This window comes from Caretta caretta, chromosome 2, assembly GCF_965140235.1.
Source record: "Caretta caretta isolate rCarCar2 chromosome 2, rCarCar1.hap1, whole genome shotgun sequence".
In the NCBI taxonomy this organism is placed as follows: domain Eukaryota; kingdom Metazoa; phylum Chordata; order Testudines; family Cheloniidae; genus Caretta; species Caretta caretta.
The window spans coordinates 109,479,604-109,551,692 of NC_134207.1; the positions used below are offsets into that span (position 1 = coordinate 109,479,604).

Consider the following 72,089-nt stretch of genomic DNA (forward strand, 5'->3'; position numbering starts at 1 on the left):
AGGCTGCACTGGCTAGCAGAGCTAATCCCTGGGACAGCCAGCAGGAGGTGCCGCAGTGGTGAGTTGCACCCTATCACAGATACACACATCTTATCCCTGTCAGCATTCTGGTGACTTAACAAACCACCCCAGCTTTCACTTTTTCATAGATATGGTTGTGACAGAACCACTCAATCGAATTTCAGCTTGGTAATTCTCTATTGCTTATTAATGCTATGTAAATCATGTGTACAGTAAGGATATTATACACTGCAGTTAGGCACCTGCAGCTGGCCTGTGCCAGCTGCCTCAGGTTCTAGGAGTTCAGGTGGCCAGTGGAGCTGGAACTAGAGGTGCTGGGGGTGTGGCAGCACCCCAACTTGAAGTGGCTTCTATCATGTACAGGGTTTACAGTTTGGTTCAACAGTTTTTTCCGTACCTCCACTATGCAAATAGTTCCAGCACCCCTGCGAGTGGCTGTTTAACTGCAGCGTAGATGTTCAGGCTTGAGCTGCAGCCTGAGCTCTGGGACCCTGCCACATCACAGGGTTTTAGAGGCCAAGCTCCACTCCAAACATCTGCACTGCAATTAAACAGCCTCTTAGCCTGGGTGAGCCTCTTAGCCCAAGTCAGCTGGCATGGGACAGCCACAGGTTTCTAATTTCAGTGGAGATATATTCTAAGGGTCTGATCCGAAGCCTACTCATGTCAATCAGAATATTACCATTAACTTCGGTGGGCTTTGAATCAGACCCTGTCTGGGGAATAAAGTTAATGAGCAGACATTTGAGTTAAGTCATAGATTCATAGAGTCCAAGGTCAGAAGGTGCCATTGTGACCTGCATAACACAGGCCACAGAACCTCCCTAAAATAATTCCTAGAGCGATTGTTTAGAAAAACATCTAATCTTGATTTAAAAATTGTTTGTAGTTTTCAGTTGTGATGCACCAAACTTTCACATTGGGTAAATAGTACTTGTGATACACTGAGTCTTCAAACCATGTTCTTTACAGTATTTTAAAAGTTGACTATGTCTACATAGCATTCAATCAATAGCTAAGAAAAATATAACCCTGTCAGAAAGGAGAGAGTATGGAGGGGGTAGGTACTGTACACACAGAAATAATTATGTTTAAGCAGGACAGTAAAAATATCCACTTTTACTGCTTTTATTTATGTTATGTCATGCATCACTAGGGAAAGTGACCTGTAAGTGCCTCTTCTTTTATGTCTGCATGTTAATGTGATTTTTTGCTTCCATTGAAGTGAATAGTAAAACTCATATAGGTGTCTGTGGTGAAGGATCGTGTCCTAAAGGCTGCAGTCCTACATGTAGGTAGTCCTTATTCGCACATTTATTCCCACTGAGGTAAATGGGATTACTTATAGTTTGTGAGTAAGGATTTCTCACATGGGTAAGGGTTTGCTCAGGATCATAACCTAAGTGTATAACTTATTAATATGTTCAGAGAGAGTCAGGCCCTTACAGCTTTTGTGACACAGGTAGTCTTCAGTTATCCTCTAATATACTGTGTACTGAGGAGCACTGCTGTAAAAACATTACAAAATGGCATTGCATAAGAGGATAGAAAGCTACAGTAAAACTAGCCAGTCTTCTGTCCACTTTTCAAAGCACTTGTAGTTCACATTATAAAGCAGGTGAACTCATAACAGATGTTAACCAAAGAAAGTTTCTCTGTAGCTAGAGCATCTTCTAAATTAATGTAGTATTCTGAGAGAACCTTGAGTTCTGTTTCCAGACTAACAGAAATACTAAGTGAAGATAAAAGTGTCTGTCTCTGTGCTGGGGTACTGGTAAAGCAGATACCCTGTAAACACGAATAGAGGACACTGATTAGCACTGTATAAGAACCTATATATAGATAGGGACCTACCAAATTCACAGTCCATTTTGGTCAATTTCATGGTCAGAGGATTTTAAAAATCGTAAATTTCATGATATCAGCTATTTAAATCTGAAATTTAAGTGTTGTAATTGTGGGGGTCCTGACCCAAAAAGGAGGGGTGTGTGTGTGGGGGGGTCACAAGGTTATTGGGGGTGTGTTTGCGGTACTGCTACCCTTACTGCTGTGCTGCTGCTGATGGCTGCGGTGCTACCTTCAGAGCTGAGCAGCTGGAGAGCGGCAGCTGCTGGCCGGGAGCCCAGCTCGGAAGGCAGAGCTGCCACCAGCAGCAGCACAGAAGTAAGGATGGCACGGTATGGTATTGCCCCCTTATTCCTGTGCTGGGCCCTCAGTCAGCAGCCACGACTCTCCGCTCGCCCAGCTCTGAAGGCAGCAGCACAGAAGTAAGGGTGGCGTGTATTGTATGGCGTTGCCACCCTTACTTCTGTGCTGCTGCTGGTGGGGCGCTGCCGTCAGAGCTGGGCGTCCGGCCAACAGCCACCATTCTCCAGCCACCCAGCTCTGAAGGCAGCGTAGAAGCAAGGGTGGCAATACCGTGACACCCCCACCCCCCAAATAACTGTGACCTCCCTGCAACTCCTTTTTGAGTCAGGACCCCCAGTTTGAGAAACGCTGGTCTCCTCCTGTGAAATCTGTATAGTATAGGGTAAAAGCACACAAGACCAGATTTCACTGGGGAGGGAGAGACTAGATTTCAGTCTGTGACACATTTTTCATGGCCGTGAATATGGTAGGGCCCTATATATAGAATAGCATTGGACCCAATCCTACTTCCATTGACTTCAATGGGAGTTTTATCACTGATTTTCATGAGGGAAAAATTAAGACCACAGGTGTCGCATAGCAAAACAACATCTGACCCAGGGCTTTAGATCTCCCTTCCACAGTATGGTAGAATGACCATGGATCTTACCATCGTCAGGGGACCACATAAGCCTTCCTTCCTGTCTGAAACTTTCCTGCATTAAGAGCAATATTAAGAATTAAACAAAAATATTACACATCCTTGCCCTGCATCCAGGGGTTGAAGGGAGAGAAGAATCCAAAGTTCAATGGCATTTGGATTACATGATGGATTTTTGTAATACCATAAAGTGTTTAGATACCACAAGGAATAAAGAGCATGCTTTTATTATAAAGGGTTATAAATAAAGTGAACAGACTGTTTTTTTTTCTACTCAATTTAAATACATTTACTTTTCCTTCTATAACCTTAAAGTGATGACATCTAAACAGTTTTTTCTACCGCATGAAATGCTGTATGTAAAAATATAGAACTAGGAATATTCAGCTATGCAAGGGACTTAACTGGTTGATCATCCCTCACTGTTTATTGCTTAATCATAAAGATAGAGGTGCATGGCATTTCCTGGGGATTAATAACTGGTAGGGAGGAGTTAATGGTCTGAGGTGTGGCTGAGGGCCATTAACCCCAGCTGGTCATTAATCCTCATTATAAAGCACAGAAACTCAGCTCACCAAATACAGCAAAGGACAAACCAATCCTCTAATTATCCTTTTTGCTGCTGCCTATTCTCCTTAGATCTATTGGAACCTGTACTGTAATTTTTGGATTAGGTGCTATAGTTCTCACTGAGGCAGAACTCCAATTCATGGTAGAGTTGTCTAAATTACAATTGAGTGAGAACTGTAGGACTTGGTTCTTAATGTGTAAATGGGAGCAGAAATTAAAGGAGCAGTAGTATAGGCACTGATAAGAAGCATCTAGAAAAACTGAGCATTTAGGATGTTCCATTACTGAATTAAATGAAGAGGGGGTGAGTTAAAAAAACTAAATTACTTCAAGCTCACAAAAATAAATTTACTTCCAAATAGCTAAAATTTAATCTAGTCTCCTGTGGGCTGTAATTGTTCAGTCTAATTTCAGTTGTTGAGTTTACTGTGTGTGGGTGTGTAGATGCTAGTGGTGGTGGCCTGTGATATATAAGAGGTTGAACTAGATCATCTGTTGGCCCCTTCTGGCCTTAAACTAGAATCACTCAAATTTTGTCTGTATTTCAGTACTGAATGTATTTTAAAGGTCTCTCCTGCCTCTTTTATTCTGAGATTATAAAGTATTTTCTCTCATTAGACAGTTCCAAAAGCCACTCCTGTATGGCTTGTGGTAACTGGTATATAAAGTATCTATAATTCCAAAGTCCTTTCAATATAACAAAATTCCAAGTGTTGCAGTCATTTTTACAATTATATAGGTAAATGTTGGGAACAAGAGTTTTAAAAGTTTGATTTGATGCATGCAAGAAATGCACATCACTGTATTGCACTAGACATGTCAAATTAATGGTAAACTCATTGGGCAGATTGTGTAGGTATGACATCTTGTATAATTTTTTTTAAAGAGACTGCAGATTCTGTGCTCTTGCATAATCTTACTTTAGTAAAACTTTGAACCTACTAAGAATATTACTTTTTATTTAAAAAAAAAATTCTAAAGTCCTTCACTCAGGCTCAAATTCTGTCGTGTTACATCAATACAATGCCCCATTAACCCATGGGTTTGCATAGTGAAACTGTGGAGAGAAGGTAGTCTTTAGTCCTTGGTCAGGTCAAATGAAAAGCACTGAGAATCTGATTCTCGACTGCCTTACACCTTGTGTAGTCTGATGGTACCAATCAGAATAGTATTTTTTTCTACCCACTTTGCACATATGTAAATAATTACACAAGATACATGGCAGTGGAGAATCCAGTCTTGGGGGTTTGACTTGAGTATAACTGAAGGCCCAGTCAAGTCAATTGAGGTTTTGCCCTTTAATGTGAGGATTTGGCTTCCATAGTCCTCTTTACAAAACAAAACCAACAATCTCACCTCCCACCCGGATAATGAGGATGAAAACCCATTTAGTCGGTATGATATCAGTGACAGAGGGTAATAAATTTTAGCACTTTACCTCATCAAAATGGACACTCAACTATGCATAGGTGGACTACAAGTATTTTAAGAAGGGTGTTGGAAATGGGAAGGGCCTATCCCTCTTAACTAGGGAGTACTGCTCTTCCTACATGACTGGGGTTGAATGACAAGTTCACTGTGGAGTTAGGGCTCAGTCCTGCCATCTACACTCATACATGCTTTCACAGATAGCCTTGTATAATATGTAAATAAGGATCACAGGATCAGGCGCTCTGCTCTCACCTGGCTGGGACTGTTAATCGCTGTCACTGCCTTTTAAAGCCTGCTTCTCACTATGGACATTACAATTTAATACGTTTTCTGTTTCTGGGGAGGGACTCTCACATTTGGATGCCTGACCTGGTCTCTTCCTCCCCACTCTTCGTTAATAAAATTTTTTAACCCCTACCTTTATTCCGTCCCCATAAATCAAGCAAACAATACCTGCTGTTTAAAAAAAAAAAAAAAAAAAAAAAAAAGCTCAAGTAAAACAAACCGACCCTCTAAGCCGTTGCTTTTAAAGTCGCACCACGCTGAGAGCCCATTTCAGTCTGCTCTGTTTCACTGCACACACATGCAAATTATTTTGCAATCTGATGAGCTGGCCTTAAACAAAGAAACCTGCCTTAAATTCTTAGACCAATTTTGCAAGGGGGGGAAAAAATCCCCTCATCCCCGTTAGATTTAGAATAAGCGAACCCCAGAAAGCGGTCTGGGATCGGTCACGCCCCTACTACAAAAAGCATGGCAAGGGGGCGGGCAGGCTGCTGCTCCCGCTGATCAGGGGGAAGTTTGAGCCTCCGCTACCTAGTCACGGCCAGAGCGAGAGGCTGCAGCCCTGGGGGAACCTAGGAGGGGCCGCTGTCGCGTGCCGGCCTAGCGCGTGCGGCTCCCTGGGTGGGGCGCTGGCTGCGCGGGAAAGGTGCGTGGGCTCCGTGGTGTCTCTGGAAGGCACCGGGAAGCTGTGAAAAGCCCCGCTCCCACCTGCTTGCCCCCTGCTGATGAGATACACCGCTCCCTCCTTGCACGGACCGGCTCAATGGTGTGAGGTGCTGGGCACCTTGCTGCACTCCGGCGGGGCTTGAGCCCTGGGCACCAGGTACCTCTGGCAGTCTCGGCTTCCTGCCCTGTGTGACTTCTGCCCTTCTGGTGTGGGGACTGCACCAATACAAGCCACAGCACAGGAATAACAAGAAGATGCCCAGTCTAGCTGGGGAGCTCCCTTGGGCAGTTGCAGGGCACAGGTCACCTCAGGAGGTGAGTGTAACTGAAAGCCTTTCTCCGGCTGATTTATCCCGAATCCCAGAGACTCATCAGATGCTGCTACAAAATAAAAATGGAGAGCCCCAGATCTACCTGCCCTTACATGGGCGTGATTCTCTCATGAAGCCTGGTCAGTGCTGAGGATGCTACCTTTGAACTCAGCAGCCCTGGGTTCAATCCCCAGCTCCCCTACTAGCTTCTTCTGTTACTTGGGGAAAATCACAACCTCTCTGGCCCAGATCCTCAAAGGTTTTTAGGCATCTAACTCCTGTTGATGTAGCACCCAAGTACTTGAGGATCTGGGCTGCTGGGCCTCAGTTTCCCATCTGTAAAAATGAGGATAAGAGGCACTTCCCTACCTCACAGGGGTGTCCTGAGGATAGATACATTAAAGACTCAGGTGTTGTGGAAATGAGGTACATATGTGTACCTAAGATAGCTAGACTTCCATTAGAGTCATGGCTGTTTTAGTGTGGAAACCTAAATACAATTTGCCTGTTTTACCAAAGATTTGACCTGAATATTGTAAATAAAAATATAAATATTAATTTATAATTCCTATCTCTTATACACTCTGAGGAAAAGGTTAATGAACAAACTTGAGACTCCAGTGTGATGGTTTCAGGTTACCCAGGACTGAGAGTCCTTTTGTTGCCCTCTCTCCGCTGTCTCCAGCAAGAGGAAGGCTTGCTGGTGCCTAACGGGGTGTGAGCTCCATGACATGACATAACCTGTTAGCCACCCAGGCACTCTCTTATGGGCTATGCCAGCCCCTACTTTTCCTTGCAAGTTAACAATCTGTGCACCCAGTCCCTGAGTCCTTGAAGCAGTGGGGGGCAACTGCGGCCCATGGGCCACATCCGGCCTGTCAGGGTAATCTGCTGGCGGGCCGTCAGACAGTTTGTTTATATTGACTGTCCACAGGCACGGCCGCCCACAGCTCCCATTGGCTGGGAATGGCGAACCGCGGTCACTGGGAGCTGTGGGTGGCCGTGCCTGTGGACGGTCAATGTAAACAAACTGTCTTACGGCCCACCAGCAGATTACCCTGACTGGCCGGATGCGGCCCATGGGCTGCAGGTTGCCCCACACTGCTTTGAAGCATTCCCCTGTAGTGCTCTACCCTCTATATACTGAACACTCACAGAAATACCAGGTTTGTTGTCTTCAGGGGAACAGTGCACACATGAGCCTGTGAGAGTCAACTCAGGATCAGCACCTAGCTTAATATCACAGCACTTAAATATATTTATAGTGAAAACAATAAGTTTATTATCAAAGATTGAAGATTCAAGAGATAGCAAGTAAGAATAATGGAAACAAAACGTTATATGTAAATCAAAATAATAATATGCTTTCTAGAGACTAAACTTAACTGTTAAGCTTCCTGTCTAATGAAGTTTCTCTCACTCAAAGCTTTTTGCAATGTTGTCTTCAACCAAGGCTGGTTGTGATTCTGTTTTCATGAATGTAAACACACTGCCTGTTTACTTCCTCGATACGGGATAAGAGGGTGTCTTTTTACCCTTCTACTTATATCCTCAAAGTTCATTGTCTGCACTCAGAGAGTGTAACTCCCATCGCTTGTTTTTACTCTTTGCTCTTCCCTATTAACTTTATATCTCTCTGTTGTAAATGTGCATCCATTGTGTTAGATTGCAATGTTTAATTTACATGCTGACAGGGAGACAGGTGAATATACATCTTTTGTCTGACAGGAAACCAGTTTCTCCATCTCTGTTGAGATACAGAAACCAAGAAGTTATTTTCAGTATTCATAATCATTCCTTATATAGTATCTGTACATACATTCATAACAATACCATTGTGACCCTGGATTTCATTTAAGACCTCACATGACATTCTGTGGTGAACCAGAATGTATATACCGGAATCAGGATATTCTTGTAACCTCCTTACTATTTGGAATAAAGGAGTTCTTGGGTCACACACTGTCCTGAAAATACTTACATGACTTCAGAGAACAACTCATATGAGTAAAGTTAGGCATGTGTTTGCAGGATCAGTACATTGAAATAACTGTAGTTTACATTTCACCTAAGACCATCCAAGCATCTTAAAACTATTACTTAATTAGGCCTCAATATATTATTGTTATAGCTGAAGAAATATACTCCCATATTAACTCTATGGGAATGGTAACTTTACTGCGGGTGGGGGGTTGAGGAGTGTGATAAGGCGCACAAGAGTGTTAAAAAGTCTAGTAGCTTTTTGTGTACACAGAAGTATTTCACTGTCGGCAGTTAGGACTGCTGTGAAGCTGCTGAATGTTATTTTTACTTTAGGAACAGTTCAGCATACTTTATTGAATGTTTTGTGGTTGCCTGGCATCTTGGGGATGCTATTTTTCTGCAGGAATGCAGGCATCCTCTCTTTTCATTCTTATTATTGTGGCTATAGTGGCTTTGGAGCAATGTCTTTCATTACATTTTCAGCGCTAGCTGTCAGCAGTACTAGTCCCATTTTATATGGTCGGGTACTTAGTGAGACCCAGTTCAGAGACTCTTTTAAGCATGTTTTTGGAGTATAAGGTATCTTGTATGAGACATGTTAGAATTACAGTATATAGGTTTATTTGTAGGCAAAATCTCTGCCTTTCCCTTCATTTCCTATAACCTTTCTTGTTTCTGGTTTGTATTTATTGCAGTTTTTGTAATTCTCAGGATTAACCTTTCATAAGTGTTCTTCTGGCCATACAAACTGTTTTATGGCAAAAAAGTGAAGTTTCTGAAATATCAGTTCACATGCAAAATTTCACTAGAAACTATTACATCCACAATAATCCTACAGCCCTTAGCTTTGTATATATGGAGAATTCTCTTTTGGTTTTGGAGATCATGCCTACCAAAGGCTGTGGGGACCTTGTGACATTTTGGGAATTACACAGATCAGCAAGGGGTTCTTACCATCTACCTTATATCTTTGGGTGCCTTAATGCTATGCTATTATGTCGCACGGCCTTGACGCCAGTAGCCAGCCTACCAACATAAAGGTCTCATCCTGGCTTCCACCAAACTAGTGGAGCCTTTTATTTTATTTAAAGTGAATTTTGTAATGTGGTATTACACCACTTTGGGTTCGACTCTGGCGGCTACAGTTTCAAGCTTAACAGTGAAAGTCACCTCTGCTACTTGCTTTAGATTTAGAATCTCTAGGAACACATAAAGACCAAGGGTAGTGACCACACATACATTCACAAGTACAAGGTTTAGTCTGTTTTATAACTTTAATAAAAGTTACCATTGAAGTTATGATTACCCAAGCAAGTTACAAATATAATTATACTTACATCCTTAACAATAGTGTTAGGGTCTGATGCGTCTCATGGATTGATCATCAATAGAAGGATGGTTCCTGCTGGAGTTTCCCATAGGGAGCTCAGTTTTCCTGCTCTGGGGGCACTCTCGTTTATAATGTGATTCTGTCTATACCTACATTCTGCGCATGTCCATAAAAATGTCAACCTTCTTTTTCCTTATTGGTCTGATGTTCCCTAGAAACTTACGGGGCCCTGATTTCTAGGCTTGTGTAAAGGTTGCGTAGGCTCTCTTTACCCTCATTAGCACTGACACGAATCCTGTATCCTTTGGTTAAGACACATGCTGGAACAGATTACCTTTTACAGAATTTTTTTATGATTTAAAATTAATCTTCCAGCTAATTTTTTAGTACCTCTTCTCCCATAATCTTAGGGAATCTGGTTATTCTTTGGTCACATACTTATGTTAGCATTTCTTAGCTCCAAGGCCTAGTATGGCTAAACGAAAATCTTACAGGCCTCAGCCTGTAGGCCTTGCGTTTCAGCTCTGCTTACTTAGATATCTAATACATGATTATTCCCTCTACCCATTGATCAATTTTATGCTTCTATAATTCTACAACTCCACCCTATTTAGCATACAACTATATATAAATATGGGTTGTCAATTAATTGCAGTTAACTCACATGATTAACTCAAATTAATTGTGATTAATCAGTTTTAATTGCATTGTTAAACAATAGAATTTATTGAATTTGAAATTTATTAAATATTTTTCAATGTTTCTACATTTTCAAATATATTGATTTCAATTACAACTCAGAATACAAAGTGTATAGTGCTCACTTTATACTTTGATTACAAATATTGCACTGTAAAAATGATAAATAAAAGAAACAGTATTTTTAATTCACCTCATACAAGTACTGTAGTGTAGTCTCTTTGTCATGAAAGTTGAACTTTCAAATGTAGAATTATGTACAAAAAATAACTGCATTAAAAAAAACAAAACAAAGTCCACTCAGTCCTATTTCTTGTTCAGCCAATTGCTCAGACAAACAAGTTTGTTTACATTTGCAGGAGATAATGCTGCCTGCTTCTTGTTCACAGTGTCACCTGAAAGTGAGAACAGGTGTTTGCATGGCATTGTTACAGCTGGCATTACAAGATATTTACATGCCAGATGTGCTAAAGATTCATATGTTCCTTCATGTTTCATCCACCATTCAAGAGGTCATATGAATGTTTAGCATATCTGGCATGTAAATACCTTGCAAAAGTCCCGTGAGAACGCCTGTTCTCACTTTTTGGTGACATTGTAAATAAGAAGTGGGCAGCATTGTCTCCCGTAAATGTAAACAAACTCGTTGTCTTAGTGATTGGCTGAACAAGAAGTAGGACTGGGTGGACTTGTAGGCTCTAAAGTTTTGCATTGTTTTGTTTGGATGTCATAAATATAAAGGGAAGGGTAAACCCCTTTAAAATCCCTCCTGGTCAGAGGAAAAATCCTCTCACCTGTAAAGGGTTAAGAAGCTAAAGGTAACCTCGCTGGCACCTGACCAAAATGACCAATGAGGAGACAAGATACTTTCAAAAGCTGGGAGGAGGGAGAGAAACAAAGGGTCTGCGTCTGTCTGTATGCTGCTTTTGCTGGGGATAGAACAGGAATGGAGTCTTAGAACTTTAGTAAGTAATCTAGCTAGGTATGTGTTAGATTATGATTTCTTTAAATGGCTGAGAAAAGAACTGTGCTGAATAGAATGACTATTCCTGTCTGTGTGTCTTTTTTGTGATTTAAGGTTTTGCCTAGAGGGATTCTCTATGTTTTTGAATCTAATTACCCTGTAAGGTATCTACCATCCTGATTTTACAGAGGTGATTCCTTTACTTCTATTAAAAGTCGTCTTCTTGTAAGAAAACCGAATGCTTTTTCATTGTTTCTAAGATCCAAGGGTTCGGGTCTGTGGTCACCTATGCAAATTGGTGAGGATTTTTACCAAACCTTCCCCAGGAAGTGGGGTGCAAGGGTTGGGAGGATTTTTTGGGGAAAGACGTGTCCAAACTACGTTTCCCAGCAAACCCAGTTAAAGTTTCGTGGTAGCAGTGGAAATCCAGGGGCAAAGGATAAAATTAATTTGTACCTTGGGGAAGTTTTAACCTAAGCTGGTGAAAGTAAGCTTAGAAGGTTTTCATGCAGGTCCCCACATCTGTACCCTAGAGTTCAGAGTGGGGAAGGAACCTTGACAGGAGTGTAGTTATGTAACAAAATAAAACTCTACATTTGTAAGTTGTACATTCATGATAAAGAGACTGCACTACAGTACTTGTATGAGGTGAATTAAAAATACTGTTTCTTTTGTTTCATTTTTACAGTGCAAATATTTGTAAACAAAGTGTAAAGTGAGCACTGTACACTTTGTATTCTGAGTTGTAATTGAAATCAATATAATTGAAAATGTAGAAAACATTGAAAAATATTTAAATGGTATTCTATTATTGTTTATCAGTGCAATTAATCATGCGATTTAATGTTTTTAATTGTGCGATTGTTTTTAATCGCTTGACCAGCCTTAATGTGTGTGTGTGTGTATATGTATGTATATAAAACATAACATGTTTGTTCATTTATTGTGTGATTTTTATAATTAACTATGAACTAAAATAATTGGCTATGCTAGTTACTCTTCTTCAGGATGATCTCAACAGTCATTCCAGTCCTGAGTCTCCCCAAAACTGTCTACTCTGCATTTTTAGCTACCAGACACTCAGACTTTACTCTTCTGGTTCATCACCCTAGACAGAATGAAACCTGTCCCCAGTTATCAGTTGACTTTCCACACGTACTCAACACAGTTTGCACAACAGAGATCTATGTGGAGGCAAAAATAAACAAAAGATCTATTTAATAGAAAAATCAGACTCAGATGAAACAGCAAAGGAAGCAAATGTATACAAGTTACATAGAAAACAAACATGAGACGCAACTTCAGGTTTTACACTTGCATATATTGAGTACAGGGGACTGGACTAGATGACCTCTCGAGGTCCCTTCCAGTCCTATGATTCTATGATAAATTCCCCTTTTTAATACAAGTTACTTACTGCCTTTGAACAGTTTCCCAATGTGCCTTCTATCATAATGGGGATTAAGCATTTTGCAGACAGCACCCTGCCTAGATGCTGGTCCTTAGTTTTTTGGGTAACAAACACAAGTCTGCTTTAAAAAAAAAATGTTTTCTTTCTCCTAGCATGATGATGCATGGTTATTCAGAATGGGGAACACTGTCTCCCTCCTTTCTTAATTTTCTAAGACTTGGTTTTTTCTTCACTTTTAATGTTTCTATTAACTTTAATGGTTCACTTTTGTTTCTTCTTGGGTTGTATAATTCTAGGTGCTTGGAGCTAGTCTGATTTGGTTGGCGAGGCAGCCCCTCCCCGCCTGACTGCTTCACTGCCCAGCTGTGAGGTAAAGATGAATGTTGCAGCACAAATCATGAGCACAGCTCTACACATACCCAAATATATTAAACTCATAACCAGTCTATCTACATATCTCCTAATTCTTTCATAAAAGACCTTACTCAACATTTTTTATACACAATAACGCTGTATACAGCCACTCGATTCAATTGCTTACTTTTTGGGGTTCAGACCCCATGTTCTCACCCTGCAGTATCTTGATTGTCACAGAGGTCACTGCAAATTAGAGCAGCTCAGTGGTGCAAAGGTGGCTCCCTCCCACCTACACTTGTCTCCTGTGAAGTGTTGCACAGAATCTAGCCGACATGTTCTGATGCACCAGTTAAAAGTGGATAATATGGAGTCAATGGGGTTGAAGGAGAAGGTGGACAGTGAGAAATCCATGGATACTGCTCAGCAGAGGAACCACATCCTTTTTCTTTCCACAGAAGATATGATGTTCTCCAACATCCCTATATGTGTAAGCCATAAAAAAAGATAAGTTAATCTCGCTGTAGCTTTTGCTTCAGTTATCATTCATTGACCCATATGCTGCATAGTTCATTTTCTTCATTTCATCTTTTGACATGACCAGTCCATTGCCTCCAGCTTTTTTTATATCATTCAAGAAAGTCTTCACCTTGGTTTGATGTTTCAGAAATTTATTTATTACCCTGAGGCAGGTCTGGATTAAGGCAGGGACTTTAGGGGCTGCAGCCCAGGGCCCCGGCTCAAGGAGGGCCCCACAAAAATAAATCACAGGCAGCGATCTACAACTCCAGGCCACTAAAAGTCCTGTGGTGCAGAGGGGCACTCAGGCAGGCTGCCTGTATGCCTTGGCCCCATGCTGCTCCCAGAAGCAGCTGGCTGCTAGCATGTCTCTGCAGCCCCTGGTGGGGGGAGAACGATGGCTCCATGCTCTGCCCCACACCCAGCACCATCCTCACAGCTCCCATTGGCAAGAAACAGGCCAATGGGAGCTACCAGGGTAGTGCTAGCAGTGCACGGAGACGCACTGTCCCCCTCCCACGCAGGGGCCACAGACTTGCTAGGAGCCAGCTGCTTCTGGGAGCAGCGGGGGCTATGGCAGGCAGGCAGCCTGCCTGAGCCCTGCTGCGCCACTGGTCGGGAGCCGCCTGTAGTAAGCGCCTCCTGGCTGGAGCCTGCAATGTGTCTTTGTCTGATTAAATACTTCAGCATGATGCTTCATTTTCCAGACAAGCTTAAATATTAATATAAATGTATTTCAGGGTCCTTGCAGTACATATGTTTCTACTACTACTTCTCTTCCAGTACTTCTGAGATCACTCTTCATTCCATCTAGTCAAAGGGCTTCTCAGAGTTTAGAACACTGTTTTTTACCCTCAGTGGTGTGTTCTATTTGGCTGTCCTTCCCAGAATATGATTGATTGGATTGTTAGCTCAATGAGCGATGTACAACTGTTTTATTATAGACCAGAATAATATTTGAATGTTGTTGTTGTTACTTCTGGACTTCCAGCTGTGCATGATTCCCACCCTTATATTTGATAGGTTTGACTGGAATGGAATTGAGAATAGAGTGTGGGTGTGGCTCACATTTCATAAGCAAGCCCTCTTCCCAACTCAGAAAAGGTTTATTTCCTGTTTGCCCCATCCAGAGTAAAAAACTAATTAAAAAACCACCACATATTAAGAGACAAGAGACTACTGAACGTGATGGGCTAAAATTCACCGCAGGAATAAGCAGACATAACTCACTGAACAACTGAATTTGGTTTGTGTTGGAAGTGAACTTGGCTGGTGGTTCCTCAGTCTGTCAGGATAAGAACTGTGAAAAATACCAGTCTTCCAGAAATGCTGCAAGGAGTCCAGATGTAAATTTGTGTCATTTGCATCAGATACAAACAAATGGTGCGCCAACACCTGTATAGTTGCAAATGTTTCAGGCATAGGAGATAGAGATCAAACTATGTGAATGAGCTGCATCCACCTATAGTATGGAAGAACTCTTAGTGAAGCACTGTGGGAAATTAAATTGATTTTTTTTTTATCCAGTTGAGTGAGGGGAGCAACTAGGGTTGCTGTATGCATTGTAGCAGATAGCTTTCAGATAAGAAAAGAAGGTAGCCTGCTTGCATTACCTCCTGAGCAGGAGTTAAAGACAATTGCAGCCTTTGTAGCTCCCGTAAGTGGAAAGATTGTTCTTGCATAATGATGCTAGTCAACCCAGAAAGTGTAGCAATGAGAGCGTGCTTCTTGCATGTCTGTTTGCTCTGGCATAATGTCTCCTAGAATTACTGGTGATGGTATGGCTTTCACCTAATCCAGCACTAGTTAATGCATTAAAAGCACACTTGAGCCCATATATAGTTCTGAGATGACAGAGCCTGCCCTCACTTCTGATTCAGCTCTCACCTACTCCAGTATAAATCCAGTAATTACTCTTGTGTAAAACTGAGATGAGATCAAAGTTGGATCCCAAATGCTGTAAATATTATAAGACACTAATATATTTTGTTAATTAAAATTCCAGTCACTGATGATGATGAACCTACCTCATTTATAAAGCATATCATGGGACATCTAATTTGGTAATCACCATACAGTGTATCAAAGATTCAATAGACATATATATTAGAAAATATATGTAATTAGGTGACTGGTGTCAAGTCATGTATTCATATACCATTTATGAATTGGATCTTGCATCTTCAAAACATTTTAGTCAATACATGAACTTTTCTCAGCAAGATGCAAGTTAGGTGTTTGTTTTAAATTGTGAGGCAATGCTAATGTTTCTTGTGAGAAAGATAAGAAATCAATATATGCTCCTCACTTTTGAAACCTCAAAGTAAAAGATAACCATGAAAAGCAACTGATATTCTTGTACAGGTTGAAATAGATATATAAGGAGAATGCTTCCATCTGGGGCTCTTGTATCAGTTCCAACTTTGGGCTACATCTTTGTCTCCAGCATTGCCAGTTTTACATCACCAGGTATCGGGGCAGGAAGGTATGGGAAAGCATTGTGCCAGGGCAAGAAGGAACTGGGGCTAGAGTGCAATGTGATTCTGGACCAGTGGAATGGCACTATTCTATATATTCTGTATGAATCTATAATTGAGAGACATTCTCTCATAAGGGACAGTATTATGAACATGGGAATTTAGAGATGTGCCCTGAAGGCAGGGGTTGGGAACACCACATTGCTCTGTGCAGCAGGTCACCAGAGATGCTCTCTAGTTTGTTTTGTTAAAGTTTTTATTCCTTTCACATTCACTGGTTTGTTATTTAATGAACCCCAAGGTCGTTACATATTCCAGTTGGCATAAGTTAGAGCAGCCTACAGGCTGCTCTAACTTATGCCAACATCGCATTCAGCCCCCAACCAGTCTCATGATCAGGGCAGCAGAAAGCTGGCTTAAAACCACAATTGTCTCTCTCCATAAAGCTGTGTTGAGTATAAATTCAGCACAGCTTTTTTAGTGGCTTTTGAACCATGTCTAAAGTGTAGACAACAAGAACTCTTCCTGTTTTAACAGTATGATTTAGTAATGTGGGCGTACCACAGGAACTTTAATTTTGTTCTAAAAGTATCACTTGTGGCTTGAGCAACATTCCACCAGAAGTGTACTAAAATCATGCTACTTATCTAAAAATGTTGTTAACAGTTCCCCAGTCTGATGGTGAGCTTATAATGAAAACCAGTCTTTACAAATTGCTGCTAAAGCTGGTCAGCAAAACTAAGGAGGACTTGAAGCAACTGGGAGTTAAGTTCCTGAATATTATGCTCTTGAATTAAATCAAAGACAGTAGAAGTTATAGTTCTGAGGTAGGATTGGTTTCTAGATTAATAAAGTGTGGTTCTACTCTGAAAAGTGTGTAAAATGGCACCTTGTTACTCAGTGTTTACTCAAAATTAGTCGCTGATGTTAGTGACAAAAATAAGATTTAACTTCTTTTTACTCTTGTTAGCACCTGCAGTGCCCAACACAACACGTGACCTGAGCTGTGATTTATTTATTTATTTATTTTAAATTTCATTTTATGTACTAGCAACAGGGCTAACTGAATGAAGGCTTGGGGTCTCCCAGGACATGTGACCATGCCACCTGGTACTGGAATCCATCTTTAAACCTGGAGCTTTTCCATTTAGAAGGTGGAGTGGGGACCCAGAGAGACAAAAGATTACCGCCTTGTGCCAAAGTTATATAAAGGGGTGGAGCAGAACAAAGGAGGTCATGAGAAATCCCCTAGCTACCACCTGAGCTGGAACAAGGACTGTACCGGGGAAAGGATTGGGCCCAGAATAGAAAGGCATCTAGTCTGTGAAAGAAGCTTATTGGAACATCTCTGAGGGTGAGATTTATCTGCAATCAGTGTCTTAATGTATTAGGATTAGACTTGTGTGTTTTGTTTCATTTTGCTTGGTAACTTACTTTTTTCTGCCTGTTATTACTTGGAACCACTTAAATCCTACTTTTTATATTTAATAAAATCACTTTTGCTTATTATTGAACCCAGAGTTAGTGACTAATACCTGGGGGAGCAAACAGCTGTCCATATCTCTCTGTCAGTGTTATAGAGGGCAGACAATTTATGAGTTTACCCTGTATAAGCTTTATATCTTTGTATCTGGGTGCTGGAGACAGGAATACCTGCTAAGTGGTTTTCAGTTAAAGCCTGCAGCTTTGGGGTGTGTGGTTTAGACCCTGGGTCTGTGTTGGAGCAGACTGGCATGTCTGGCTTGACAAGGCAGGGTTCTAGAGGCCCAAACTAGCAGAGAAAATGGGCTCAGAGGTAGTCTCAGAACATCAGGTGACAGTCCCAAGGGGGTATCTATGACTGAACCCATCACAAACGCATCCTATTACACTGATATTTTAGACCTGCAGGGTTTTCCAGAGAAAGTGGAATCAGAAAACGCATTATCTAATTCAGAGATGCTAGGACACAAGGCTAATCATCTTCCAAATCATTTTATTAAGACAAGGGAGTTACTTGTATTCTTTGTTGGGAGAATAGGACCCCAGGGTATGAAAGATTGTGGTGCCTCAGGACATAGGCCTTGTTGTAAGGCCTTTCTTTTGATCCTCTTGTGTTTGTGTCTGTAGGTAACTCATGGTAATCTTTTTTCCGACACTTGTATTTTGGTTTTTAATGGTCATGACATATATTATGTGAAAGGTTTATAAGTAACTGTGAGCTGAGAGAACAGATGAGTTTGTTAGCAGCTTTTTAAATGGTATAGATAACATTAATGAACATATGACGTATCCAATTTGTCAGCGTTGGGAGGGCCACAGATTTGTAATGTATGAATGCAGTCGTACATTATTTCTGATATGCAGACTCTGAGGATCTTTAGATATTTGAATTGTTATGCTGGTGTAATTGCCGTTAGACAAGATAAGGGGATAGTATGATGAGAGGCATGTCAAGAGATGAATGTATGGAAAGTATGTCAATGTTTTTTATAAATAGCATTGTTCATAGGTCATCACCTGCACAGAGCATTTACTTTACAAAACCAGTGTTTCCTACATATAACATAAGGAATGTTTCTGTTATAACTTCAGTAGATGATCACAGTTGAGGGGTAGTCAACAGGCAGAGCATGGGCCAAATCCGGACCATCAGACACTTTTGAGCAGGCCCTGAAATCTTTATTTATTTACTTTACTTTTCTCTGGAGTCTAGACCTTGACTATACCTTGAGCAAGAAATTTGGGCCATGACATAAAATTGACTACCCCTGTCCTAGAGGATACCATAGAAAGGTAATTATGACTGTGTAAAGGTAAACATAATTAAAAACAAAGACTTAAAAATCCCCAAAGTCTGTCTAAGATCTCAAAGTAATGAGATATTCTCAATGTTTTCCTAATATAAATCCTGCACGAGAAACTCAGAAGGCAGGTTGAACCGAATTCTAGTTTCCTGAATAAGGATAGAGATCCTTACCTGAAAATAGAAATATGAGAAGCATTATTTCTCCCACTGAGTACAATGAAGCTTTCAGATTGATGAATTTTTTTAGTGCTGATACTTAAAAGGCCCAAAATATTTCATATCACTTCAATACTGATTGAAAAAAATGGAACTTCACCCTCCCCCCCCCCAAATGTCTGTGCAGTTAGAATGTTTGTCAAGTTATCAGAGTAGAGTGGAGAGAGAGTGTGTGTGAGCTTTCTCCTGGAAGCATGTGTATGCTGCAGTTAGACTCCACAAGTGGGAATCTAAATACATGATGCAATAGGAAGCAATGTGAATATGGAATGCACTGGACTCTGGAGCCAGAGTTTTTATAATCTAATATTGTACTGAATAACTTGGAGGAAATTTCTGTCTCCAGAAGTTGCTATTCCCAGATAGTCTACTCTTATGGTTTACACAGAAACTGCCCTTCCAGAGGCTTTCCAAGTAGTAATGAGTCTCCTGGCCACTTCTAGCTACCTGAGAGGAAGGAAAATGCTACGGGTGGTTGGTGGTTTCACTGATTTTCATGCCCCCCCCAATAACAAAGCCACAATAGGCAACAAGGCCTATGTCCTGAGGCACCACAATCTCTCTCCCTCCCTTTCTCTCTACTGTAAACTAAAGGAGTCATTATTTCTGTGGACATAATAGTCTTTTCTGCAATTATGGCAAAGGGTCCTGTGGCACCTTATAGACTAACAGATGTATTGGAGCATAAGCTTTCGTGGGTGAATATATGACATGCATCCGACAAAGTGGGTATTCACCCACGAAAGCTTATGCTCCAATACGTCTGTTAGTCTATAAGGTGCCACAGGACCCTTTGCCACTTTTACAGATCCAGACTAACACAGCTTCCCCTCTGATATTTTTGCAATTATGTTGCCACACTTTCTCCTGCTGCTTTATTAGGTTGGTCTCACTTGTAAACACTGTATCCAGGTAGTTCAATCATCTAGGCTGGCTCTACAGGAACACATTTGACCATCTTTGAACACTATGGTGAAGAACTGAGTTAGCTGACACAATGTTGACCACAATTTTGCATTTGCGAGTTAACCCTCTCCTGACACACTGCTGGACGCAAGTTGTCCTGGGCTACACTCACTGCCAAGTGGTTTGCAACGTCTCAGCTGATGTGATTCTTCACAACTGCGTTCAGATATGGTAAAAGTCTGTAGTGAAGACAAACCCCTACCTTAAATTTCAGATATTTTAATTATAACATAGGCATCTAATTTAGCAGCTCTTTCATATATGTTGCTAGAATTGAACTTTTTACTCGCCACTTGCTTTTCACCGTCTCCCTCATTTGTTCATTCTTAATTTTTCCTGTAAAAACTTACTAGTAAGAATGTTGTCTTTAGCCCTGATGAACCTCCTCCTCTCTCTCCATCTATTATTTTAAAAAATAGCAAGGTAATTATCTCTATTAATAGTCTGCTTGTGCTTGACTGAAATGGTGCCTGACTCTTCTATACCACTGATTTATTCCCAAGGAGCAGTTCCAGTTGTCTAAAAAGCCAACACCTTTGGACAGGCACCATCTGGTCAAGCACTTATTAACTCCCAAGATCCTACTCACTTCTACCAATGATCAGTATAATCTCCGAGAACACAACCTAAAGGATGCTGTCAATCTTGCTAGCCATCAAAATGTATCTTCCCTAAAGAAAGATAAATTCCATGCAGTATCCCTAGAGTAGGGGTAGTCAACAGGCAGAGCATGGGCCAAATCCGGACCATCAGACACTTTTGAGCAGGCCCTGAAATCTTTATTTATTTACTTTACTTTTCTCTGGAGTCTAGACCTTGACTATACCTTGAGCAAGAAATTTGGGCCATGACATAAAATTGACTACCCCTGTCCTAGAGGATACCATAGAAAGGTAATTATGACTGTGTAAAGGTAAACATAATTAAAAACAAAGACTTAAAAATCCCCAAAGTCTGTCTAAGATCTGCCTGAGGGAGAAGGAAAGGCAAAGGTGACTTCATACCATCAGTACATCTCCCCAATTTGTGGACTTGTGGGGATGCTGCTTTGGATCCAAGCACAGATCAGAGTGGTCTCAGGGCTGCTCTAATTTTTACCTGATTACCTCTGGCTCTGGCCATAGCCCATATATGCCCCTGTGCCAAGTGCTGCAAGAAGGGTGGTATACAGCCTTTATGCTCTAAGACAGTGGTTCTCAACCAGGGGTCCACAAGCAGGTTTCAGGGGGTCCGCCAAATAGGGCAAGCATACGACTCATGAAGGCCTAGGGCAGAAAACTGAAGTTCCACCGCATGGATCTTAAGCCAGGGGCCCTGAGCTCTGCCACTCAGAGCTGAAGCCAAAGCCTGAGCATTGTAGCTTTGTGGGAGCTTCTGTGGCATGGGGCTCAGGCAGTTGCCCTTCTTGCTACTCCCTAATGCTGGCCCTGGCTTTTATATGCAGAAAACCAGTTATTGTGACACAGGTGGGCCATGGAGTTTTTATAGCCGGTAGGGGAGGCCTCAGAAAGAAAAAGGGTGAGAACCCGTGGTCTAAGGATCCCTTCAATATTGGGGGAATTCTCAGGTGACTGGATTTGCTGGCTCTTTGCCCTTAGCACCAGCATAAAGGGGTTCTGGGACACTGAGGAATCACATCCATTGACTCTAAAAACACCATCTTAGTATACCTGTTCTGAGCCCTTGAACATCCAGTGAAGATGAATCAGGTTATTAGGAGGGTATAGCCCATAAGAACCTCTACCACTGAGGTCACATGTTCAAAATGAAGTGTAAAAGCAGAAAACCAGATCAGAGAGAATTACTTTTCTTCTTCACTGTAATGTCATCTAGAATTACTGTTAATTAGAAGAGTGATAAAATATCAAAATCAATGACCACTAAAGGACTAAATTCCTCCTCTAGTACATACAAGCAACTTTTGTTGATTTAATTAAAAGTTTTTTGTTGCGTGCAGCAAAACAAGAATCAAGTCTGTCCATCTAAGTTTATATGCCATGCTCATTAATGAATGCTTCCATCACAGGGAATATTAACATATTTCGTAAAGCATGAAAAAAATAAACTCACAAATGACAGAACAGAGTCTCTGAAAATGCTCCCTCCCATAACACCTCCCCTATAAATCATTTTGGGTTTAGAGAAAGCATGTGAAATTTAAGGAAACGTTTGCAGAAAGTTGTATATAAAACTAAAAGTGGCTTTATTAATTACAGCAGTGCTACTGCAACACTACAATAACTTGTTTGATCTAATCTATCTATCCTAGATTGTTCTACCATGCTTGACATTGTGGTGTCTGAGCAAGTTTTTGCATTTATAAATTCCCAGACAAAAAAACTTAAAGTGAAACTTAATATTTTTCAGATACCATTATGCCTGGTAGAGAAACACCTTGCATTTGATTTTTTTGCAGCTATTTTAATTGTAGTGCTCATTTGTTTTAAAAGGTTAAAAAGTTAATATTAGCCAAAAATGCCGTGTTTCATCTTGATGTAATCACATCAAAACATAGGATGTGTCCACAGTTAAACCCTTCTATTGTTGTGCCATGAGGCATTACGCCTGCATGGTTCTGGTTTTCACCTCTCCACACTGGAGAGGATTCATTCCGTGCAAGGAAAAAGTGTCAGAGATTCAGGTGTCTGCTTTTCTTTCCTCCTCCCCCCTGCTTATTTTTCAAGGGGGATTTTTGCCAAGCAATGCATGTACCAGAATTTCTGGCACTTTCTCCCACTGGAGAATTAATTGTGTAACTTGCAATCACTAGCATGGTACCCACTACGAAGACAAACTGGAAGATTGACTGCAAAACAGCTGCATGTTGGTGTGATTGCCCCAGTACAGCACTTGAAAGCTTTCTTAATATTAAAACCTAAACACGGAATAAGTGAAAACCATGGCTGAAGTGAGTGGCAATTAGCAGTCCATCTCCTAAGAGATTCTACTATTAAGGTGTTATGTAAAAAAAGTAGGACTAAAGATTATATTCTTTTGGCCTTTTTTTTTTAAATTTTTTTTTTATTACCTTGCACCTTCTGTTGTCATTTGTACCTGTGCAATGTGGGCATGAAATGCTCTCGGATCAGAATGGTAATATTTTCACATTCCTTTTGCATGTAAGCAAGACAGTGAGGGAATGTGCCTTTTATTTTGAAAGGGAAAACAGCAGTTTTATGTCATTTGCTGTACAGTACTTTTTGTCCTACCACAACACATTTATGCATGAGGTATAGTGGGCCCAGTCTTACAGGCCATACATACAGGCTAGACTTCTGTTGAAGCCAGTGAGAATTTTACCTGTGTGAGTCCTGCAGGATCATGCTACAATAAGCTTGAGAAATTCAGTTATCAATAGCTGTTATTGGCTATAGCAGCGCCGATGGGAGCTTATTGGTTTTATTTGCCAATATATTGTCTATTTTGAATTTTCACCCTTTTGTTTTCAGGGAAGCATTTGCAGATGACTGGCATGGAAGCAAAAGAACAGCAGTGAGGTTAGAATTATATCTGGAATATTCCAAATAACCAGGGGTAAGAGTGTTTGCAGTGTTGCTGTAGCCATGTCAATCCCAGGTGATATCTTTTATTGGATCAACTTCTGTTGTTGAGAAAGACAAGCTTTTGAGTTTACGCAGAGCTCTTCTTCAGAACAAAATTCAGCACACAGTAAACTTAAAATATGTCCCCCCCCCCTTTTTTAGGATCTGTGATGTCCTCCTGTCCACAAAAGAATAATTTTCTCTCCTTCTGAGATGTACCAGTATGTTGTTGCATCATCTCCAGAACCGTGTTGGAGCATGGACACATGCTGTAGGCAAATCTGTACATTTATATGTTGCAAAGCTCTGAGATGTAAAGGTTTAAACACTGTTTTGCTAGTTAGTATCAGCCTGCTGGTCACAGGGGAGCTAGGTCAGACTTCGAGGAGAGAATTTTGGAACAAGACACTTCCACAGAGGCTTTATTTTCATGTTTAAACCTGAGCCTGGAAGGACCAATATACTAGCAAACTGTAGGAATTCTCTTAATAGGACCTGGAAGATGAAAGATAAACCGGCCATAAGTATGTGTATTTATACTATATGGGTGTATATATAGTCCTACAAACAAAAAACATTGTTACTTTAATTGTTAAAGTACAAATCCCATCAATGTAAATCTCTGAAAATCTAGGAACTCGCCAGTTTAGGTCCCCTTCCTCTACACTTCACAGTACACATGCCACCTCTCCTTGTACTGACTAACTCCCTTCCACTACTCACAGCATGCATTCTTCCAATGGCGTCTCTTGGCAAAGATCAATTCAGTTGTGTTGTAAAAAGGGGCATAAACTTTGAATGTGTTGAATTTCAAAGTGGCTTATGTTTGAGATGTTACCACAGTATGAGAGTGAAGTTTTAATTGGTGCAGAAGGGAAGCTAACAAAGTGTGAGACAACCATGAAAAGTGCATAATGTTTACAAATATTTTGCTTATTTTTCCATATTTTTTTAAATCTTCTGAATAGCTATACTGCCCAACTTGGAGTGAATAGTGTGTTTAAACGGAATGAGTTTTTTTTATCCTGGGTTAAGCGCAAACCTCTGTGTAATCTTAATTATGGAGTCAGTCAGTATATATACTGGTACATGCCTATACAATCCAATATGTGGCACCATATAAATCTTTGTGTGTGTGTGTAAAGGCAATCAGGCCCACAAGTCCTATCAGACTTGGGAGTCCTATAATGTTTTTACTAAACTGGTAGACTGTGAGTGGCCAATATTCATAGTGCTCATAAATTGTATCTGAAATGCTTCAATATGAAGGACAAATCTTAAGGAAAATTAAATAACACTCAAATGTTTTCCGATGGTGGGGGAGAGAGGCTAAAGAACGTGATGTCTAGTGATGGATGAATCTCCGAAGATTTGGATCAGATCAGAGTCACCCTAAAATTCAGATGATTATCTAAAACCTGAAAGATTTTTGGTTCTTTCATTCACCTACTTTCTGCTCAAAAGCTCTAGCCACTCAGTGATCCATCTTGCAACTTCTTCCACCCACACTTTATCAGCTGCCAGTATCCACACCCACTCAACAGCTAGCTCTTCCTCCATTATTCCCCCCACTAATAGGCTCCCAGCACCCTGTGCTAGCTCTCTAAACCCTGTCTCAAAGACTTCCAGCAACCTTCTAGGTTAATTCTGCTAGAATCCTTTAGCATAGGGCTCCTATGTTTCAGACCTGAAACACAGCTTTCAACTTGTTTCTTACCCAAAGAAAACAGTCTGTTAACTTGCTTGGAGTTAACTTCAGCCAATTTTTAAAGTCTTAGTTTTAGTGTCAGTGCCAGGTTTCCCGGGGCTGATCCAGAAGATGAATAAAACACACATACGTTGTTCTAGCCAACAGGTGTTGCAGCTTTTTTTAATAAAAGCAAAGCTGAATTAGACAAAATTCCTCAGACTATTGTATATGTGCCAATTATGCTGACATGAACTACGTTCCCCAGTCTTCAAATAGCCTACTTTGGAAATCACCACTAAATACTTGCAGAATTGCTTTGAGTGACAATTAATTTAGAGAAGTTACTGTCCTCATAGTTTCCTAGTGTTGCCATGTAATTAGGCAAGATGAAAAAGAGGAGACCTATTGTGAAACACAGAAAAGGTGCTGTGCCCCTCCCTGGTCCCGTGCTGTGTAATAACTCTAGTTTAGCTTCCAGTTGTGCAGCTTCTGGCTTTCTGATCTTTGGTGCCTTTACCCAGCTGGTCCAGTTGAATTCTGACTGGGATTTTCAAGGTTTCCTCAGAAACACAGCCTGCATATATAAAGATTTCTTCCATCCCCGCTCTTCTACATTTCAGAAATCTGAATGTCATGCTCATTAATCATGTCTGCTCTACAGTACTGGACGATGAAGTTTTCAGTTTGTACAGAGTTACAAAATGGTAGGAGGCAGCACAAGCATCTTTGACTTCCCCACCCATGTGTCTCAACTCCCTTCTTTGAGGTACCCCCCGTTGAGAGAACGCTTAAATCTCTGTTCAGTCCTCTGAGACTGCCCCAGGTTCCAATAGTCCATGTTCTTATAACATGTGTGCCTTGTCCACTAGGGATTGTTCATTTCTCTTATGCTACCAAATAGCCATCAGATATTGTAGTAACAGCCCAAATGCTGCATTCCTATGTCACTGCAATTGTACAGGTGTAAATGGAAACATCATTTTGTCCAAAGACTTTCAGTAACTATTGAGCTGGGCTGAATTTGAATGACCTAAAGGTGAAAAGCTCCATATTCCATTACTAATCCTCTGAGAGATCCAATTCCCCTGATGTTTAAGGATTTATTTAAACATTCTCAAGAACACTTCTTCCATCTGTCGTCCGGATTTATGACAGTTTGTGTAACAGTTCCCAGCAGATATGGGGATTTATTAATTACAAATATCAGCTGCAGTTTTGGTAATTGCATTTCTGGTTTGAAAGGTGAGGTCTGGAGATAATCTCCCTTTTGGTAAATGGTAAACATATCAAATGCTTGTTCGTATGAGACAAAAATGCTTCTATAATTGCTGACTGTGATCTGAAATAAAATTTCAGCCATTCTATGAAATAAGTTCACTGAAGAAAAATCACTAATTCAAATTTCAGTAGGAAATGTTAACTAAATGTGTGGAGAAAAATTGCATTTCTTTCTGAATGTTGGTGACTACCTGATAGAAGTCAGTAGACTGCAATGGGTATTTCAGTTGCTCAGCACCTCTGAAAATCAGGCCACAAATTGCAAATTAGGAGCTCAGGTAGGCTCACCTTATGGAATCATAGCAATATAGGGCTGGAAGGGATCTCAAGGGGTATGTCTACACAGCAAAGAAAAATGTACAGCCGGCCTGTGCCAGCTGGCTCAGGCTTGGAGGACTTGGGTTGCAGGGCTATGTCGTTGCCGTATAGACTTCTAGGCTTAGGATGGAGTCCAGGCTCTGGGACCCTCCCACCCTGCAGAGTCCTAGAGCCCAGGCTCCAACCCGAGCCCAGAAGCCGACACAGCACTGAAACAGCCCTGCAGCCTCAGCCCCAGTGGGCTTTTCTTTGTGTGTAGACATACCCAAAGTCATCACGGCCAGCCCCACTGCACTGTGGCAGGAGCAAGTCAAGCTAGATCAGTGGTGGACAACCTGTGGGCCGCATGCGGCTGATCAGGGTAATCTGCTGGTGGGCCGTGAGACAGTTTGTTTACATTGACCGTCCACAGGCATGGCCAATGGAAGCTGTGGGAAGCGGTGTGGGCCACAGGGATGTGCTGGCCACCGCTTCCCACAGCTCCCATTGGCTGGGAACAGTGAACCGGAGCTGCGGGTGGCCATGGCTGCGGGTGGTCAATGTAAACAAACTGTCTCACAGCCCATCAGCAGATTACCCTGATGGGCTGCAGGTTGCGCACCACTGACCTAGATCATCCCTGACAGGTGTTTTTAAATACAGGTTGGACAAAAGCCTCCAGTGGTGAGCTTTTCACATTCTCCCTTGGAAGCATATTCCAGAACTTAACTATTTTTACAGTTAGAATTTTTTTCCTAATTTCTAACCTACATCTCCCTGGCTTCAGATTAAGCACATTACTTCTTGTCTTACCTATTTCAGTGGACATGGAGAACAATGGATCAGTCTTCTTTATAGCATCCCTTAATGTATTTGAAGGGTGTTATCAGGTCCCCACTCAGTCTCCTTTTCCCAAGGCTAACCATGCCCGGTTTAACCTTTCCTCAGAAGTCAGATTCTCTAAACCTTTTATCATTTTTGTTTCTCTCCTCTGGACTCTCTCCAATTTGTCCACATCTTTCCTAAAATGTGGTGCCCAGATTTGAACACAATACTCCAGCTGAGGCCTAATCAGTGCTAAGTGGAGTGGGACAATTACCTTCTGTGTATTAAATATGACACTCCTGTTAATACAGCCCAGAATATTAGCATTTTTTTCAGCTGCAATCACTCTGTTGATTCATATTCAATGAGTGATCCATTATTATCCCCAGATCCTTTTCCGTAGTACTCCTACCCAGCCAGTTACTCCCTATTTTGTAGCTGTGCATTTGATTTTTTTTTCCTTCCTAAGTGTAGGACTTTGCACTTGTCTTTATGAAATTTCATCTTGTTGAATTCAGACCAGTTCTCCAATTTGTCAAGTTCATTTTGAATTTTAATCCTGGCCTCCATAGCGCTTGCAACCCCCTCTCAGATTGGAATTAGCTGAAAATTTTATAAGATCACTCTCCACTCTAATAATTTTCATTAATGACTTAAATAATGAAGAGTACCAGGCCCTGGATTGACCACTGTGGGATCCCACTAGGTACATCCCCACCCAGTTTGACAGTGAACCATTGATAACTGCTCCTTGAGTACAGTCTTTCAACCAGTGATGCACCCACTTTACAGTAATTTCATCTAGACCACATTTCCCTAGTTTGCTTATGAGAATCCCACGTGGTGCTGTGTGAAAGTCTTACTGAAATCAAGATATTGAACACATTATTATGAAGAAAAGTCAAGTGTCTAAGCTATTTCAGGAGTCAGGACATTTGCTCTTCCCAAAGCTGGTAGCAGCTTGAAGATTTTAATCTGTATGTCTAGGGAGGAAAGTATACTTTGCATTCCATAGAGTATCTCCTGGCAGCTGCAGGTTCATGATGTGTGGGAGAGGAAGGACTGATAAATTATTGTGGAACAAAGCAGTTACCCTAAATGAAAGTAAAAGTCTTATGAATGCTCCTTAACCTTTCTTCATCCAGTTTGCTTGGGTCTATATGTCTAAATCTGTACTGTGGAGTTGGAGAGAGATCATATATCTGGGATTAGGTCAGGTGAGGGAGTACCTATAAGTGGAGGAGTCTCTTCTATAAAATACACATTCAAACGTTTCAAAGTCTCTGTATTTCATCAAGTTAGTGGGGGGAGAGGGAACCTTCAGACTATTATTACAATTCTTTTAGGTTATGCAAGGTATTAAGGCTCAGAAGAAGACCCAGTGCACCTGAAAATTTCAGAAATATACTCCAGAGATACCTGTTCTGCATGAACAGGGCAATATTGTAATTTACAGATAAGCATAATGTATGTAAATCCTGGAGCCTGCAATCAAGTGTACAGAGCTTATGTAATTTACACTGGCAGAATAAACACATGCCCTGGCTGACTTGAGCTCTCCATTTGACCTCCTTGCTGAGACACTTTGGAAAAACAAGTCCTGTGATAGTCTCAGACAACCCTGCTTGAGGGTCACTTGATCTTTCATAAACTGTCCTATTTGCCCTCTGATTAACCAAAAACTACAAAGAAGCCACAGACAAAGGTCTGCATTGATTCCCTACAAAAAATCTTAGAGCAAAGTTAAGCTGCTCGTACATATCAGTCATTTGCAAGCAAATTACTCTTCAAAATGTTAGAATTTAAAAAAATACATCTCTTCCCACCCCCACCCCCATCAACACCTGGTAAAAAACAAAAACAAACAGAAAATGAAGTGTTAAGGTTGTACTTTTCAAACAAGACATCCAAGCTACTTTATCTCTGTCCCATAGAAATGCCCACCTACTATTTTCCCTTCTTTGCACACAAATTATAGAAAATGTGCACCACAAAACCTGGATTTATAATTTGTTTGATACATACATATCAAGTACTAAGAATCATGATCTGAAACCATGGAGCCACTTGACATTTTTACTCTAATAGAACGATTTGGGCCTGTTAGGGTTCTATATGGGGACATGCTTGCTCTGTGTTTGATGATGTTTGGTTAATTGACACAAATGCAAGAAGCCTGGGAAACAAGCAGGGAGAACTGGAAGTCCTGGCACAGTCAAGGAATTACGATGTGATTGGAATAACAGAGACTTGGTGGGATAACTCACATGACTGGAGTACTGTCATGGATGGATATAAACTGTTCAGGAAGGACAGGCAGGGCAGAAAAGGTGGGGGAGTTGCACTGTATGTAAGGGAGCAGAATGACTGCTCAGAGCTCAAGTATGAAACTGCAGAAAAACCTGAGAGTCTCTGGATTAAGTTTAGAAGTGTGAGCAACAAGGGTGATGTCGTGGCGGGAGTCTGCTATAGACCACTGGACCAGGGGGATGAGGTGGACGAGGCTTTCTTCCGGCAACTCACGGAAGTTACTAGATCGCAGGCCCTGTTTCTCATGGGAGACTTCAATCACCCTGATATCTGCTGGGAGAGCAATACAGCGGTGCACAGACAATCCAGGAAGTTTTTGGAAAGTGTACGGGACAATTTCCTGGTGCAGGTGCTGGAGGAACCAACTAGGGGCACAGCTCTTCTTGACCGGCTGCTCACAAACCGGGAAGAATTAGTAGGGGAAGCAAAAGTGGATGGGAACCTGGGAGATGGTCGAGTTCAGGATCCTGACACAGGGAAGAAAGGAGAGCAGCAGAATATGGACTTTGGACTTCAGAAAAGCAGACTTTGATTCCCTCAGAGAACTGATAGGCAGGATTCCCTGGGAGAATAACATGAGGGAGAAAGGAGCCCAGGAGAGCTGGCTGTATTTTAAAGAATCCTTATTGAGGTTACAGGAACGAACCATCCCGATGTGTAGAAAGAATAGTAAATATGGCAGGCGACCAGCTTGGCTTAACAGTGAAATCCTTGCTGATCTTAAACACAAAAAAGAAGCTTACAAGAAGTGGAAGATTAGACAAATGACCAGGGAAGAGTATAAAAACATTGCTCGGGCATGCAGGAGTGAAATCAGGAAGGCCAAATCACACTGGAGTTGCAGCTAGCAAGAGATTTTAAGAGTAACAAGAAGGGTTTCTTCAGGTATGTTAGCAATAGAAAGAAAGTCAAGGAAAGTGTGGGCCCCTTACTGAACGAGGGAGGCAACCTAGTGACAGAGGATGTGGAAAAAGCTAATGTACTCAATGCTTTTTTTGCCTCTGTCTTCACAAACAAGGTCAGCTCCCAGACTACTGCACTGGGCAGCACAGCATGGGGAGGAGGTGACCAGCCCTCTGTGGAGAAAGAAGTGGTTCGGGACTATTTAGAAAAGATGGACGAGCACAAGTCCATGGGGCTGGATGCGCTGCATCCGAGAGTGCTAAAGGAGTTGGCGGATGTGATTGCAGAGCCATTGGCCATTATCTTTGAAAACTCATGGCAATTGGGGGAAGTCCCAGACGGCTGGAAAAAGGCTAATGTAGTGCCCATCTTTAAAAAAGGGAAGAAGGAGGATCCTGGGGACTACAGGCCAGTCAGTCTCACCTCAGTCCCTGGAAAAATCATGGAGCAGGTCCTCAAGGAATCAATGCTGAAGCACTTAGAGGAGAGGAAAGTGATCAGGAACAGTCAGCCTGGATTCACCAAGGGCAAGTCGTGCCTGAGTAATCTAATTGCCTTCTATGACGAGATAACTGGCTCTGTGGATGAGGGGAAAGCAGTGGACGTGTTGTTCCTTGACTTCAGCAAAGCTTTTGACATGGTCTCCCACAGTGTTCTTGCCAGCAAGTTAAAGAAGTATGTGCTGGATGAATGGACTGTAAGGTGGATAGAAAGTTGGCTAGATTGTCGGGCTCAATGGGTAGTGATCAATGGCTCCATGTCTAGTTGGCAGCAGGTATCAAGTGGAGTGCCCCAAGGGTCAGTCCTCGGGCCGGTTTTGTTCAATATCTTCATCAATGATCTGGAGGATGGTGTGGATTGCACCCTCAGCAAGTTTGCAGATGACACTAAACTGGGAGGAGAGGTAGATACACTGGAGGGTAGGGATAGGAAACTGAGGGACCAAGACAAATTAGAGGATTGGGCCAAAAGAAATCTGATGAGGTTCAACAAGGACAAGCGCAGAGTCCTGCACTTAGGACAGAAGAATCCCATGCACTGCTACAAACTAGGGACTGAATGGCTAGGCAGCAGTTCTTCAGAAAAGGACCAAGGGGTTACAGTGGACGAGAAGCTGGATATGAGTCAACAGTGTGCTGTTGTTGCCAAGAAGGCCAATGGCATTTTGGGATGTATATGTAGGGGCATTGCCAGCAGATTGAGGGATAGATCCCCTCTATTCAACAGTGGTGAGGCCTCATCTGGAGTACTGTGTCCAGTTTTGGGCCCCACACTACAAGAAGGATGTGGAAAAATTGGCAAACGTCGAGCGGAGGGCAACAAAAATGATTAGGGGATTGGAACACATGAGTTATGAGGAGAGGCTGAGGGAACTGGGATTGTTTAGTCTGCGGAAGAGAAGAATGAGGGGGGATTTGATAGCTGCTTTCAACTACCTGCAAGGGGGTTCCAAAGAGGATGGACCTAGACTGTTCTCAGCGGTAGCAGATGGCAGAACAAGGAGTAGTGATCTCAAGTTGCAGTGGGGGAGGTTTAGGTTGAATATTAGGCAAAACTTTTTCACTAGGAGGGTGTTGAAACACTGGAATGCGTTACCTAGGGAGATGGTGGAATCTCCTTCCTTAGAAGTTTTTAAGGTCAGGCTTGACAAAGCCCTGGCTTGGATGATTTAGTTGGGGATTGGTCCTGCTTTGAGCAGGGGGTTGGACTAGATGACCTCCTGAGGTCCCTTCAACACTCATATTCTATGACTCCCACATAGGATTGTAGGGCCTAATCCTATTATATGTTGAACACCTCCAATAGGAGCTTAGTGCTCTCAACACCTTGCAGGATCTAACCCTTAATAAAGGCATGATTACTTTCAGTACTCTATTTTTCGAATCAGGAATTTGTAAAATTCTTGTAGGTGTATTGTGAATGTCCCAGGGCTTAATTTGTGCCAGGGCTGAGCCCTGGCACCTCTACACTTGGCAGTTCTTAGCCCCGGCACCTCTGGGCTCACTGCATCAGTTATGAATGTAAAAAAATTGCTTGAGCACCAGAACCTCTTTTATTACAAATTAAGCACTGGCATGTCTATTAAGAAAGATACCACCATAGTATGATTAAGGCATTCTTGTTTTGGTGCTCACAAATAAAAATGAAACTGTTTCTTATGGATAGATAAGTTAATATGTCTTCTGACTCCACCAGGCATTGGTATGGAGTCATAGCTAAGATAGTTTGGATGATTTGTTTGCGAAGTTCAGCTCTAACTTTGTTTTCCAGGTTTCTGATTTGTGGGTTGGAGGGGGGGTAATTTAATGATATGCATTTAAGCCACTGATATGAGCCTGTAATAATTAACTTCAAGCCAAAAAAGTTTTTTGTGGAGTGATTTCTTGGTTGTTTTTTTTTTAACTGTTAATTCTGTTGGAGAATCCAGTTTCTGCAAACATTAGGTCAACAAGAGGGAGACCATGATCCAGAAGACCTAAGGTGGTCTAATGGGGAGAGAATACCCTAGGGCCTGTTGATGATGAAATTCTGCTTATCACAGTTCCCACCTCCCATCTGTGAAGAGGAGTCCTGGATGCTGTAGACTTCCATGGTCTGTAAAAGGAGTCCCACTCTTGCAAAATATTATAAGGTCTCAGAAGCAGGGCTCTTCTGTAAAGTTTGTGAGGTGAATAAAAGTACTGCTCTGGTCCTGTCAACTTCCGAATGTCCCAAAGATGGGGGGTGTGACCCTAAGAGCTGCAGTGAGGTGTGTGAGTCTGAGAGAGAAACTTGTCTGGCAGAAACATTGGGGGTCAGCAGAACCAAGGGTAAGAACCTCTTTGTGATTTCTGCTGCTCTTCAGGCCCCATGTATGGGGTCCCAGGGAATGAAGACTCCATTCCCTGCTCCTCTGATTCCCGCAACTGAGGGGCTTAGGAGCCTTATAACTTTCTAAGAGTCTAAGAATGCTCATCAGGGCATCCAGCCCCCTCATTAACTTTAGTAGACTCCTTGGGGCACCCAAGGCCTCGCATGAATCCAGATCTCCAAATGAACCAAAAGCCTCTAAACCATCCTCCAACCCATATTGTCCACTTACAAGCCAGAGCAGGCTCTCTAGGACTAACAAGCTTGATAAGAGTGGCAAAGAAAACTCTTTGCTGCTTTTACCAATCCAGACTAACAAGGCTACCCCTCTGAAGCTTGATAAGGTTGTGGGGAGTTGGAGGAGGCATGGTGAGCCTCCTAAGACTTGTGTGTTAGGGGGGAGGTGATGAACCTCATCCGGCTTATTGGTTGTCCCAGACTTCAGTAGGTCCAGAAGAATCCCCTGATATCTCCCGCAAAAGCCTTTTGTTGGTGTTGCACTACTGGAAGATACGGTGATCAACGTGGTATAAAAATGTATGTAGCATAGAACAGAAAATTTCCAACAGTTGTGTGACATGCTATACCAAGATTGCCAGAGAGGATGATCCCCAGCAGTGTTTAACATTCAAGTCAATAGCTTCAGAAACTAGACTTTAATCAACAAAATTTTGATGCCATGTGCGACATCTTTGCTGGTGAACACCACTAGTTTTAGGATGTTATAATTCAGGAACAGCACTTCAAATTTTATCGAAAAATTCTACTTTAGCCCCAAATCTAACCTACCAATGTTGAAATACTGTGACTTTTTGTGCATAGATTTTCTTTTCTTTTCTTTTTTTTTTTTTTTTAGAAGGGATGCCAGGGTGGGATGGGGTGAGGTGGGCAAACTCAGATATACTATGGAAACTTAGTGGCAAACTTAACTAGTAGAGTGTATAATAGTGCCCATAATAATGGCAGGCATGCTAGCATAGTACGCACATAAGAGCACTAAATACTGCACCAGCAGGAGACTCTGGAGATTTGTAAAGTATTTGTTCGTATTTTTCCCCATAGAAGATGGTTGTCAATAAACATACCATTTTAATCTGCCTTTCCCAATAGTATGTTACAGGATTTTAATAAGATGCCATTCAATATGAATTCACTATTTTCTGTATGAAAAGATTTTGATTTTCAAATACACTTGAGCATTTCTTTTTCTTTCTTTCTTTCTTTTTTTTTTTTTTTTTGACAGGAGCTACTGTAGTATTTTGTAGCAGTGAAGCAGCTCATGCACCTGTTTCACCTTTGGGCCAGGTGCACTTGTGTGCATTATGTATCAATAGACAAACAGTCCTAATCCATCAAACATTCATGGAGCCTTTGACTTACTGAAGACAAGAACACCTAATGTTCCACAGTCAGAAACCTGAATTTGTAGTTTCAGTGAGTTTGTTGTAAGAACTGGGGGAATGCTAAACAATGTTAAAAATTGCAAATAATCAATTATTTTTTTCAACGAATCAGAAAGGGCAGGATCACTGCAGTAAACTCTAAGGGCCAAATTCAGTCCTCAAATGGGCTCATGCCTGTCTCCCAAGGAACTTAACATGGACTCAGAACATGCATTCAGAGGTGTAACTTCTTCCTTAGGAAGGGTCAGTGAATTGTTAAGTAGGGATTTAGTAAATTGCTAATATACCAGAATCCAGGAGAATAGCGAGAACTCCATTCAGATATTATGTTTTTACATGTAAAGAGCAAACCGATTTTAAGATCTGGCCTTTTTATATAACACAGACAGTATAATTTAATTACTGCATCAAGCCTAAAACTTCTAGTTCACTCACTAGATCATATGTTTAGAAGGGCATCCAATCTTGATTTTAAAGAATTCAAGTGACTGAGAATCCTCCGTGGCCCAGATCTTCAAAGGTGTTTAGGCACTTACCTCCAATTGACTTCAGTGGTAATTAGGAGTCTAAATACCTTTGATCTGGGCCCACATCCCTAGGTAAGCTGTTCCAACAGTTAACTACCCTCACTGATAAAATGTACACATTATTCTAAGTCTGCATGTGTTTCAGCTTCCAGGCTTAGTCTTCTTAATTAAATAGCTGTTTCTAATTGTATGCTTTCCATCAGTAAGAAAAACCTTTATTTTAGATTAGGAGAACACCAGAACCAGAGAGAATAAAAGCAATGTCTTCATGAGAGCACAGAATGCGTCTTTTCTGACAGTCTGCATTGAACCCAGAAAACAAAATGGCTGCTGAAATCTTCACACAGGGAAACAGCTTAGAAATTTAAAACTGCAGTACTCAGAAAATAAAGGGCATCCTAAGTTCATAACTGTATACGCCACACACATTCCAAAATAGCCAGAACTACATATCCCAGTCTACACTGACCCTGACTAATGTCTAATTCTAAGAACATCATAGGCAGTTAGGTAATAGTGAACCTGCAGAGTTGTGTGAGAGATGTTTTCCATTGGTTCAACTCTTGCAAATAAGATTCCTGCTAGAAGCTCATTGCATGGTTTGTGCATCTGGCTTCTTTGCTCTGAATGTGTATAATTGCTTCAGACCAGGTGATACAAAGAGAGACTGTCTTAGCTCTTCATGGACTGGTCTCACCCTGAATCACATGTAAGTTGTGGTGAAGTGCTGACAATCAATGTGGAACAAGCACTGTGAGAGAGGTGGATTTTTCCATGTAGTGTTTTCATTCATTAGAACCAGACACAAGAATGGGTGGCCATTGGCAGCTCGAAGAGGATAGGCAGAGAGAGAAGGTGAATTACTCTCCTTTGTTTTAACCATCCTCTACCTCTGAAGCCATGCATCACAGCTACCGTCTTGTCAACTAAGGAGTTGGATGGGACTCCCTTAGACTATCAATGCTATTGTCAGATATTCTGAATGGTTCTTGATGAGAAGTGTGCAAATCTCCCCCTTTTAGGAGCTGAATCCATTGTCCTCCAGCGTTCTGAGCATCCAGTTGCTCAGGGAGTGAATGACTGAAAATCAAATTGGGGATTCTTTATTGACATTGCATATCACAAAGCTACCTGCTTAGTCCCTATATAGTAAGCTTGTTTATATTTCAAATACTCACATGTCTGGTCATGTTGTTGGTATTGTACAAAAATAAGAGCAATGCTTGGGTACAAATGCACCAACAGTCATTAGCCATTCTCACATCAGTGGTTTTACAGTTTTGTCTCCCATCAGTTTAATTGCAGTGGAATTTAAATGCATTGCAGGCTGTTAAGAAGCTGAAATCTTTAGCTTTCTTCAGAAATCTATCTGCCTGAAGCTAAACTTCAAGGATGAAATCCTTGCCCAATTGAAGTCAGTAACAAAACTCCCACCGACTTTAGTGGGGACAGGATTTCAACCCAAGTCTTAATAGGCAAAAAGTCTGAAGTTGCCACAGCTCAGGAAGAAGAGGGCCTCTTTTGTAATCTTTCAGTACATGTTGATTTCAGAAAAAGATGTTATTTAACATCAGTTCTCGCTTTGACATCCTTCCATGAAAGTGAGAGGAAGATGCCACTTGCCAAATTCAAACTTTCAATGTCTGTCAGGGGATACAAGACAATCCTATTTTGAAATATGGGTAAGATTAAGCTCACAGGGCTATCTGTATTACATAGGTATTGCTTTCTGCAGCAACCACTGGCTCTGACACTATATCAGCAATCGCAATTCTAGAGCAAAAAGGCATATAGATATGTATTCTCCTTTTTTTTTTTTTTTTTGTGGAGGGCCTTGAAATTAAGTAACTTCCAATGTGCTTTAATTACTAATAGACTGCGTCATTGGATTTAACAATGTCAACAAGACTATCACTTTTACCTTAATTAGTCTAATTGAGAAATGTACTCATACATTTTGGCTTTTAGTAAACAGAGCAGCTTTCTAATTAAAAAATTTAAAGGACTAGTACATTCATGAGAGAAGCACAGACATATGCATGGAAAGATAGACAATAGCATAGATACAGGGTGAGCAGAGCACACCAGTGGATAGTCATAGCTGATTATGATGAAAATGAAATTAATATCTTCAGGGATTCTGAAAGGAAGTAACTTGAAAGAAAAGCATATTCATGTATGCTGCATGCAGTCTGCATAAAGGTGAGAGGAAGTTTGGTTGCCATTTGCACCTGATCCATGCTGGGCAGGATATGGGATAGAAAGTGATTTATTTTGGAATTGTTACTGCTGCTGTTAATTTGCTGAGAGATGAAATATTCGTGGCAGGCTGTGATTTGGCTTTCTCTTTCCATTCTTTCCTTCCTTCTGCAAAATGTCCTACGTTTGCCAAAAGGTAGCTACTCAAAGGTCGAGACCAAACCCCGTGTTCACTGGCCCTTCCTGTTGTCCTGCCTAACCTGGAAAGGTGGCAACTCTAAGAGTATAATAGTAAGTCAACAGCTGCTGGCCTTCCAGACAAATGCTTCCTTTTTCCTTCTTGATGTGCTGTTGTTTCATTTGCTGCTCTGTTCAGTTGCACCCGTTCAAAATCATGTGCAGGTAGGTGCATCCTCCATAGTCCTGGTATGTAGATGAAATGATAAAATACTATTTTTTAAATAGTAGGTTCTGACATCTTAAAGCAAAAATAGTCTAAAATATTCAAGTCTATTGTATCCTTTTAAGCAAACTCTCAGAATAGAAAGCATCCTATTCATGATTTGGATTTTCTGTTTGGTTTTTACAAAGAGAATCTCACTAACGGTAGACTCTTGCTCTCATACACACACTCCTGTTATAACTACTTCACTCTCCCTGGGTTTGATAGGCGCTGGATTTAACAGCCATTCGGAGCTTGAATTTGTCTGTTAAAGCTACTGTGTAGGCCTTTTTGTAGACAGCAATGGTGGACCAATGAGTACAAGTAAACCATGTAAGCAACAGAGGAAGAGTTTACTTCCAGTTCTTTTTCCATTGACCCTTTGTTTGTGTGCAGTCTGAAAGAGAGATTTCTATTCCACATTTACCTTGTGTATTTCTTAGGAGTGAAATCAAACCAAAACTCTGTATCCAAACACCATATCTGAACTTTATAGCTTTGTAATGCACAGATTCAAAAACCTGTGTTCAAACTTTCTTGAACCTGAGCATCAGTCAGGTTTGACTCTCAACTTTCCTAGAATTTGAGTTTGGATTTGGTCCATTATAGCAATCTGAGTTGCAAACTCAGATCTTAAATTTGGATCTGAGGACTTGCTTTGGGTAAATATCTAGTATTTCTGTGTCTTCTGCAACCTGGTAAAGTTTCAGTAAAGCAGAATTCTTTAGAACATTGATCTGAGAGCTGGATATTGCTGGTAGGACTAGAGGTTAGGCACAGTACTTACACGTTTCTAAAAGAATAACAAAAACTAAAGAGATAGCAAGGAGGTGATGAATGCTGGAGTATTTATGTATGTATGGTACACAAGCGGTGGATCATTCTGTTTGCCAAGAATTTTGGGGTTGAATGCTGTCATGGTTTGAATTGTATGACCAGTCAAGCTGAATATATATTTTAATGGATTTTGCTTATAAGTTAGAGTAGCTGATCCTGCAAACTTCTTTAAAAGCAAATAATATGAATATGAAGAGTGACTTCATTCCCCAACATTTTTTAATGGATGGTGGATCAGTATAAGTAACATAATATTCTTCTCTTGAAACCAGATCATGTGATCTGAAGCTTGCCATTTCACTCAAGCAACAGACCTGGACTGAATTGCTCATGCATGGCTCCCCTTTCTTTGACACTTTCTCAGTGATGGCCCATATGTGTAGGTTGTGCAACCACTTCTGAGATCAGTGAGTTGTATATAAGAGTATCAATGGGTGGCTGCATGTCAGAGAATTGTGTTCCATCCTAAAACCCCTTTTGTTATGGAGTATTGGTAAAATGAGGAACCTGATCAACCTGTGATCCCAGGCAAGCTTTTAGTGCCTGAGAGCTCCCACCCCTTGGATTGAACACTGAAACAGATTTGGAACTTGTTGAAGTATTGTTAGCATCGTGTAATTGCCAAAATGTTCTCTGCTTCCAGATTGGAACTGATTTTCTTTTTCAACCAGATATAGCTCATTTGTGATGTACGAAGAGAAAAATGGGCAAAGACAGAAAAATGCATATAGACAAAGCAGATGTTTTAATAATAATAAATACTAAGCCTAATATTAATGGGAAACATAACTGTCAATTAAACAAGGTAAATAAAACTATTTGGAAATGGCTCTTATCTTTTTTAGTAAATAACTTTTAAAGGGAGAAACATATGTAACTTGGAAAGACTCACGTGGTTGAATTGCTTTTTGTAGTAAGAAATTGTCCAAGATTTTCAAATATGGCTGCCTAAAAAAGTGGCCTGAATTTTGTGTATTAAATACCATTGATTTCAGTGTGACTTTAATGGGAGTTGTTGGGTTCAGACATTTTTTAAAATCAGGCTATTTATTTTGGTGCTTAAACAGGGATTTAGGAGACTAGTTTTAGGTACCCATCAATGAAAAATCTTGGTTCTTATTCCTTATAATATGGGCATCCTGAATCAATAAAAGATCAGAAATTAACTTGTTCTAGAGTATTAAAAATTGAAGATTGTGGCATATGTAATTCAAAACGTAATTCCCATGTCTGTAGTGAGGTCTCGTATCTGACCTATGACCTTAATATTATGAGATACAGTATTATTTATACAGGCAAACATATCATATTAATTTATTATAGCTAATTAATAACTTCCTAGTAAATCTACAGTGTAAATAGAATTCATTAGATTCTAAAATATGACTTATTTACACTGAATGTATTTATAACTGTTCATTGGCAGGCAGCTCCACTTCCATCTACCAGTGCTTAATTGTCTTGGTAACAACAGACTATTGTAATCTTTGTATTTGGAGGCACAGGGCCATATGGTACCTTCTGCTTCTATGAGTAAAGGATAGAAGAGTCCATCAGATCCAGATGCCAAAAGGGACACCGCGCCCATTGCTGCATTGTTTTCAATGTTCCTTGACTCTGCAGAGAACCTGTGAGGTATGGGATCTGTCTGTGGACAGGAGTAGGACGGAACGGCTTGGGGAATGGATGTAGAGTCAGCACTGTCACTCCAGTGAATTACTCTTTTCTATTTATGCTGTGGAAACCCCATGCCTCAGGGTAGCTGGCCCTCTGAGGTGGGGTCAGGCCCCCAACCTGTCTGTGACAGACTTAGCTAAGGAGAACAAGCCAATCCAGAATCACCTGTGAGTAGTTAATTGCCTAGGTGGCTGGGCACCAGTTAATTAGCCAAAGAACACCTGGGCCTTATAGAGGGTTATGAGATCTCAATTGGGAGGTTCTAGAAAACAGGATGCTCCTGAGCGGAGGGACTTCTCAGGAGAGCTGATTAGGCAGCTCACCAGGAAAGAAGACACACAGAAGGAAGAGGTTCTGAAAGGGAAGGGCTAAGAGTTTCAAACCGTAGGCCTAGGGAGATGTGGAAGGACCTTACCAGGCAGCAGCAGGCATGTCTGATCCCAGATGAACTATACTATCGGGAGAAAAGCTGCAGTGGTTTGACCTCTGTAGGGATCCTGAACTCCAGAGAGGGAACCCTTCCTCCAGGTGGTGGTCAGAGGGCAGTCCCAGATCAAGAACACCTCACTGGTAAGGAGCCTGGATGGAGGAGAAGGAGATGGATGGACTCAGGTGGAGAGGATGGACTAAAGTTAACTTCTTCCTTCCCCACCCCCAAGCTAGGATATTGGGTAGAAGGCTTGGGGTAGAAGGGGGCATTGTTCACTACATAAAAGCTTCCTTGATCTCACTGAAAGCCCACTAGGGGAAACTGAGGCAGGGATGTGCACACAGGTCTGCACCAGGCTGTGAGGAGGCATATTAGCCTTGACACAAGGGGGCACTCCAGGGTAGGTGTCTGCCCTAACACCCCACTTTATGGGAGCATTCCAAGCCCAACAGCTTGTAGGGGGCCCCTGGTAGCACAAATCCTGCAAGAGTCAGACTGTCAAGGAGCCAGAAGGGGCAGAAAAGAGACAAGAGTCAGGGCAGAGGCAGAAGGCCCTAAGTAGCAGCTTTCTGATTCCACAGATCCCCAAGATGTGTGTTTTCAGTGTTGCTGGCTGTTCTGCAGAGGAGCAAACTCTGTTCTCATAGAGAACAATTCATGTAAAAAACTGAGAGGAACCAGGGGTTGCTTGTGCATGGCGTGATATGTCCCATAACTTATCTGCTTCAGTACCATAGTGATTGCATGATATAAGAACCTAAACAGAACCAGTTAGGAATTGTATTTATTTTGCAATAAAAACAGCTAAGCAATTGTAATCTATTATAAATTTGCATGATAAATTGCTAGAATAATTATACTTATTAAAATGGTCCCAGAAAAACAATGATCTTTCTGATTTACTTCACTTTACCCAAGCATCAATAAGGAATCAGATGAAGTGATTTCTAAAACATCTGTGGATGAAAGCTTGGGGTGTTCTCCCTGGGTATGAAAGCAAGCAGTCCCTCTAATCCCTTATTCCATTAAATCTAATAATGAACACATGCTTGCTCAAAATCTTTTCCAAGGCGTAGATGGGTGGGCTACTGAGAAAAAGATTGATGACTGGCATCTGTATCTATGAGGTGGTCAGCTCATGATACAAATTCCTTCCCCTACTTCCAGAGCAGTTGTGTGCCACTCTTCCTCTGTACAAAGACCATTTGCTTTTCATGTAGTAATGAAGAACAATGTTTTAACAGACAAAGGCGCTTCTAGTTTATTATTGTGCTGTCTGACTAGCACTAGATGCTGGGAAAAATGGTAATTCACAGTGTGAATGCTTCTTGTCTACCCATATGGGTTAGGGCTGAGCATGTACAATGTATATTGCATAAGGTACAATGGTGAACATTGTGAGAATGAGAGAAGCTCAAATTACAGCTGTTTTTGATAGCCAAGGAACTATAGTCTTTTGTGGTTAAAAAAACCCAAACAAAACCCAAAATATTGTCCTTTAAACAGTGTGTTGCTGCATTCAGTTACAATATGTTAGGTTTCAGTGTTTGCAAATTAATATACAAAATCTACAGATATACTGTTGGAACACCTGTATTCTCCTATTTTCTCTTGAAAACTGATACAAGGCACAGGTGGCTCCTCGTTAACTTATTTCATGAAAATATAAATACACTGCACAATTCTCTTGCCTTAACTATATAATTACCGAAACATGATTGTTACTGATTTAATGTAATCAACATTGTAAGGGGAATATTCTGAGCCCTTTGTGAATGGCTCTATTCTGAGGGGATTTACACCCCATGTAAATCTGATTTAAATGGGAATGTGATGGAATGTGGCTTTCCTATTTAACCTATGCAAAAATCTATATTCTCCCACCTAGACTTCTTACTGTGCAATGGGATACTCAGCTGGTGCACAGTGGGGGAAGGGAGCGACAGAAGTCCAATAAGGATGGAGGAAGTAGGGGAGGGAATATCTCAGACAAGCAAATTATACATTTTGATTCAATATTCTGATATTCTTATCAATGCTTTCCAGAATGTGACACTGACACAAACTGCAAACAATGTGGAAAAAGCAGCAAACATGTATGTGTGTCTATGGTACTATGATTTTTTTGAAAGGACTACTGTTACAGCATAAATAAAAACCTAGAGGAAAAGCAACGGTGAACCATATTAACATTCAAAACCAGATTATTTTTAAAAATAATTTTAGTAGTGTAAAGGTATATTATCTTTCGGTTTTAATTTATTGAACGATAGCCAGATTTATTCAATTAAGATAATACACTTCAAGGTTAACTACCATTTGATGTTCACTTAGGCAAGCTATTGTACAGTTATGTAAATTTCATGAACAGAGCCACTACTCGAGTGTCTTAATTACAAGCAAAAAGTGTAATTTAAATATGAATAAGTGAATAGTTGTCTGTATTTCCTGTTTACATTTTCCTGTCATCTTAAAGACAAAAATTAACTAGCCATCTATGTTGCATCTTCTGTCTCTAAAATGAAAAATAATTCTTGTATACATTTAAAAAAGGAGAAAAAATTAGAAATGTCCCAGTCTTTACAGTGATTAACAACATGAATTTTAATGTAGCCAGACCACAATGTGTGTGTATATATAGAGTATTTTTGTTTTTAACTAGTTTGTGTAGTTTTTTCTGCATTGCTACTATACAGATTGTATAATTTAAAGAAAATATAATTTCTATATAAAATACTTTAGTCCTTTTAAACTTTCAGACAAGACTGTTCAAGGTTTATTTTGCATGCATATATTTTTAGTGCTAAGAGAGAGCATGAATTTCTTTTATATATAAACAGTGGTGTTATATAGTGTTCAAAATAGTTTTTTCTATATTCATTTATAACCATCATAAATGAAATTTATGTAACAAAACATTTATAGCATTATTCCCTCAATTTTTAGACCAAATTCCCTACGTTCCTATCACATGTAGACAGTCTTAAATTCCCCCCCCCCATTGTTTTGAATGTTTGTGTGTCTAAAAATGATCTAGAAATAAATCTGTTATTAATCAGTATCAACAAGGGAGGGATGATTAGTTAATAAAAAACATGCCTCATTTCTGTGAACCAAACAGCTAATTCTGGTTCTCAGTATGTACAGAAGCTCCTGAAAGAATATTCCCATCCTTCAGTGATGTAGCTGCTGCTCTCCCCCAGGAATGAGAAGTTCACTATTCATTCTGTGCTTGCATCATCCTTTCCAACATGTTCCCACTGATACATTAAAGGAATTAATTGCTCATAATGATCTCACCATCTGTTAACAGAGGTTCATACCTACAGGCTGGTGGCATGTGGTGGTCCTATTCAGAAATCAATAGGCAATGCTGGGGGAACGCTTTCCCACATTGCCTTCCATTGCACTTTGAAAAGGGGAGGAGAGCTCAGTGTTGGCCATCTGCTCCTTGTCTTTCTGTGAGAGACCTTGATGCAGTCCAGCACAGCTCTGATCTGACTCCAATCTGATTGGAATGTGGCTGATCTGAGAGCCTCTCAAAGCTGTGAAAGTGAGTCAAAAGGAGATCCCCATTGTCCAGAATGGCTGAAAGAAAATGATCACTTTAAAATTCATAACTCCCAGGTGCCTGCCATCTATTCATGGGAAAAACTCTCTGAACTTCTCTTCATTAAAAAGAGAGGGAGTTTTGCTAAAAAGAGAGAAAAGGAAGTAGTTTGTGGGAATGTGCAGGGGATTTCAGGCTAAACAAATGAGGAATGTGGATTTTTTACTCTTAGTAAAAGACCCATGTAAGGAAAGGGAAGCATTTGTAAAAGCAGGGCCTGTGTGCTAGAGGCCCTTCCCTGGGGCACTATAGCAAAATAAAAAGGGACTTTTTTTCTCTAGGGAGTTTTTTCCCCCTCTTACCTGTTTGAATGAGGATAGGAACAGTATATGAACAAAGTCTGTTCTTACTTTCTTTGACATCCAAAACTAATTCATTCTCTCTCCTCCTCCCTTTTTCCCTATAATTTGTTTTGGTTGCCTATAACGCTGACTTGACCATGGACACATGAAACATCAATATGTGTCCTTATAGGGCACTGTGCTTTTTGGCGGGGGGGGAGGTGAACGTGGCACATTCTTTCGGCCTGCCGTCAAAACTTTCCCCTCCTCCACATTTTATAATCTTTGGTGCCTGGCCTATCACAGATACCAGTGAGAAGCTCTTTGATTTCCCTCCCAGTTAATAAAACCTCCATATTGCCAAGCATTTCCAGATCCTTCCCCAATGCCCAAATACACTACATGCATTTCCAAAATCTGAACATCTTCACACAGGGCCTTAGAAAATTTCAAGTGGAATATGGTTGCTCCCTTTAGTCTGTCATAATTCTTGCCTAGGACTTTGAAACAGCTAAAGTAGAGACTGACTCCCAGAGAATAATGGGGTCAAAGGCCAGAAGGGACCATTGTGCTCATCTCATCTGACTCCTGAATAGAATCATAGAACTGAGGTCCCTTCCAGACCTACAAGAGGTCATCAAGCCCCTGTTCTGAGGCAGGATCAAGTAAACTTTGACTGTACCTCACAGATCCAATGATGGGGATTCCACAACCTCCTTAGAAGCCTGTTCTAGAGTCTAACTACCTTTATAGATAGAAAGTTTTTCCTAATATCTAACTAAAATCTAGCTTGCTGCAGATTAAGCCTGTTACTGCTTGTCCTGCTTTCAATGGATTACTGTCCACTTTGTAACAGCCCTTAACATATTTGAAGACTGTTATCAGGTTTCCCCTCAGTCTTCTTGTCTAAAGACTAAACATGTGCAGTGTTTAACTCTTCCTCTTAGATCAAGTTTTCAAAACCTTTTATCTTTTTTTGTTGCTCTCCTCTAGACTCTCTCCAATTTGTCCACATCTTTCCTAAAGTGTGGTACCAAGAATTGGACACAGTACTCTAGCTGAGGCTTCACCAGTGATGAGTAGAGTAGGACAGTTACCTCTGTTTGTCTTACATACAACACTCCTGTTAGTACACCCCAGCATGATAGTAGTAGTTTTCACTACTGCATCACATTGTTCACTTATGTTCAGTTTGTGATCCACTATAACCCCCAGATCCTTTTCAGCAGTACTATCCCTAAGCCAGTTATTCCCATTTTGTAGTTGTACAATTGACTTTTCTTTCCTAAGTGTAGGACTTTGCTTTATTGAATTTTATCTTGTTGATTTCAGACCAGGTCTCCAATTTATTAAGGTAAATTTGAATTCTAATCCTGTCCTCTAAAGTGCTTGCAACACTGACCATCTTGGTGTTATCCATAAATTATATAGGCATACTCTCCACTGTATTACCCAAGTCATTAATGAAAATACTGAATAGTACTGAACCCGAGACTGACCCCTGAGGGACTCCACTAGACAAGTTTCCCCCAGTTTGACTGTGAACCACTGATAACTACCCTTTCACTATGGTCTTGCACCCAGGGTACAATCTGGACTGTTGAACAGCTGTGTCCCCTTAATTCTCTAGCCTAGGGTGCCTTTTACACGGTTTTGTTGTCAGAACCTCCACTCCTGGCCTGTTTCCACAGCCTTCAGCATGCAAAACTACTCCCAGGTATGTTACATTAATGCTTTGACCAATCACTTATGAATTACATACAGGGCCACATCTGCAAATTCCTAGTCCCAGCCTTGTCCCCCAGAAATGTGCATCTTGTACTGATCAGTATGATTCTGAACAGTCAAGCTCATAGAAAGTTCATAATTTCAAGGAAAATCATATGCACCAGCCTTATTATCCCAAATGGAGTTTCCCACACACCTTAATCCAAATATGCTGGTTAAAATAAAAAATGTAAGTTTATTAGCTACAGAAAGATAGATTTTAAGTGGTTACAAGTAATGATGCATAAAAGTCAGGATTGGTTACAAAAGAAATATAAGATAAAACACAAGCTAATGGCTAACTTAACAAACTAACAGTACCTCTCACCTTGATTAAAGAGTTCCTAATAACCTGAAGCACAAATAATTAAGCTATCCTGGGGTAAGGGTACAAGCTTGAAACCTGGGGCACTTGGTTTCAATTCCCTGTTCTACCACAGCCTGTCTGTGTGACCTTGGACAATTTTAATTGTTGTACGCCTCAGTTCCTATCTGTAAAATAGGGACAGTAGCACTTCCGTATCTCATAAGAACATAAAAATGGTCATACTGGGTCAGACCAAAGGTCCGTCTAGTCCAGTATCCTGTCTTCCAACAGTGGCCAATGCCATGTAACCCGGAGGGAATGAACAGAACAGGTAATCATCAAGTGATCCATCTCCTGTCACCAATTCCCAGCTTCTGGCAAACATCCTGCCCATCCTGGCTAGTAACTATTGATGGACCTATCCTCCATGAACTTATCTAGTTCTAATTTGAACCCTGTTATAGACTTGGCCTTCAAAACGTCATCTGGGAAGGAGTTCCACAGATTGACTGTGCGTTGTGTGAAAAAATACTTCCTTTTGTTTGCTTTAAACCTGCTGCCTATTAATTTCATTTGGTGACCCCTAGAAGGAGTAAATAACACTTCCTTATTTACTTTCTCCACACCAGGAATGAGTTTATAGACGTCCATCATATCCCCCGTGAGTTGTCACGTTTCCAAAATGAAAAGTCCCAGTCTTATTATTCTCTCCTCATATGGCAGCTGTTCCATACCCCTAATCATTTTTGTTGCCCTTTTCTGAACCTTTTTCAATTCCAATATATCTTTTTTGAGATGGGGCGACCACATTTGCATGCAATATTCAAGATGTGGGCATACCATAGATTTATAGGGGCAATTTATTTTTCTGTCGTCTTAGCTATCCCTTTCTGAATGATTCCTAACATTGTTTGCTCTTTTGACTGCCGCTGCACACTGCGTGGATGTTTTCAGAGAACTATTCATAATGACTCCAAGATCTCTTTCTTGAGTAGTAACAGCTAGTTTAGGCCCCATCATTTTGTACGTATAGTTGGGATTATGTTTTCCAATGTGCATTACTTTGCATTTATCAGAATTGAATTTCATCAGCCATTTTGTTGCCCAGTCACCCAGTTCTGAGAGATCTGTTTGTAGCTCTTTGCAGTCTGCCTGGGACTTAACTATCTTGAGCAAATTTGTATCATCTGCAAATTTTGCCACCTTACTGTTTACCCCTTTTCCCAGATCATTTATGAATATATTGAATAGGACTGGGCCCAGTACAGACCCCTGGGGAACACCACTATTTACCTCTCTGCATTCTGAAAACTGACCATTTATTTCTACCCTTTGTTTCCTATCTTTTAACCAGTTATCAATCCATGAGAGGACCTACCTTCCTTATCCGATGACAGCTTAAGAGCCTTTGGTGAGGGACCTTGTCAAAGGCTTTCTGAAAATCTAAGTACACTATATCCACTGGATCCCCTTTGTCCACATGCTTGTTGACCCCCTCAAAGAATTTTACTAGATTGGCGAGGTATGATTTCCCTTTACAAAAACCATGTTGACTCTTCCCCAACAAATTACGTTCATCTATGTGTCTGACAATTTTGTTCTTCACTATAGTTTCAACCAGTTTGCCCAATACTGAAATCAAACTTCCCTGCCTGCAATTGCCGGGGTCATCTCTGGAGCCCTTTTAAAAAATTGGTATCACATTAGCTATCCTCCAGTCATTTGGTACAGAAGCTCATTTTAAATGATAGGTTACAGACTACAGTTAGTAGTTCTGCAATTTCACATTTGAGTTCCCTCAGAACTCTTGGACCTTACAGGAGTATCATGAAAATTAATCCATTAAAGATTGTGAGGTGCTCAGATACTATAGTAATGGCAATCATATAGGCACTTAACTAGATTGTAAGTTCTTTAGGGCAGGGACCATTTTTTTGGTAAAGAATCTAGCACAACAGGGTCCTGGTCCATGAGTATGGTTCATAGACTCTATGGTAATAATAAGTAGAAATGTCTGAAGAGTTGGGGATGCTCTCACAGTATCTCACTTGAAATTTGCTAGTGCCAGTGCTGGAATGCTAGTTTTACATTAGCCTTAATGTTAAAATGGATGACTCTCAAAGACAGTGAGGTCCACAGACTGGAGGATACAGAGGAAAAATGCAAGAAACTCAGCCCTGGTCTACACTATGAGTTTAGGTCAAATTTAGCAGCATTACATGGATTTAACCCTGCACTTGTCCACACAATTAAACCATTTTTGTTGACTTAACTGGGCTCTTAAAATCGATTTCTGTACTCCTCCCCGACAAGGGGATTAGCGCTGAAATAGACATCACTAGGTCAATTTTGAGGTAGTGTGGATGCAATTCGATCGTATTGGACTCCAGTAGCTATCCCAGAGTGCTCCATTGTGACCGCTCTGGACAGCACTCTCAACTTGGATGCACTGACCAGGTAGACAGGAAAAGCCCTGCGAACTTTTGAATTTAATTTCCTGTTTGGCCAGCATGGCGAGCTGATCATCACAGGTGACCATGCAGATCTCATCAGCAGAGGTGACCATGCAGTCCCAGAGTCACAAAAGAGCTCCAGCATGGACTGAACAGGAGGTATGGGATCTGATCGCTGTATGGGGAGATGAATCTGTGCTATCAGAACTCCGTTCCAAAAGGCGAAATGCCAAAATATTTGAAAAAATCTCCAAGGGCTTGAAGGACAGAGGCTATAACAGGGACCTGCAGCAGTGCTGCATGAAAGTTAAGGAGCTCAGGCAAGCCTACCAAAAAACCCAAGAGGCAAATGCCCACTCGGGCTCAGAGCCCCAGACATGCCACTTTTATGATGAGCTGCATGCGATTCTAGGGGTGCCCCTACAACTACCCCACACCTGTATGTGGACTCCTGCAAGGGAGTCTCACGCAACAGGGATGAGGATTTTGGGGACGAGGAAGATGATAGCGCACACCAGGCAAGCAGAGAAACCATTCTCCCCGACAGCCAGGAACTGTTCATCACCCTGGAGCCAATACCCTCCCAACCTGGGCTCCCGGACCTTGAAGGTGGAGAAGGCACCTCTGGTGAGTGTACTTTCGTAAATATAATACACGGTTTATATGCAAGCGTGTTTAAGTATTAATTTGCCCCGAAGATTTGGGATGCATTTGTGGCCAGTACAGCTACTGGAAAAGTGTGTTAACGTGTCTGGGGATGGAGCGGAAAGCCTCCTTGAAGCTCTCCTGGAGGTACTCCCAAAGCCTTTGCAAAAGGTTTCTAGGGAGGGCAGCCTTATTGCATCCTCCATGGTAGGACACTTTACCACGGCAGGCCAGTAGCGTGGAGTCTGGAATCATTGCATAAGAAAGCATGGCAGCGTGTAGTCCTGGTGTTTGCTGGCATTCAAGCAACATCCATTCTTTATCTCTCTGTATTATTCTCAGGAGAGTGATATCATTCATGGTCACCTGGTTGAAATAGGAGAATTTTATTAAGGGGCCATTTAGAGGTGGCCGTTCCTGCTGGGCTGTTTGCCTGTGGCTGAAAAGAAATCATCCCCGCTGTTAGCCACGCGGTGGGGGGAGGGGTGAAGCGATCATCCCAGAGAATTGGGTGTGGGGGGGTAGGGGTTAGTTGGGTTTGTGCTGCACATTAAAGCAAAAACATCAGTCCCTCCTTTTAAATGACAATGTGTCTTTTTCAATTTTACTCTCCCTTTTTTTCCTCCCGCAGCTGCAAATGTTTCAACGCTGCCACTAGCATCTCCAGGCCAGAGGCTAGTGCAGATCAGAAGGTGAAAAAAATGCATGTGCGATGAAATGTTCTCTGAGCTCATGCAGTCCACCCAAACTGAAAGAGCCCAGCAGAATGCGTGGAGGCAGAGTCCAGGAAAGCACAAAATGAATGTGAGGACACATGGCTGGAGCAACAGGAGAGGTGGCAGCAGTGTGATGAGAGGAGGGAGGATGCAATGCTGAGGCTACTGGAGGATCAAACTGATATGCTCCGGCATATGGTTGAGGTGCAAGAAAAGCAGAGACCGCCACTGCAGCCCCTGTGTAATCAACTGCCCTCCCCAAGTTCCACAGCCTCCTCACCCAAACACCCAAGAAGGTGGGGGGGAGGGAGAGGGCTCCAGGCACCCAACCACAGGACTGCCCAAGCAACAGAAGGCTGGCATTCAATAAGTTTTGAAGTGCAATGTAGGCTTGTCCTTGCCTCCTCCCCCACCCCTTCCAGGCTACCTTGGCAGCTATCCTCCTATTTGTGTGACAAATTAATAAAGAATGCATGAATTTGAAACAACGATGACTTTATTGCCTCTGCAAGCGGTGATCCATGGGGGGAGGGGAGGGCGGTTGGCTTACAGGGAAGTAGAGTGAACCAAGGGGGAGGCTTTTCATCAAGGAGGATGAAACAGAACTGTCACTCTGTAGCCTGGTCAGCCATGAAACTGGTTTTCAAAGCTTCTCTGATGCGCAACATGCCCTGCAGTCCTCTTCTAACCGCCCTGGTGTCTGGCTGTGCATAATCAGTGGCCAGGCAATTTCCCTCAACTTCCCCCCCCACCATAAACGTCCCCCCCTTACTCTCACAAATATTGTGGAGCACACAGAAAGCAGTAATAACAATGGGAATATTGGTTTTGCTGAGGTCTGACTGAGACAGTAAACTGCACCAGCGTGCTTTTAAATGTCCAAATGCACATTCTACCACCATTCTGCACTTGCTCAGCCTATAGTTGACCAGCTCCTGACTACTGTCCAGGGTGCCTGTGTATGGCTTCATGAGCCATGGCATTAAGGGGTAGGTTGGGACCCCAAGGATAATGATAGGCATTTCAACATCCTCAATGGTTATTTTCTGGTCTGGAAAATAAGTTCCTTGCTGCAGCTGTTCATACAGATCAGAATTCCTAAAGATACAAGCGTCATGTACCTTTCCCGGCCATCCCACGTTGATGTTGGTGAAACGTCCCTTGTGATCCATCAGTGCTTGCAACACCATTGAAAAGTACCCCTTTCGGTTTATGTCCCCGCTGCCTTGGTGATCCGGTGCCAAGATAGGGATATGCGTTCCATCTATCGTCCCACCACAGTTAGGGAATCCCATTGCAGCAAAGTCATCCACTATGACCTGCACATTTCCCAGAGTCACTACCCTTGATAGCTGCAGCTCAGTGATTGCGTTAGTCTGGTGGGTCCTGCGCTTTTCTTGGCGGGGAGCTAAAATGCCACCCTTTGCCCTGCTCTTGGGTGCTGAGAGTCCCGCTAGTAGCCCAGGAAGGTGGTATAGGAGGGAAGCAGGGGAGGGGTCTGGGTTTGCTCCTCACTCTGAGTCCCAGCCCCTCTCAACACCTGAGGGTTTCTTACCCTTGTCCCCCTTAGGTGGGGTTACCATCGGTCCTTAGAAGCTGTGGGGAAGGGAGTCTCCCTGTCCTGCTGGGGCAGGGTCTTCCTTACTTCAGTACTCAGGTCTTCCAAATCTCTCAACACACCTCCAAGCTCCAGTCCTCTCTCCTTCCTCCTCCTCCTCCCCTGTCTGCCTGAAGCAGAGGGTTTTATTAGGTTCCTAACAGGGCCTTGATTGACTGCAGGTGCTCCAATTAACCTGCAGCCACCTTCCCTAGTCTACAGGGGACCATGCTGTAATTAGCCTTGAGCTTATATATTTCCCCTCTAGCAATCTCCCACTGCTTCCTGGCCCTCCTGTATCACTCCTTGGTACTGTGGATGCACTCTGCTGACTTAATGCGCTTAGTGGGGGACACACACAATTGACTGTATAAAATAGCTTTTTAAAAAAATCGACTTCTATAAATTCGACCTAATTTTGTAGTTTAGACATACCTTCGGTGACTTTGCTTTATAGGGTCCTTCAGGTTTTTTCAGTCTTGTATATGAGATTCACATTGGATTCCAGGTTTAAATGAACTCCATAGAAAACATTTTGCCCTTGTTTAGGTCAAGACCATGTACAATTTCTAAATTTCCCCACTACTCTCTATACTGGTCTCTGTGTGTGTGTGTGTCTCTCTCTCTCTCTTGCTGTTTTATGTGCTAGGAGGGGTAGTGGCCTGCAGACTCCCTCCCTCTTCTGATGTTTCTGACAGCAGGTGGTTGTTTGCCTCCTCTCCCCCTGTTCTTTGTGGGATGTTGATTGATCTCCTTCCTCTTCCTGACATCATTGGGGAGGAGAGTGGCTGACCCTGCTCTTCCTTCTTGAGGTGTTTGAATTGGGAGGAAGTCTGGGAAGGTCAACTTGTTCACTCACCACAATCACCCCACAGATATCATAAGAGGAGTGGGCTATCACTCCTCATCATACTAGTCCAATTGGGTAGTACTGGAAATCTCAGTGAAGAAATCACACAGAAATGTAGGGCTGGAAGGGACCTCAGAACTCATTTAGTCTGTCTCCCTTGTACTGAGACAGGACCAATAAACCTAGATCATCCATGACAGGTTTTTTTATAATCTGTTCTTAAAAACCTCCAATGACAAGAATTCTACAACCTTCCTTGGTAACCTGTTCCAGTGCTTAACTATTCTTTGCTATTAGAAAGTTTTTCCTCGTATCTAACTTGAATCTCCCTTGCTACAAACAAAGCTGATTACTTCTGGTCCTACTCTCAGTGGACATGGAGAACAATTGATCACCATCCTTTTCCTTTTTAATATTGGAGGATTTCATCCTGGGCCCTCCTCAGCCTTCTGTTCTCCAGATTAAATATCCTCAATTCTTTCAATCTTTCCTCATAAGTGATTTTTCCCTAAACCTATTTTTGTTGCTCTCCTGTAGACTCTCTTCAATTTGTTCCCTTTCAGTTAACTGCGGTTTGATTTGTTTTAACTTGTTTTTCTTAGCCAACTCAGCAGAAGTAAGTTCCTCAGAGGAATTTGAATACAATGAGATTTTATTTGAAAAATATTGTGAAATTCAGTTAAATCTGCCCCTTATATATTTACATGTTGATAGTGGAATTAATATCATGTGCACAACATTAATTTTAGAATTTCTGGAATTTTGAATGTCCCCATAACATTCTCTTAGGAAATTTCATACAAAAGAATTATGTTAAGTCTCTTTAAAAGAAAAGGATAAAGGGGAGGCAGGAGAGAGAAAGAAGAAAACATAAAAAGGAGTTTCACCCTCTCGGACTCCAGAAATTTTCTGGTCTGTGTAAATATCACAGAGTGGAACTCTATGGTCAGATACCACCAGACCACCCTATTCAGTTCGCCTTTTGATGTCTGCAGGAGGGAGGCTCTGTCCTGTATATATCTCGGTAAGTCCTCAGCAGAGGACCCATCTCCTGTGATCTTCAGCAGCTGTGCAAGTAACTATGAACCAGATTTAAATGTTTAAAGATGTAGACTAGGCAGCTAGTGGGACTTTCAAAAACATCTAAGCAGGTTAGGTGCCTAATTCCCTTTGTGCCATATTTTTAAAAGTGTCCACTAATCTTGAGTGCTTCCATTTTCATGTACCCAGTTGAGACATGTAAGGCTTAATATTCAGAGGTGCTGATTGCTCACAGGTCCCACTGACTTCAGTTGTCTGAAAGGCGGGCTCTTGGCCAAAACTTTCAAAGGAGGCTGTTGGTTTTGGATGGCTCAACTTCTGAGTGCCCAGTTTTAGAGTCTTGTGGCTGATATTTTAAGGTGCTGAGTATCCACAACTCCAACTGACGTGAATGGGAATGGCAAGTACTTATCTCTGAAATTTAAGTCTAGGTTGTCTGAAGTTGAAGCACCTAAAATTAGCAGCCTATGTGAAAATTTGCACCTTTGTGTCTTCCTCATCCATGCACCTCCTAAGGCACTTCACAGCTTACAGTGTAGGCAGCAGCACTACCTAACTCTTTCACATCCTTTTATTCTTCCCTAGCTGCACGCTTCATGAGCTGTGAAAATGTGTTGCATATTCTTGGTACATGATTTTCAAAGGGTCATAACTTGGTCAAATCAAAACCAATTTTGTCTGGTACACACATCACATTTCAATTTTCAATCTCAAGCCATTTGTCAGATCTCATGATTCTTATCACAAGTCTCATAGTGATTTGGTGGTTTTCTTAAATCCCCAAAGCTTGGAGTCACATGATTATTTGAGAATCTCAGCTTTCATTTTTTAATTTCTAACCTGTGAAGGTTATGGAGAAATGCTTGCAAATGCAAATCCTAAAGTCACACCAGAAGGTTTATAGTAACATCCAACTTATTAAACAAAAATCTCCTGATTTTTTTTTTAATCCAATCTGATTTTTGGGGGGGGGCTGATTTATGATATTTTTATTTTATGTTAATGCTTTGATTTGTCAATAGGGTGTTTTGGCTGTGAAGCTGTGTAACATGCTAGTAGTATTTGCCTTGCCTGAAATACACCACCCAGTTAGCAGATGTTGATCCTGCTGGGAGAGGGTTTGGTAGGTTATGGCAACTCCCCAGGTAACTCATTAACTCTATTAAAGATAAGGAGAGGAAGTGGTTCTTTAGGGTGTGGGCTCTGCAGTTCCGCAGGAAGACTCTAAGAACAGCTAAACTTGGGCAGAAGACTATTTTTGTTTCTTATAATAAAGCCAAAACCTAGGGAGGGGATGTGTTTGGAGTTTAATAACTGTATGTGCTGTGTTTTTAAGAGCAGGTTGAGAAAGCTGCAATCTGTTTAAAAAATAGTTGAAATAATTTTTTATAATGGGGAAAACTATTTTCTTCTTACTCAATCTGTTGAACCATTTTTTGCCCATACTTCTGGAAAAAATCAACCTGGGCCAGACATAAAATCTACAAAAATAATAATAAATAATAATTAATTCACTTGAGTGATAAAAGTTTCAAAAAGTTATAAGCAAATGAAAACATGAGGTTAGACTGTAAACATTTTTATAAACCTTAACTAGGAGACGCCACTGACATTTGTGCTCTTTACACTTTTCTATAGTATGTTGGGGCTGGGATGCGGGGCCACTGATGCTATTGCTATTGACCCCATTCTTCTTATTTTTTGGGACAAGTGCAAAGAAATCATATTAATTCCAGACAGAATGAACTATGAAAGATTCTTAGGCCTCTGTTTATTTTTGGGCTGTATCAGTGAGGAGACTGGCAAAATACAATGATGATGCTAATTTCAATTTGAAGATTCTTCTTATTCTGTATTATGATTGTGCTAGATGTTGTTCAAACATAGGGCCAGCTTGTGACCTGCTGTACATGTCTATGCAGGGGCTGGCAACATATGTTGGGAGTAGGAGAGTGGGAGGGAGAGTAGCCTGTGTGGGACTGCTCCTTACCTTCTGGTACAGATGGGCAAGGAATGCGTGGAGATTTGTTTCCATCTTCCACAATGTGCCAACCAGCATAGCTGAGCTAGCACAGAGAAGGAAGCAATCTGTGCCAGTCATAGGTCTGGAACTGATTACATCTCTGCCCCATTCCAGAGCAAGGCTGGGAAACAAGGGATCTGAATTCCTGATTCAAAATCTGGTTCCTGGTCTTCTCTTGGGAGCTATGCACTCTGCCATACTTGGGGCTGATGCCAAAGCCACAGTTGAGCTCGTGATTAGACACAGTCCCTGCCCCAAAAGCTTAGAGATGGAGAGGAAAAGTGATGGATGAAGGGTGGAGGAGAGGAATAGAACATGCAATCACCACTTAAACAGATACATAACCATCCCCAACTGGCCCCCTCCTGAACCACTGTTAGTTGGTTAGATCGTGTAGTCTTCCTAGTAGAGTTTGGTTGTTTGGGAGGATTTAGAACAAGTGACCTGCCTTGTGTCCTAGTTTATAGAGGGTATTCCATGCAGGAGGGGCAGTGTGGAAGAAAGCATGAAGACAGTTATTGGAGGAGAAGACAAACAGGATGTTGTGGGTCGGAGGGAACAAGGCTTGCAGAAGTGGTGAAGCAGAGGGAACTGTGGGAACACAAAAGCAAAATTATCCTGTCTCAATTCCTACATTGTTTTCCTTCCTAACTACATAGGGCAGTGGGCCAATGTCTGCCATGGGTTGCACATGGATATAACTGAGGAAGAATTTGGTCCAATGATTTTGTGTATGAAGATTTATTACAAATGTACACTATATAGTTTTGTTTTGGAAACTGAAATTTCACAGAGAGGCTGCACTTAGCTGATTTCTGTGAATACTTGCCTGCAACTGTTATGATGGCTCCTCCCAATCACATGGGGTAGACTTGGCCAATCGGGGATCAAGAATAATTACTGTGTGATTTGTACTCAGTCTCTAATGATTTACATCTGTCTAGTAGAGCAAAATGTTCCAGTAAAAGGTTTACAAGCTCAGATAAGTATAAATAACAAGCTAGCTTGATATTTTTGTGTGGGTTTTCCTTAATTTAGACTGTAGCAATGAACATTTTGTATATCTCTAGAACAGACAGTGTAGCCCTGAATTTTTGTTCTATATACATATACATAATAGAACTATAGAAATTAGACATGGAAAATTACTTTGTCCAGTCCATCTTCCTGCAAATGCAGGATTGTTCTTTGCATTATCCAGACTCCCTCTTATCTATAGGCTTGCTACAGGTTCCTGAGTTGTGCAAGAACTTCAGTTCTATTCCAAGTGCCTGATTCTCAGCTGTTTTGTACTTTGATTAGGCATTCTCACCTGTGCCAAATTCTGATTTAGCAGCATTTTACAACTGCTTTGCACCAATGTAAACGATGGCCCCAATGTGCAAGGTGGTAGAAATTCTGGCTTTGACTCTAGGTGCTCTGTGAATTATGTGTTGTTTTTAAGGCAATGGGGGTATGACTGAGTCGGTAATTAAAAAAATAAGCCTTTTGATTCAGATATAAAGCTGTATACAGCTACAACATTAGCCAACTAACCCTTCAGCAAAAAGGTAAACAAACACCCCCTCACTCCCAAAGCCCCAGTGAAAAGCTAAGTTTTGCTGCATGCCTTGAAGGTCAATAAGACTGGCCAGTGTTGGCTTAATGGAGGGAGCAAGTTCCAAAGTCAAGGAGACCCTATTGAGAGAGCCCTGCCAGCAGCTTCCTTTTTCTTGAACTGATGATACTCCAGCTTGAGTTCTTTCTCTGACCTCAGCTGCAGTAGTATATTACAAGTATAGAGCAAAGCATATTGGGGATGGTTCTATATAAAACATAGCTTTCACATCAACTCACTTTGGGAGATCTGGCAAGAGGCAGTCCTGAGGTGATATAGCAGGATATGTGCCAGTTTTTGCCTATGGGTTACTGTGGTATTTATATGAATTTATGGTTACTGCACTATTTACATGCACTTGTGAGTGTGATGGCCTAGGGTAATTCTGTGACAAGAGGAGTCTTCTTAAAATGCGTGTATGTTTGTTTATGCTTCATTTATATCTATTAAAGAAAATCAGTGGCAGATTTAGAACTATATCTTCCAAATTTGCTTTTGTTCTATAACCGGTTTCCACAGACCCTCATTTGAGCAATGAACATTTCTCTTTATTAGGTTTTCTTAGGAAACTTTATTTTCTTACAATTTCCCCTTTGCAGATTAATATATTCCTGTTAGAATAATATATTCTTGTTAACTCTATACTGGTTAATTATTGTGTCTTGGTTCTGTGCCTCTGAACTGAACAGTGACCTATATTTCTGCTATCAAAAAGTGTTCTGTAAGAATAATTTTCAAACTGATTTTCTTGGGCCTTCCTCTTTTAGACTACAGATAAAAATGCAATTTATTGGGATGGGGGGAGAGGCTCAAATGTGTATCAATTAAATTTAGTTTTGCATTTCTTGCATTATGAAAGACAATGAGGAAATAATAATCAGTGTCTTCTGTGGTACTCGAGTTAACATTTGCACCAGTCAGATTTTCAATTAGCACTGCCTTAGAAACCGTTCTCCAGCTTTTGTCAATGTGGTGTAGAAGAAGAAGAGCAAATAGATTGGAAATGCCCTGTGTCTCAAGCTCCTGGGAAAATGTAACAGGTGTTACAGCTCAGCTGGGTATGAGCTTTATGAAAAAAGCCCACTCAGACTTTACCCATAGAATTCCCCTTTCTTACTAGAGCTTCAAGTAGGAAGAAACTAATGACTTCATTACCATCTCAATTCTGGGAAATGCTTGGTCCAGACCTGAATCATTAAAGGAAAGGTATAGCACTCTGTGTGACCTTACAAGATCAAAATGTTATTTAGAGCAATTCCATTAGTCAAGGCTATAAACCTGAAAGAACACACCCCTTTTGCGCCAGTTCTTAGGTCATAAAATGGGGAGGGGGAGGAGGGAGAGAAGAAAAAACATATTCTGAACTCATTGTGCTGCACGATTTCCTCTGCTTTCTTTGAAAACCCTCCACTTCCAGCACTTCTTCCCTTCACTCTGTGTTGTGACATATTTAATGGCTCTCGTTGTTTTCACTCTTCCAGGGGACTATAATTGGGGGGATGATGCTGGAGCCAAGAATGATGTCAAATTTTCAAGCGGTACAAGATAAAATAAATCTCTTCAGTATTGTAGTAATTAGCAGCAACTCTTTTTATTATTAGATAATTACATCTGTTAATAATCAAAAATGGGGAAAAACTTAACCTATGAGAGACTGGCTCCTGGTTCGTTTATCGTTCCATCTATTGCTGCTTTTGTAACTGTAAGCAAAGAGACCTTCATTAGTGAAAATGTGTTTTCAGCAGCCGTCTCTCAAATCAATACAGGTATGTCTTTAAATGGCATTAACAGAGGAGTCCCTCCACTGAATCATTCTATTGTACTTAAAAAATATAGTCTTTAGACTTTTTTATGGGCATATTCAAGAATACATGTAAAATGTATTGCTTAAACTATAGTTAAAGCACATCTGTTACAGTAAAATATAACAATCATACAGTCAAATGAAATAATATTTAAAAAAACGGCAAAATTATGCCTCCTGTCAGGTATGGATATGTTAAGGAGGGGAAGGAAGTACAATACAGTGGTTCCTTTGGAAGCATTATGGCCTAAAGGGGCAATGCACCCACCCGATTGACTGCTGCTCCTGCCTGGGTGGAGGTTGTATAAAGATGCATACACACACGTTTTGTGAGCAACTTTGCCTGATTTGTGGGCATTGGGGCAATTATGTACCTGATTCAGGTGTAGGAAATTAATGCATGCACCTTTTTTGTGCAATTTTTTGAAAATTTGGATCTGTGCCTTTTAAAAGGCACAATGACTCCCACAGGTGCTGGGGACAGCATGGTGGGAAGCAGAATTTTGTCATCCCCCTGGAAAAGGTGTGCTCTTGACAGTACGAGGTAGCTCAGCTATGCTGTGCGTGACATGGCTCTTCTCCCAGACACATCTCCTCTGGGGCTGTTAGAGAGACAGGCAGTGCAACAGCCCTGAAGCCCGTTTATGGCTGCCTCCTGCATTTTTGTGCAGAAGGGAAAGGCTCTTTGCGCAATGTGTTTTTTTGCAAGTGCCACTATTACAACGTCATAGCCATACTGCACTCTAGCTTTAAAACAAAACAAATGGTACTTTTCTGTCGCTACACTAGTGTTATTCTTTTTGCTATAGCTTAATACAAATATTGCTAAATAAAACATGAATTTATTTATCTTTCATAGTGTTAGTAAAGAGACTCTCTTGTGTGTCCCCTCCCCAGTTACAATCCTATGGAGAATTCCCTGTTTCCTTCAAAATCATATGGACCTCCTCCTTTCCCATTTGCAATTGCGTAACTTTCATTGTCATCCAAAGTAACAACTCTGCCTTCATGGAGAATGTGCTGTTCTTTGATACATAGGGTAAGAGCTGTACCTGTAAGGGCTGGAGCAAGCTGAGCCTCCTTCTCTCTGTTGAAGATCTTTGTGATCCTTCTCATGCTCCAGTCCTAACCTGTCTTCCTTCCAAGCAGGGCTGAATTAGGCCATGTGGGGCCCTAGATGCACCATAGTTGGGAAGCAGCAGTTTAGGACCCTTTCTCAGGAGCAACATGGGGCAGCATCATCATTAGGGCCCCACCCAATACTTAACTTAGCAGCTATGGTGTATCTGAATAGGTGGGTCAAGTATGCTAGCATATCTGGTCCTCTGCTGAAGACCCGATTGCAGCAAACCTTGGAGTAAACACATACATAGATGCATGGACAGTTCCCACCTTTCAGTGCTGTGGTTTCAGGCTGTCTGTGGACCCAGGCTGACATCTCTGCTTTGGTTACATTTAGGTCACATTTTCTAGGTTTTCTTTGCAACCATGATGGCAGACACTCTCTTTAACGAAAGCTGAGATTCTGATGTAATTGCCTGACTCCATGAGCTGGAGCCCTAAACATGGTGCTTATGCCTTAACAGGCTCTGTTTATAGGTTCTTGTCTCTAAACACATTGTATTTATGGAATCTCTTGTGTTACTAATAGGGCTGTCAAACGATTAAAAAAGTAATCATGATTAATTGTGCAATTAAAAAAATTAATAGCTATTAATCGCGCTGTTAAACAATAATAGAGTATCATTTATTTAAATATTTGTGGATGTTTTCTACATTTTCAAATACATTGATTTCAGTTACAATACAGAATACAAAGTGTACAGTGCTCACTTTATATTATTATTTTTATTACAAATATTTACACTGTAAAAAACAAAAGAAATAGTATTTTTCAATTCACCTAATAAAAGTACTGTAGTGCAATCTTTGTCATGAAAGTTGAATTTACAAATGTAGAATTATGTACAAAAAATAACTGCACTCGAAAATAAAACAATGTAAAACTTTAGAGCCTACAAGTCCACTCAGTCCTACTTCTTGTTCAGCCAGTCGCTCAGACAAACAAGTTTGTTTACATTTGCAGGAGATAATGCTGCCTAATTCTTGTTTACAATGTCACCTGAAAGTGAGAGCAGGCATTCTCATGGCACTCTTGTAGCCGGCACTGCAAGGCATTTGTGCCAGATATGCTAAACATTTGTATGTCCCTTCATGCTTCGGCCATCAATCCAGAGGACATGCGTCCATGCTGATGACCCTCATTAAAAAAAATGTGTTAATTAAATTTGTGTGTAAATTCCTTGGGGGAGAATTGTATATCTTCTGCTCTGTTTTACCTGCATTCTGCCATATATTTCATGTTATAGCAGTCTCAGATGATGTTGTTCATTTTAAGAACACTTTCAGAGCAGATTTGACAAAACACAAAGAAGGTGCCAATGTGAGATTTCTAAAAATAGCTACAGCACTCGACCCAAGGTTTAAGAATCTGAAGTGCCTTCCAAAATCTGAGAGGGATGAGGTGTGAAGCATGCTTTCAGAAATCTTAAAAGAACAACACTCTGATGCGGAAACTACAAAGCCTGAACCACCAAAATAGAAAATCAACCTTCTGCTGGTGGCATCTGACTCAGATGATGACAATGAACATGCGTTAGTCCGTACTGCTTTGGATTATTATCACGAACAACCCGTCATCAGCATGGATGCATGTCCTCTGGAATGGTGATTGAAGCATGAAGGGACATATGAATCTTTAGCGCATCTGACATGTAAATATCTTGCAACACTGGCTACAACAGTGCAATGGGAACACCTGTTCTCACTTTCCAGTGACACTGTAAACAAGAATCGGGCAGCATTATCTCCTGCACATGTAAACAAACTTGTTTGTCTGAGCAATTGGCTGAACAAGAAGTAGGACTGAGTGGACTTGTAGGCACTAAAGTTTTGTTTTTAAGTGCAGTTATGTAACAAAAAAATCTACATTGTAAGTTGCACTTTCATGATAAAGAGATTGCACTACAGAACTTGTAGGAGGTGAATTGCAAAATGCTGTTTCTTTTATCATTTTTACAGTGTAAATGTTGGTAATAAAAAAATAGTGAGTAGTGTACATTTTGTATTTGGTGCTGTAATTGAAATCAGTATTTTTGAAAATGTAGAAAAACATTCAAAATATTTAATAAATTTAAATCGGTATTCTATTGTTTAACAGTGTGATTAAAACCGATTAATCACAATAAATTTTTCTAATTGTGATTTAGTTTTTTTGAGTTAATCGCATGAGTTAACTGCGATTAATCAACAGCCCTAGTTACTAATATGCCAACCACATGTTGTTGTATGATCTTCAATGAACTGTGAGGAAAGGAGTCTGGAAAATCTTCTGTCTGCCTGAAACCTTCTGGCATGTCAACTTTCGAGCTGAGAGCTTTCTGTTGTAACATGTATACTCCCACCAGCTCTACTGTCAATCAATGAGGCTAAGAGGTCTTGTCATTTTTAAAAAATGTTTCTGTGCTCTTGCTGGTTACTTTTGTCTATTTATGAATAACATGAATTCTGAGGTTTCTGTGTGCCCTAGTTTATAAATGAGAGGGTTCAAAAAAAGAGTTAAGACTCTCAGTTTGAAAATCTGGGGAAAGTGATTTTTGTTTGTTTGTTAAAAAGGAAGTAGCTTAACAAGTACATAACATTTCCACCCAAATGTACCCTTCAGAAAATTCAAATATGTGAAGATTTACCATTTCCAGTACTTGTCTTGATTATTGTTTGGAAAAAAACGTTCTAGAAAATTGCAAAGCTTCCATTAAGGGGAAAATGCTGGTGCACCCTTAATTATGGAGCCACTCTTGGCACCTCCATGTGACATTGTGCATATATATATATAGTAGCTTTCATACAGGCATTTCTGGGACTTTCCAAACAGGAATCAGTTAACCCTCTCAGTGCTACTATATGGTACGTGTTGGGACAATTTTACAGATAGTTAATTGGTGCACAAAGAAATTAAAACCCAATACTCTGATTTTTCTGAAATAGTGAACACACAATGCCCATAACTGTCACATTGCCTATGGAAATATATTTTGAAATGTAGTGGCTTGAAATTATACACTATATTAAAGAGGCCAGTTTTCAAGGTTGAAATCCTGTTCCATTGACTTCAGTGAAGATTTGGCTATTGATTTCAATGGAGATAGGGTTTCACCCTAAATGCTTATCCACTATGTAACATTCAATAAAGCATGTAATACACATTGTACAGTACTAGGTTTTTAGCTACTATGAACATGGTATCAAGGACATAAATAGAAGAGAAAAACAGAATGGAAACAGCAGTAGTTGTACTGAATAGGGTTTGGCTGATTCATTTCACTATTTTAAAAAATAATATTCATGCAGTAATGGCTTGTTGTTTTCATTGATGTACTAGAGGGGGCACTTGGGGAAAGCCTTGTCAAAACTTTACCTCCAAATTGAATAACACATTGAAATGATTTCCCTGCCTCCAACTATGTTCATCTCCTCTCTTTAAACTGCTTAATCATCCCTGCCAGAGATGACTCACCTGGGGCTCATAAAATATTTCTAAAGAGCAAACTTTTCTTCCGATGGAGTGCAACAGATTGTTTGAAAATTAACTGCCATTTGGTGCAATTTCCCTAGGGAGAAAAGCCATAAATAGGCCTAAGATTTTTACCTCTCACTCCTCCAAGCACTTTGAATGGCACAGGTTTGAACACTGCTTCACAATCAATGATTGCTGTATTGTCTCTGTTCAAGGCTAAAGTAACCAACAGAGCAGTTGAAATGTTTGCTTCTTCAAAGGTGCTGCTTCTCTCCTTGGTTTGAGTATGAGAGAGTGGCAATACAAATGAATACATTGATCACTCTCTCAGCCCTTCTCCTCTCTGCAGCTCATACATCCCTAATACATAAGAGTTAGTGCTAGGCCAATGGCACATTTTTCTTCTTGTTGTTCTGGGAGTCCCTTTTTAAAATACGAGCATCATGACAGTAGGTATTTTGCTGCTCCATGATCTTCCTTTGGCTTCCTGGTATGTGTGCATGAAAGCCTAGAGCGGTCACTGCTTTAGGGGTGGTTGGTTGATGTGCAGGTTTTGTTGAGGATATTCTCAATACTTTAAACATATTATACATGGAAGTTTAAAGCCAATACTTTTTTCTGTGCCTCTCCGGGTGGAGTATTCCTGTTTGGCATGAAGTTCTACAATGTAAAAAGAAAAAACAAACAATAGTGTTTGTTTTTAATTAAGAAATGCAAATCGAAAAAACAGGTGGAGCTGGTCTGAAACACAGACATTTTTTCCAAACGTAAGAAGAAATATTTCTTTAGAGGAGGTTGGTGTTTGAATTTAACATTTTCCCTTCATCTGGTGGTGCTGGCTGTTTGCATTTCCTGACACCAGAAGTTCATTCTATTTAATAACCAACTTCCTATTGCATTAGCAAATTTCCATCTGGTTGGAAAGGTATGTGGTTGCATTACTACTTGTCTTCACAGCTATGATGCAAACTGTAATTTGCTTATAGCCTCATAAATATGGCTAATGCAATGATATACATATCATATCACTGCAGCAAGGTTTTGCTTTGTGCAGCATACATCTACATTTGTGAATGTAGTGTGGATAGAGAGAGGAGGGAAACATAGGAAACAGCAACTGTCCTGTAAAACCTATGTTCTCCCCAGATTTTACCAATGGTTCATATGGAAAATCTAGAGGAAACCGCAACTAGAGTTCCTTTTGTAAATGATAGGACAGATACTGAATGTGTGTGTGTGTGTGTGTGTGTGTGTGTGTGTGTGTGTGAGAGAGAGAGAGAGAGAGAGAGAGAGATCATTCCTACAACTCAGAACTTGGCAAAGAGTGAGATTTCTGGAGAGGATGCCCTTCTCTGGAAGGCTAGAACACGCATTGGGTGGGATGATGAATGTCTCCCTAAAATATTTCTACTTAACAAATTATAAACTGGAAAACTTCTGGGCCTAGAATTAAAGTTAATTGCATTTTCCTACTTACCAGGTTTGTTGACTGCTCCGAAGAGATGGCTACTTTATGCGGCGATATCTGCTTGTGCATTTTTATCATATCTACTGCCCAGCTAATGAAACTGACCATAACAGTCTGATTTGAGGGCTACCAAATGGCTAGTGTTTGAGATAATGGGTGAAATATGAAACAAATGGGGCCAGGTTTTTACTCCTATTAAATTTTCATCTAGAGGCCTCAGCAAGATCAATCAACCTTAGGTACTTTATCTCCATTTCCATAGTATCTGATCTCCTTGCAATCTTTTAGTGCATTTATTCTCACATCCTTGTGAGGTAGGGAAGCGCTATTATCCCCATTTTACAAATAGCCTCTCTGTGCCTCAGTGCCCTAAGAAAGATGCTTACAGTCACACATGAAGTCTGTGACAGACAGGGAATGAAGCCAGGTCTCTCAAATCCCAGACTAGCTCCCTAATCACTGCACCATCCTTCCTCAGAATCCTGTTATGCGGAGTGTGTAATGAGAAACAGTCCCAAAGAGCTTACAGCCCACAAATACAAGGAGTAGAAGGGGAAACAGAGGCAAAGTGACTTGCCCAAGGACAAACAGGGCAGCAGCAGAGTCAAGAATAGAATCCTAGGTTTCGTGACATCCAGTACAGCATCCTGTCCCCTGGACCATGCTGCCTTTTCTCTGAAGGATTTTATGGTAAATACACCATAATGAAAGCTATTATATTGCTTATGCACATACTGTGCTTCCCTCTTCAAAGTAAAGAAACAGATATTTTCCTTTTGGACCCACATTATGTATGTGGCAAATCAGACCAGGTTATATAATACTACATGACATGAGCCTGAGCCCTCAATCATACAAACACAATTTGTGGCTTCTCTATGTACATTTTTAGGTGCATAAATACTTTTTAAAAACCTGGCCCTACGTCAGGCACTTTTGAAAATTTTATGCTAGGTGTCTAAAGTTAGGACCCTAAATCCACACTCAAAGGCAGTGAGTACATGCCTTTGTACATGCCACTAACTCCAGTGGGAGCTGGGGTTGCTCAGCATCTCTGAAAATCAGTAGATTTTTATTTAGATACATAAATATGGATTTAGGAGCCTAATTTTAGACACCCATATTTGAAACTTTTGGCTACAATTTGCCTGTTTTTAAGCTAGTCTTCACAAAAGTGCTTATCTCTGCATGCTAATGAGATACTGTACAAGATATTGAGTTACAACTATTAATGATACAAATGACTATATGGGTGAGTGAGTGATGCCAGATAAAGCCTATTTAGATGGCCTTAGTCCCATGTGTTGGAAGCAGCAAGACACACTGCAATAAGTTGGTATCAGAAACTGGATATATTCTTTAACTCACTGTTAACAAGCAGACATATCAAGGAAGTAACCATGTAGCATAAAGGCAAGCATCTCCTCATGAAAGGAGAAAGGCCTGTTCTCTAATGAGTGGAACTATACCCAAAGTGTTTCTCTCTGTCTCTCCCAGAGAAGGACATTTCTCCTGATGGATATGACTTTCCTTATAGTGTTGATAGGAAAATAGAGCACTTTGAGTTGTGTGAGAGATTAGACAAGCTTGAGTCATGCTGTAATTCCAACTTTTTGCAATATTCTGTATGTTTGGTGCCTGTCTATGATGTCGTGTTCATCAAAGCATGTTTGTGCTTAACTATCTCTTATTTCATGGTGTTTCTGTAAAGCTACCATAATGACGTCTTTAGATTAAGATAAACCAAACTGGGCACTTGTTAGGTTTGTAAGCAGCTGGCTAGTGCATCAGGGGAAAACTGATCTCAGGCCTTAAAGGAAACAGAGGATGGAGTAGGCGACTCCCAAAGTAACAACATCAATGGCATTGAGGAGACTGGGTCTTCATCTAAAGCAAGTACCGTGGGGAGCTGGTGGGAAGCTGGCGGTCACAAAGAGGACTGTATGTGACAGAGACACTCCTTTATTGCATGAGCTACTGTAGAGGCTTGTGTTTTTGGGACTGATGGTCCTTGCAGTTTGGCTTGCGATCACGTTTTCTCAATGGACATAGCCATGGATCCATTACACTATGTCCAGTGAAGTAACACTGAGCTGTATTTGGTTCAGAAGTTAAATCATTTCCCTTTTGTCAAAAAGTAGACACAGGCACCAAGTAAAATAAAAGGCTTTATTAGTAACCAAATGGACAGCTAACCGGCAGCACCTCACCCTACAGCTGGCAGAAACAATATTATACAGTTAGGGTCAGAACTAGAGAACAATGACAAGAAGTGAGTTCTTAAGAAGAAGGGGTTAACAATAGCTCATGGTTTAACCCTGTATTAACCAAATAAAATCTTCTCTAGTGAAAGCATGAGTAGACTTATAAATGCATTATTCAGTCAAAAGTTACAAATAGAAAATGTCTATTAAGTCATGCAGTCCATCTCTTTGGAAAACTTACTCTCTTGGAGGTCTTCATAGGAAATTGAATCAACCCTAGAGAAGGTAAGCTCTCATACTCTGGGTGAGACTCATTCCCTAAGACCAACAAGCCAGCTACAGTAAGACTTTGGGTTCTCAAATCCTTTGAACTCTAAAATCCAGCTGTGTCTAAGTTGGATCTTGACAGCTGCAAGTAAAGCACATGACCGTTCCCACCTATTATGATTGGATTTCCCCCCCCCCCCCTTTGGTGATAGTTTCACAAAGCTTGAGTGAGACCAAGAGAGATCATTTTACAATCCTGTCATATCCAGAATTCTTTGAGAATCCCATAGGCAATGAGCAAATGATAAAAGCACCAGTAATGTGGAAATTTTGACACTATCTGGTATTCTGTATTTGTATAATCTTAAAGTGTGCATAATCTGAGACATAATATGATATACATACTTTGAGGGTAATATCATTTATCATGCACATGAGAATCAAAGGTTAAATGCAATTTTCAGTGAAGCAAAGACCTTGATACTGGAGTATAATGTGTTCAGTAGAGATTGTTGGAAAGGATTATTTCCCAGCAAAAAAGGGCTCAGATCATGTAATTCCCTATATTCTGCATATAAATACGGAGAATCTGTATGTCAATTAGATTTGGTCAGAAACCTTCATTTTTGCTTTGTTACCGTGTGTGTGTGTGGGGGGGGGGGGTTGGGGGGAACAGAGTTTTATGAAAAGTAATGAATTTGACTTAGGTCCCAATGCAAATAGCTAAATTTTGTACTTGGGCTACTACCCCAGCTCTAATTGTGTCCCCCCGTCAACCCCCCCCCCGCAAAATAAACACAGCTAAGCAGGATCTAGGTACTTTCTTGTCACTGTAGGTAACGTTCTCCCCTATGTAGAGAGCCAGCCCATTTCTGTGCATCACTTAAGTCCCACTTAAAACTTCCCATTAGAGTTCAAGTGGGATTTAAGTGGTCTGTAGATCCTTGCACAGGGATGACTTTCACTCTGTATGTCCAGACCCAGAGATGATGATGATTAATACAAATCAACCTGTTTGATGCTCTGGATTTCCTGGTGTGTTAATGGAGTATCTGTGGCTATTGGGGTTTCCAGCAGCCTCAGGGAATTTTCTCAGAGGCCTTCTGGCCAATGTCTCTCTTGCTTTATATTTATACTGCCAAGCAGTGGAGTATGAGGAAAATTTAAAACTGGAGTAAAATAGGAAAATAAAAATCCTCTCCTACAGAAGGTGATAGTAATTTTATTAAAATTATTCTCAAACCTTTATATTTAATTGAAAATAAAAAGGGAAATTGATTAAAGAAAATGAGTACCCTGAGATTCTAGTAACATCATAAACTGCTCATCTGGTTTATGATGAGCTAGAAACCCTCACTGGAATTACTTCCTGGTAACTTAGTTACTTGTATTAATTTTGGCTGTGAGGAAATGTGTTGTGATGCCTTTCTTTAGTAACTCAAAAACATAGCACCAAATTCTCCCCTGGCATAACTCCAATGACTTCAGTCAGCAGAGAAATTTGGCCCATATTATGAGGAAGGTTGTCAGTTTTGTGTTTTCTCCAGTTACATTCTTAGCATAATAATTAGAAATATTTTTTCCCTGAACTCAGCTTTGTCTTTAGATGAGTGTACTTGAGAAATCAGTAGACCCCAGTCATAAATGAACTGATCCTCATGCAGAGTTGGTTGAAAAATGGGAATTTTGGAAGGGGGGATATTTGTCCCTGTTTTTGCTGTTGAAAACTTTTGTGCAAATGTGAATGAAAATTTTCTCCCTCATTTTGTGTATTAAAAGAGAGAGAGAGAGAGAGAGAGAGAGAGAATTTTGGAAATGATCAACTTGATTCAACCTCATGTTTCCATAACTCAGAGATAAACATCCCATTTCCCAGGAGCATATGGATGGGCATGAATGCTCCTTCTTGTGTGTGTACGTACACACACACACGCATATGTGTGTACCCACACACCTCTTCAGCTTCAGAACAGCCAAGGAAGAAATCTTAACTTGCCATTTCAAGTGTGCAGTCTCTGAAGAAATCAGGCTTTGAACTCTAGAATATCCTGAGAGAAAAATACAACAAAACATAGATGGATCTTGCATTGCTCAACTGGCCCACAGTTTTATTTACATCTCCACTCCCTCTCTCTCATCCCCTGCTCTCTTACATCTTGGAACACAGTCTTCCCTCCCCTATAGGAAGTCCCATTCATTCATGTTTTGAAGGAATTTCTTAATTCTCTTTCAGCAAGATTACCGCCATCCATGCCCCTTTTCCTCTTTTTCTGCCTTTGCCAGAGAGAGGGAGAGAGAGAGAGAGAGAGAGAGAGAAGCAGAGCCTGCCCAGATGGTTAAGGACCAAAAGGAAGGAACATTTTCTCATGCTTTTAAAAAGAGCACTTTCTTTCCTGCCTAATATTTAGCTCCTTCAAATGCAAATGGAGAGGTTTCGCTCCAAGGTTAGCATAACAATTATGGGAAAGCTTTAAATCTGAAGCATTTGTTTACATGATGAAAGGAGTCCACAGTCCAAAAGCTCTGAGGCCAGGGCTTTTCAGGAGCTATTTTCTAAGTAGTGAACTGCAAGTCAATTTTAGAACACAAAGAAAACCAATTTATATCACCGTGTAAGCTAATTTTGGAGGGAGTTGTACACTATAAATGATGTGGGGTTTTTTAAGTGTTACTGAAATAAAGTAGTGATTTTTTTCCCCCATTGCATCTTGATGTTTAATGAGACTCCTGAACTCTTTGATTTTCCTGATCATTCAGCAAGGCCTTTATAACTAGGGACAGACAAAGACAATGTAGCTCTAGTATTGCGTGTGTGGATTTTTCTCCAAACTCGGTATGAGTGTGTCAGGAGGGAACCCCCCCAAATCAGCAGAATTCCCAAAAGAAGTATTTTTTTTCTGTCTTGTTTTTTCTGGTTTACTTGCTTCTCCGTCCATGTCTCTCTCTCTCTCTCTCTCAGAGAAAATAAATTCATTGAAGTGCATTTTGTGCTGGTGAAACACGTTAGAGTGATAGGCCTGGAGATAGAAATATTTCATTTCAGTCTTAGAACTGGTCCAGCATGGACAGCAGCTGTGCATGTTTCTCCAGTACTGTTCTGCCAATGCGTCTCAACCTTGAAGCCAAATTAACACTGTGCGTTACATAGTACCATTCAGCACCTAAGTGCTTTTGAAAATCTCCCCTGCAAAGTGATAAGGGATTTAGACGCGCAATTCCCATTGACTTAAATCACTTAGGCAAATTTGAAAATCTTGCCCTTTGTCATACATATAGCAACAATGAAATGCAGCCACTTCTGGGATAGAAAACAGTAGCTACCATTCAGTGTGCATTGTAATATGGGTGGTGTAATTTTGGCCAAGGATAACCAGGCAAAACCTATTCTTATGAAAAGTGCCATGGGATTTCAACAACAGAAACCAGACAGGGCCTCTGTGGTTTTTTTTTTTTTTTTTTTTTTTTAAAGATTTTGTCTTGCTTAGTATTAATTTATCAGAATGAAAAAAGGCAGTGGTTTGAATCACTAGTTTCAGGGAATCTAGGTATTCCAAACTTATGCTCAGGACACTAGGACATCCCCTTAAACTATCACTGTAATAAGATACAAGAAGCTTTAAAATGTTTATTTATTAATTAGAGACTGCTTATGCTCATATGAAATTTTGTAGGAAATTCTACATGCTGTTCTTCATGCCACAAACCAGAGGATGGGAGTCCCACACTTATTAGCTTACAGTTCCTAAATTATCAGGAGAGTAGCAAATATCTCAGATATCCAGATAATAACTGAAATGATATTTGACTACTGTGCAGTCCTCATCCTGAATGATGATTTGACTTGCCCACTCTGATGGAAGTAGACACATGTTGAATAAGTCAACCCCTGACTAC

At 40.9% G+C, this 72,089-nt stretch overlaps 1 long non-coding RNA gene across 1 annotated transcript; it reads left to right on the forward strand.

Annotated features, from left to right (window-relative positions):
• The first annotated feature begins 5,650 nt into the window (after nt 1-5,650).
• LOC125632193 (uncharacterized) lies at nt 5,651-51,229 on the forward strand. Its single transcript, XR_007355220.1, has 3 exons — nt 5,651-6,076; nt 48,309-48,476; nt 50,684-51,229. It is a non-coding gene; the product is annotated as an uncharacterized LOC125632193 (long non-coding RNA).
• Nucleotides 51,230-72,089: the final 20,860 nt, after the last annotated feature.